This window comes from Panthera pardus, unplaced genomic scaffold (assembly GCF_024362965.1).
Source record: "Panthera pardus isolate Hobbes unplaced genomic scaffold, ASM2436296v1 HiC_scaffold_26, whole genome shotgun sequence".
Taxonomy (NCBI): Eukaryota; Metazoa; Chordata; class Mammalia; order Carnivora; family Felidae; genus Panthera; species Panthera pardus.
The window spans coordinates 16,638,347-16,710,435 of NW_026526832.1; the positions used below are offsets into that span (position 1 = coordinate 16,638,347).

Consider the following 72,089-nt stretch of genomic DNA (forward strand, 5'->3'; position numbering starts at 1 on the left):
AGACCTTGCTGCTTATACTCTGAGCTAGAAGAAAAAATGACTTAAGGTTAGGAAAAGGATATATTTGCAAACAGATACCTCTCCCCATGTTCCACAGAAAATCTAGGACTTACTCCTCTTACCATCATCATTATCATCAGCAGTAACAGCCAGATATTGAGTACGTGTGGCTCACCTGGGCTAAGAGCTTTATATTTAACTCATTATGTGATCTTTATCTCAAGTCTATGAAGAAACCGCTGCTACCAGCCCCATTGTTCAGACGTGGAAACTGAGGTTTCGTTTGCCCAAATAAGCATCTGGGGGCTGGCAGACCTGGTGAACCTATCAAGAGCCTGCACCATATCCATTAGCTACGCTCCTGCTCATAATCTTCTACTCCTCTGTAAACTCTTATTTTTCCTGGTGAGAAACTGTCATGAATTACCCTACAGGTTTATGCTAGGTATATGGCAGGTACTCAATGTCTAATTTAATTAAAACCAATGAGCCTCCAGCTCACTGGTGTTCACGATTGCCTTATGAACCCACTGGCCCCACAGACCTTGCTTTTGAGGGTTTTACCTTGATTACTTTACCCATTAGCTCATGCTTCTCAGTCGGCCGGCCAACCTGGTTTTGTGTGAAGTAAACGCTTTTCAAGCCTTAAGCTCTGGCCCACTGAAACCCAGTGAGGGGAGAAGCACAGGGTAAATTCTCATTACCGACAGTTCAGTATCTTATCCAAAGCGGGAGGGGAATGGTGAGGCGTAGATGCTGGGAGGGGGCCAGCTTGACTCGGTGTCTTGGCACCCTTAGCGATCGATGGTTGTGGAAAAGCTGAATCCGGAATGAACATCTGCCCAGGCTAGTCAGAAAGGAAACAGCTTTTGGTTAGCTAATTAATAGCTTCATCTGCAGCAGATGATTCCATTTTCGTGCAGTAGCTTGAACACAAGGGCCTGGGAGCCTGGATTCACTCTTCCTACATTCCCTAGGTAGTGCTAGTAGGTCATGGTGCCTCCCAGCCCACGTCCCGTCCTATCTGGCTGGGCCCTTTATAAGAGGACCTCATATCTGTCTGGGCTGACTCTGGCTGACTTACTGTTCCCTAAGGGCATAGGCCTCAGAATTGGAGGCCTTTCTAGGCTACAGTTTTTGGAAGTGGGGCCCACGTGCCTCTCACTATGGCTGGATGGTTTCACTCGTGAAGTACCAGGCACACGTCACATGATACACAGATATAATGCGGGTGCTCACTGCTCTTTAGGGGCTTACCACCTGGTTGGGTGTTTGTGCACGCATATCCGTGTGGATGTGTATATGTGTGTGGTTGGGGGTAGGACCTGGTGGAAAGATTAATATACATGAAACCATGTATGATCAAGGACTAAATTGCTTTACTGTCATTCAGAAATAGGATAATTCGGTTTGGACTGACAAGTCCTTGAAAGATGGAAGAAATTCAGAGAAGCCAAGAGGACCTTCTGGAGGGACAGCATGTACAAAGGGATAGAGGCAGCAGTGAGAATCAGGAATGTGAGGAAGGTTGAAGTCTACGGTGTAGTGTGAACAGGAAGAAGACCAGGTGTAATGCAGCCCTAGGTTACTGTCCGGGATCCTGGTTTCCTCCCTCCCAGCATCTTTCCAGAGCCCCCGAGGGATTACTGAACAGCACTTCCCTTGGAGCCCACACATAGTTCTCTCGAGGTACTTCTGACACTTCATAGCTTTTACCTCTTTGTACCTGTTCCTCATTTCTAGACAGTAATCTCCTTAAAGCTAAAGACTAAGGCTTCTCTGTCTTTGCCTGGCACATAAAACATGCTCAATAAATTTGTGTTGAATAAAAGGATGAATGAGGATATCGGTGGAGTAAGTGGGCTGGTTCTAGAATGAAATATGCTGTAGTTGCCCAATGCTCTAATTCTGCTTCCAGATGACGAGATGTGGCAGCTTGGGCTTACATTAATTTATTCCCTCATTTATTTATTCAACAAATATTTATTGAAAGCCTTCTATGTTCCAGGTACTGTATAGAAGCTCAGGATACAACAGTGATCAAAAGGTCAAAATCCAGCCCAGGTAGAGCTTATGTTCTAGTCAGGGAGGCAGACAATCAGGCTTGGCTACCTAGTTTGTGGGGTCCGGTGGAAATGTGGGGTCTCTCTCTCAACAGTAGGGGAAAAAGTGCCATTAGAGGGACTAAACTATGAATTTTTTCTTTGATTTCTGCATTCTCCCTCTCAACTTGTCATGACATTTTTAATTCGCCATTTAATGTCATTCCAAGAAAAATGATCACTTAAAAATGATCAGCATGAATTTCCCCATTCATGTTTACCTTGTGCAATGCCAATCTTTCTATAAATTATTTTTATGTTTATTTTTATTTTTGAGAGAGAGAGAGACAGAGTGCAAGCGGGGGAGGGGCAGAGAGAGAGAGGAGACACAGGATTCAAGCAGGCTCCAGGCTCTGAGCTGTCAGCACAGGGCCTGCTGTGGGGCTCGATCCCACGAACTACAAGATCATGAGCTGAGCCGAGCTGAAGTCGGCACTTAACTGACTGAGCCACCCAGGCGCCCCTGTGCAACGCCAATCTTAAATCCAAGAGCATTTAACTCGTACATATAATCATGAAATTACATAATGTGTATTTCACAGCTCACTCTTGCATATCTACTTGGTTCTTCCAGAACAGGGGATATGCTGCATAAAACTAATTCAGTTGTTTTTGTTTCATTTCTTGACACATGGCATTTTGCCAACACGCTCTACCTTTAGTTTACCAGTGAGCAAGGAAGGACTATAAGGAGAAAGAACTATGGGTTGCCCTATGAGGTCCCTTTGTCAATATGGAAGTGTGGTGGGAGGAGGGCTGACAGTCCCCAGAGGCCACACCACAACTCGCTTTGCATACAGAAATAGGCAATGGTGTTCTAACAAACACAAAAGACCAAGGAACCTTATCATATCCATTCTACTCATGTTACTTCCCTGTACTTTATTAGGATTGGGTTGGAATGTGCCTTTCTAGAAGAACCACAAAACCTTTGACCTTTTCCCTACTTTGTCTTTCTCATTACACTTTCTCGACACACTTGCAGATGTTCATCAGAAAAGCTCACAGCCAGAATCTATGCTCACTCCCATGGCTCAGTGGTAAGGAACTGCAGGATTCTTGATTAAACATGATGTTTGTTTGCCTTTGTGGCGACAACTTTGGGGTGATGCTGCAGGACATGTGGTGATGTGTGTGGGTGGTGAGCGGGTGTTGTGTCTGGGAGGTTTAGATGGCGTAGGGTGGTCGATATGTGTTTGTGTATGTGTGTATGGTATTTGCGGCACATGTTTTGTGTGACTGCCTGATTTGCATGTAGGGCGTGCATGTTTGTGTATGTGTGCAACGTGAAATGAATATTAGCTTAAGTTTTCTCAGCAAACTTTTCCTCTGGGTTGTAGAGCACCTATCTTCTGCTTTCCCCTGAAACGCCAGTCTGTTCTCATGTTCTTCTAAGTAAAATAACATGCAGCTTTTTGACATTCACAAACAAAACCCAGTGGTTTTTATCTGAGTCAAGTGCTCCCCGGGGCTTTGTTTTTTTTTCCCCTCCTCCTTCCTGTAAATCCATTTTATGCGTTGGAGTCAGAAGATGACATCTTGTTACATCATGTTAGACAGCACCATAATTTTTTCCAGCAGACCATTTCCAATCTGGCGAAGCAGACAGAACTGAACAAAGACAGACAACCCAGCATAAATAAAGGATCAGTTCATGGCCCTGTGGGATGGACCCAGAGGAGCCTTGTCCCCAGATCCCAGGCCGAACTTGCCATTTCAAGTTGTAACTCCTTAGACTGGAACGGACAAATGATTCAGGCTCGCTGCTCTCCCAGTGACACTGTGCAGTCTCCTGCAGGAATGCGGATGCCTGTGGGGGAGCCGCGCTCTCTGCAGGGGGGGAGGGAGCAAGCGAGGGAGATTGATGCTTTGCCTGAGGTCCTTCCTATACTATGCACAGGTCAGGCCTCTCTTGTGCTTTCCGGCTCCAACTGCTATTTATAGTCTCCTCTCTGTCATTCTGCCTGTGACCTGTGGTCAGCTCAAGGTCTGTATTTAAAACGAGCTGTTCTCTGCTCAAGTTCAAGTCCACCATTGTGGCTTTCCTTTAGCAGTCTGCCATCTGAAACTCATTGAGGAGGGCTCCCCAGGTGCCCTCCCCACCCCTGGTATGTCACGTATCAGACTGGGTGTCTGGGTTCCCTCAACTTGGCCATGCATCAATATCCACAGCTTGTGCTGTAGTCAGAACTAGCTCTGGGTGGGGAATTGTGCTCTCTCAGATCTTAATGGGGGTGATCTGCCAGAATGCTCTAAGCATCAAATCATTGTCAGCCTTTGGCTAGAGACTACTGACTGGCTCACAACTGTATATCCTGCCTAGGTAACTAAGGCACAAAACCTTAGGATCTATGAAATCAGGAGGTTTTAAGAATGCTGTACTTAGCACAGGATGGTCCAGGTTTGAGTCACAATTCCAAACTGTGTGACCCTGGGCGAATGGGTGAAACTCTCTGAGCTTTCCCTGTCTCCATGCAGAGAGAATGTTTGCCTCCTGGGGATACTGTGAGGATTAAAATGTGATCGTGCATGTGAAGGTAGTCGGGAAATTTGCCTCCTCTCATATTCTATTATTTCAACTTCTCACACTTCTCAAAAGAATGTGGCAAGAAATGAAGGTGAAGGAACTGAGACGCTCTGGACATAATAGAGAAAAGGATTTCTAGATGTCACTCAAGTTAGCCAGCAAAGAGAGGTAAAAATGGATTTTTCTTTAAAAAATAAAACAACATGGGGCGCCTGGGTGGCTCAGTCGGTTAAGCGTCCGACTTCAGCTCAGGTAATGATCTCGCGGTCCGTGAGTTCGAGCCCTGCGTCGGGCTCTGGGTTGATGGCTCAGAGCCTGGAGCCTGCTTCCGATTCTGTGTCTCGCTCTCTCTCTCTGCCCCTCCCCCGTTCATGCTCTGTCTCTCTCTGTCTCAAAAATAAATAAACGTTTAAAAAAAAAATTTTTTTTTAAATAAAAAATAAAAAATAAAAAATAAAACAACAAAAAGCTCTGGATTGAAACTTAGTATGGTGTTAGTAAATACTGTCAATTTAATGTAAGTCAATAAAGATTAATTGAACGTATTCTATATGCCAGTCAATATAGTTGGCACCAGAGTTATGGAGAAAACAAATAATTAAAACAACAATTTTTATCATCAAATAGGGAAAGTAGATAATACAGAAGAAAAGATAAACCAGCATTCAATCTCACTAGATAAATGTGGTATGTGATACATAAGAGAGTGAGAGGAGTTCTCTATTAACTACTGTGGGCATCACTGATCATAATTTTGGAAAATGTTTTATTTAGATCAATACTTTATATCACATCATAAAGGAAACTCTGGTTGGGCTAAGAATTATATTTAAATAGAGCATTTATAGGGCAAAACTACACAAAAGAATCAGCATAGAGGCTTTGCCGAATCAATGGAGAAATAGCTTTCTCAATTTTGAAGCAATCAAAGAAATCAAGACAAGTGTAAATATTTAAAAAGTTTTAAAATAACGAAAAATGGTAACTCTAACATAAAACGCCATGAGGAGGCTGGAGAAATATTTTCAGCAATCCTGGCAAAGAGTGTATACTTTATAAGCACGTGATACTTTATACGTAACTCATTAAAAATTTAAAACAAAACATTAAGATTTCAACAGGCGAAGGAGAAAACAAGATGAACAGTGACTTAATGAAAGAGAAACTATAGATTGCCTATAAACTGAAGGAAAAGAAGTTTATCTTTATATTAAAATAAATGTAGATTAAGGCAACATTGGATCACTAATTCACATTGTTAAATCAGGAGAAGTTGAGATAAAATGTGGTGTCCACAGCCGATCAAGCTGTGAGCTATGCTGGTGCTGGCGATGTCCACATTCCCGGAGGCAGTGTGAACTGTTACAACCCATTCGGAAAGTGATTTGATAACACATATCAAAACCTATAAAGATATTCATACCCTTGAAGCTAGATATTGCTCTTCTGGCAGTTTATCCTAAAGAAATCAATGGCAAAAAAGCTACACAATTGATGTTTCAGTGTTGTGTAACAATCAAAATTGATAACAAATTAAATGCTCAAGTAAAAAGGCACAGAAAAGAACAATACGATGATCCTAAAACCTTAAGGACACTACGCAGGTGTTAAAATAATGATAATAAGAGATCGATGTACAGAAATGTTTGTGATAAAATGACAAAAATGAGAATATGACATTTAATATTTTATCAAGGTAATGATTTAATTCATACAGAATAAATTATGTTTTAGCAAAAGAGGAAGAAAATATGCAGACGCTTGAAAATATTTGTTTCAAGGGATTCAGATTGCGACTGTTTTTTATTAATTTGAAAAGTGTTTTAAGTTTTGCTGTATCAATTTTTGATTTGGAAAAAAACTATGAAAAAGAAAGGAAAAGCCCTCCCCATTTTGATTTGAACTTTGGGTCTATTCCTATCGTAGCTCTGGCTCCTTCTGCTTTGACCTCTTGCTGGCGGGAGTGCGGGGGTCCCCCACGGCCCACCCCCAGCTCTGCTGCAGGGCAAACCCCCCCACCGCCCACCCCCAGCTCTGCTGCAGGGCAAACTCCAAATACCTGGCTGCCTATTGGCTTTCTGCCTATTTGCTTTTGTGGTGGCTTTTTGTGTTGCCACTTCTCTGGCAGGAAACGAGGAAGGAAATGTTTTCTTTCAATCCCAGGGCTGCAAGGTTCCTGGACTGCCCCCTTCTATTCTAGAGCAGCATCCCTCTTGGCCTGCCCGACAGCATCCGCTGACTCCCATGCATCTACCCCTTGTAATGTGCTCAGCTGTCTCTCTGTAGTGAGAGTAAAGCTCAGTCTAGCTGATTACAAGTACAGGTTTTGCATAGGCAGTTAGCTTGGAACAGTTGGAAGACAATACCAGAGGGAATTAAGTGCTCTCCTTCATTCCTCTCCCCAGCTATTGTCTAATTCCCTTCTTAGGGCCAACCCCTCAGCCACTATTCTTTTCTGTAGACTGCAGTTCTGTTCACCTGCAATTCAATTCGGCAGTCTTTTGGTGCCATACACTGTTCCCAGCCCGTGGCTTACAAAGATGAGTGAGACACGGCCCCTGGTTTCAAGAAGCTTGCTATCTAGTGTGAAAACACACACTAAATCAAACATTTTCCCTATATTGATGTGTTAAGTCCCAATTCTGACATCTGGCAGCACATGCTAGGAAACACAAAGAGGGTGCTAGGCTGATCTAGAAATTCAGAAATGGCACCAGTGGGTTAGGTAGACAAGGAAGGATGAGGTGGGATCCAGTAGGGGGTGGTGGGATGAGGTACAGGATGTTTGAGACACAGGAAGGAGCATTAGCCAAGACTAGCTTGAACAGCAGCGAGCACCGTGGGCTGAAGAACTACCTTTCAGCTTCCTGGTGTTTTTTAAAAAGCAAACTATTCCAGTGTCCAGCACCTGCTTATTTTAATAATCAGGATGCCAGAGAAGCCATTCTTTCAAACATCACACTTGGGAACCACTCAGTTCTTGGTCCACTTTTTCACTCCTGTTTCCTTCTCATGACTCTCGTCATTGCTCCCCTCTCTTCTCCCAAGGGGTGCTTGCCTTTGCTCCAGCTTCATCTCTAACCCCACGTTACCATGTCCCACGGCCACCCCACCAGTCATGTGCTCTCTGCCTATCCCTGGATTAAGGCATGAGAGGTACCTTCTAACTATCTTTGGTTTATACTACCAGTCTAAGAGCCCACGTGATTTCCACTTGTGAAACTATGCAAGTTGTTAACTTTTCCTGGAATGGATTCTGAGTTGTGTACGGGGAAATCAGGTTGATGCAATTGCTATATTTAAAAAGAAATCTTGACATTTATCAAGTGTTTCACATCCTAGGAATGAACCAATGACCTCATTTCAAGTGATGATTTCAAGAAAGTAACAGTATAAAACATGAATGAGAAATTGATTCCAACAAGAGTGTAAAAACCACTCAACCGGGAAAGAACAGCCTTTTCAACAAATGGTGCTAGGACTAGATACCCACATGAGACAGAATAAATTTGGACCTGTACTTTACACCATACACAAAAATAAAATAAAGAATAAATCAAAGACCTAAATATAAGGGCTAAAATTATAAAACTCTTAGGAGGAAGTATAGGTACAAACTTTAGGACCTTGGATTAAGCAATGGTTTCTTAGATATGGTGACAAAAGAAAAAATAGATAAATTGGACTTTATCAAAATTAAAAACTTTGAATCAAAGGCTACCATCAAGAAGGTGCAAAGAAAACCCACAGAATAAGAGAAAATACTTGTAAGACATATACCTAATAAGAATCTAATGTCCAGAGTATATAAAGAACACTTACAATTAAATAACAAAAAAATAGGGGCACCTGGGTGGCTCAGTCGGTTTAGCATCTGACTCTTGGTTTTGGCTTAGGTCATGATCTCACAGTTCATAAGTTTGAGCCCTGCATCGGGCTCAGCACTGACAACGCAGAGGCTGCTTGGTGTTCTCTCTCTCTCCTCTCTCTGCTCCTTCTCTGCTTGCGCTCACGTGCTCTCTCTCAAAATAAATAAATAACAAAAAGACAAATAGCCCAATTTAAAGATGAGCACAGGACTTGAACAGACATTTTGCCAAGGAAGATCTACGAATGACCAATAAGCACATGAAAAGATGCTCAATATTGTTAGGTAGTAGAGAAAACACAATTCAAAATCACCTTGAGTTACTACTTCATACTCATGAGGATGGCTATAATAAAAACAAAACAAAACAACAAAAGAAAATAGCAAGTATTGGCAAGGATGTGAAGAAATCGGGGCCCTCATGGATTGCCAGTGAAAATGCAAAATGATGCAGTTTCCTCGGAAAAGCTTGGCATTGCCCCAAAATGTAAAATACAGGGTTGGCATGTGACCTACCGATTCTGCTTGTAAATGTATATACCCCAGAGAACTAAAAACATATGTCCACACAAAAACATGTAGACAAATATTCATGGCAGCATTATTCAGAATAGCCAAAAACAACCCAAATGTCCCCCAGCTGACAAATGGATCAACTAACTGTGGTGGATCCATATAATGAAATAGTACCAACACTCGCCACAATGCGGATGAACCTTGAAAACATTACGTTACGAAAGAAGCCGGGTACAGAAGGCCACATATTATATGATCCTACTTATATGAAATGTCCACACTAGGCAGATCCCTAGTAGATTAGTGGTTCTCTAGGGCCCTGGGAAGGGACAATGGGGAATGACTTTTTAGTGAGTATGGGGTTTCTTCTTGGAATGATAAAGTGTTTGCCATTAGTGGTGATGGTCACATGACAGTGTGAATGTACTAAAAATCATTGACCTCAAGACTTTTAAATGATTCAACTGATGAATTTTATCTCAAAAAAAAAAAAGAGTGAAAAGAATGAGGAGGGTCCCTTACACATCACTGTCCTGGATTTAAGCTAGCCTTGGGGACTCCACTGTGACTAACAATGATATGATTTGATTTGACAAGCACTTCTTATGCTAGGTGCTAGGAATAGGTGGGAACAGATATGAATGATGCATGGGCTCTGTCCTCAAGGTGCTCACCTTCTGTTAGAGGATACAGACACGTACCTCGCTACCTGGAACACAAGCCAGGAGGTAATACGCAGCACCACACGGCGAGATGGGTCTGCTGGAGTAGAAGGGGAAGCGGTGGTTTATTCTGATTGAAAGGACACTGGAAAGCTTTACAAAAGAGGAAACATTTGGACAGGATTTTAAAGGATGAGTAGGACTTTGACAAGTGGAGGAGGTGGTGCATTCTAGGCAGAGGACCAGCTTGAGCAAAGGTCTGCAATTGTATAAAGCATTCGCAGATATGCCAGATGGTATCATTCGAGCTATGGTTTTTCCTTGTAGGCTTCTGCCACCGCTTTATTTGTTTTATTTTTTAATTAAACATCACAACCATTTCCTCTGTGATCCTTGGTTCTTGCCTCACAGAATATGAGCCGTCAATTTAAGAGCAGAGAAACAGAAGCATGGATCTTGAGCCGGTAGGTAGGGTTTACTAGGATCCCCAAGTTCCCCTGCTCTGCCTGCGTCCTACCTCTGGCTGTCTGGGTGCCTGGAATGTATTTGGCATATGGCTCTGGTCCCGCCCTCTGTTTCTCCAATCTGGGGACCCCTTTTTTGCTGCAACAACAAGCTCCATCCATCTGCCAGGTGGACGGGCCCTCATTCCCTTTTCTAAAGCTTCTTGCTTAATGGTGGTGTCTTCACCCCAGCCCTGCCCTCCCTCCCGCACATCTGGAGGAGGAAACCAGGGAGGAGGAAACGAGAGGCCCACCACATTCCCCTGGGAAGTGCCATCCTGTCTGGTTCCTTTGGCAGCTGGCGCTGCTTGGCTTCTATTTGGGTTGTGGACCCACTGCCTAGACAGGAGGTGGCAAAAACCAGTGCTCAAAACAAGCACCCCTCTAGGAGGAGTTTGGTGCCTAATGACTTATTTGGTGAGGAGTGCGAGCACAAAGCATTCTGGAAGAAAAGATGTTTTCTCTCTGAAGCCCTGAGACTCCCAGTGCCTCCCAGATGAAAAGCTCACAGAGCAGTCCTCTCGAGTGTGTTTGACTGATATTTACTCCCCGATGCACTAAGCATAAGCCTGGTTTATTATGTTTACACTTTTGTATCTTCAGAGCATAACTGATTCATTGCAAACATGAGTGCGCTGGACAGTGGAGGCATCGCTGAACAGGCTTTTCCCTAAAGCCAGGAATAATCGCCTGCACAAGAGATCCAGTTTGATGAACTATTCAGTGTTCCCAAACCTCTATGCTTGGGGGAGATCAGGACTGGGTGACACCTGGTCTTTTTAAGGCAGCTCTGCTCAGGATAGAACATTGTCCTCCCCAGGAGTGGATCGTGTTAGCACATGAGGCCAGTGTGGCTGCCTGAGACTGGCCCTCCTGCCCTGTGACCCCCCCCCCCATCCCCAGTTATGGAGCTGAGGACCAGACAGCATTGTAAATATGCTCCCTAAAAATCCAAATAAAAAGAAACATGGATTTAACACTGACTTCTCCTTGAACAAGTTGCTAATTTTTTTTTTTTTTTTAACCAACTTGTATTCCATTGTCTCTCGTTCTCCGAGGCAGGACAGTACAGACAAGTACCAGCTGTGCGGTGGGAGGCTCAGCCTGCGCTGTTGGGGTGAGCAGAGAGGAGGGAAGCAGGCCTGAATGTCCTTACTTGGAGGGGTCGGGGGGTCAGCGACAGTGGCAAGGAACAGATTTTTCCAGCCGCTTTCAGGCTGAGATTTGCACTGCATAATCTGAATGCTTTTATCTGTTTCTGAAAATAGACAGGAATTTTTTCCACAGGCTGCTCCAATCTGGCCGTGGAGACGTGAGGGAGGATCATAGGGAGACAGTTGTATGTAGTCCAGTAAGTACGTTTGTGACCCTTGCCCCCCTAGCTAGCCCTTCTCCATATCGGCCCTGTTGAGCCACATTATTTCAACGCCCCTTGAAGTAGGGAGTCAAAAAAGCTGGAAATACTTTCCATTCTGAATTTTGTGTAGCTTTTGATATACTGAACTGTCATTTCTTACTTTTCCTTAAATGCACGTGACCAAAGACCCCCATGGTTAATATAAAAGGCCTCTGTGAGTCATGAGTACTTGTACAGAGGGAATGGTTAATTGAGTCTATACAGGATGACATACATGGGAGCGGTGAACAGGACAGAAGGAAGAAAATGGTTTGATCAGATATTACAGTTTATGGTTGTTACTAATTCCACAAATCACATTCTCCACCTTTGTCCTGGATTTAGACTACAAAGAACCACCACAAATTATCTACAAAGAGCTTCTGGAAGGTTAACTCTGGATTAAGTCAGACTCTATCTCTCAGCAGCTGGTCCCTCTCATCTCAGATCAAAAGGATCTTGAACCTTCTAAGTGAACTGCTTTCAAGCAAACAGCAGGGGAATCTCTAATAGTATTTACATAACATTTTCTCTTTTCCAATTATGTATTGGTTTCTTCTTGGTACGAGCCTATCTCATAAATATGGAAGCCATGACACAGAAAAAGAGAACACTGTTTAGTTTAGGGTCACGGAAAGAGCCAGAGGTGGAACTGGGAAGAAGACGAGAGCCTTTTAACTTCCAATCAGTGTATCTAGATACCACCTCTCCTTATTTCAACAATCCTTTCACCCACCTACCAAGAACAAAGAGTTATTTGTGTTGAGCATGCAGTAAAGCATGCCGATTTCACTGGTTTTTCAACTCGGAGAGTTTCTTGGGGCCAGAGGTAGCTGGTACGTCTGAGGGTGGTGAGTTTGGGGAGTTTATTTGTAAGGTTCTTCTAAAGGAAATCTTGTTGTGAATGGAAGCCAGAGAAGAGTGCCAGTTTATTCTGGAATGGTGCCAATGTCTTGTGTCTCTGGGACTCCTTTGTTTTCCTCACCACCAAAGAACCCTACGGTTAACTCCGGTCATCGGTGAGGAGGAAAGAGAAAGAACAGAAATGTGAACTCCCATTGTCACCTAATGCAGGCTGAGGTCTCCTCTTGGACGCCTCTCCTGCTGACGGCTGTGCCTGGGAATTGCAGTGGGTGAGTCCATTTCTTAATGAAGCAGTTCTTCATTGAGTGTGAAGCGGAACATTTCCTTTGTCGGCCCCCAGGAACCTCACACTTGGTACTGCAGTATCACGGAGACTGCCGCAGTCGTGGGAAGGCAATTGCTGTGTGTACAGCCCTGTGTGTCTCCCCAGTGGTTAGCTCCTGGTCATCAAGGAGAACAAAGAATGGGAAGAAAAAGGAGGAGAAGGTCAAAGAGATGTGGGAGAGTGACTGGAAAACAGAAAGGCCGAGAAGAACATAATGGGGAGGCAGGTAATAGACTTTGAAAGTAACAGGGCATGCCAAAGAGAAAAGGAGAAAAGGTGTGTCAGCAGAGAGAATGCACCATGGAGCTCGTGATCGACCTGGACAAGCAGCCTAACTCTCTCAAGGACTTTCAAGCACCACCACACACAGGACTTCACAAGAAAGAAAAGCAGGAAGTTGGTTAGTTTCAAGTCCTTGGAAAAGAGGTGGGCTGGCGGCTGACTCATCCTCCTGTGCTCCAGGCACCCAGCATACACGGAAGCTGTACGATGTGGCCACTGGACTACCGGTTGTAAAACAGTCTGATGGCATACAGGGCCTGGTGCTTTATCAACATGGTTCTTAATTTGCCCCAGCACAGCTCAAAGTGGGCAGCACGGCTGTTCTTTCATAGTAATTTTGTGGAGTACAGTGAAGGAACAGACCTTTAAAAAAAATTTTTTTTTAATGTTTATTTTTGAGACAGAGACAGAGCATGAGCAGGGAAGGGTCAGAGAGAGAGGGAGACACAGAATGTGAAGCAGGCTCCAGGCTCTGAGCTGTCAGCACAGAGCCCGACGCGGGGCTCAAACTCACAGACTGTGAGATCATGTCCTGAGCCGAAGTCGGATGCTTAACCGACTGAGCCACCCAGGCGCCCCAGGAACAGACGTTTTAAAAAAAGATGCTCACAATGGAAAAAGGAACAAAGGAACAGGAATTATTCTCCTGCACGGTGTGACAAAGCACATGGGGCTTTGCCATTAGAAGGATGTAGGCTTGAGTCCTGCCTTTTCCAGTCTGTGACCTTGAGAGATCGGTTTCACATTTTTGATCTTCAGTTTTATCATCTACACACTGAGAGAAATAACACCTATCCTGCAGGATTCTTGTCAGGTTTAGTGGTAAGATGTGCACAGTGCCTGGAGTTTGGCAGATCGATAACTGTTAGCCATTGCTGTCTGTTAGCTTCCACCAACAGAGTGAGGACTGACTTCTCCAAGGAGCATTTTCCTAGGAGCCCTGCCTCCCCAGTTTTATATATATATATATATATATATATATATATATATATATATATATATATATATATGTATATTTGTGGGCACTTTGGGAAGGAACTACGATCATTTGGCGCAAGCCATTCCTTTCTTTGTCCAGAGAGGTGAATGGTTGATTCGGGGTCACAATGGATGTAAGCTGGTGGCAGAGCTGGGACTTGGGCACCTGGCTTCCCAGGCCATACTGCTCCTCATCTGCCTGCCATGATCCCGGTAGCCCCTGAACACAGCCAAGTGCATTTTTTTTTTTTTTTTTCCTGCTAAGTTACTGACTGGACAGTACTTCTTTATGATAACTTTATAATAATAAGTACTTCTTCAGAGGAGAAGAGGACACAGGTGAAAATAAATGAACCTGTCCCCTCTTCCCACCCTGCCCAATTCTCCCCCCATCCTCTTACCACCCAGGCCATGGTGCAAAGCAGATAAAGTTTCCTGCATCTCTTGGGTGCTATCGTCGGGCAGGAAGGGAGACCCCTGCTTACAATGTGCTGGCAGCTCCCTCAAGACTTCACAGGAGCTGTCCTTGCTCTCCTGGGATAAGTAGCAGTAGGGACTTAGCTCAGTAGGATGCCTTGTCTGGTAGCGTTGGCTTGTAGAAAGCCATCCAATGGCTGTGCAGGAAGTCCTCTAAATCCTCTCTGCCAGGAAGAAGGTTCAAAACTGGCCAGAACCTCAGCGACAGCTGAGGTATTAATGGAAAGTGAATCAACCCTGAGGCCCACGTAGTATACACCGCATTTCTGTAGACCTTGCAACACAGCTAGAGAGCTTAGAGGAAAGAAGGAAGGGAGGAGGCCTCATCCCAGGCTGTTGATGTTAGTTCTCACCACGATGGGTAGTTCGTGCATCGTTTTCGGGGCTGAGAGACCCGCAGAGTTGGAGTTGGGAGAGCAGGGTAGTTGAGATAGGTGGAGAGAGGACTTGGGGCTGAGGAGGACCGCCTGGAGCTGTACCCCGGACCAATCTTGCCTCGGGGCTGAATTCAAGGCAGCCCTCCCTTTCCCTTTGGTAGGAGGAAGACAGCCAGAGATGGGTGAAAACGAAGAGAAATCTCTTCTCTCCGCTCCCTTCTGCACACACAGGCCGCCCAGCTCAGGGCCTGCGGCTCAGCCCCCTCCTCTGGCCCCTACAGGCCCACGCATGCACGCCACGCCCACGCAGCCGCGTACAACACTCACGCCCCCCCCCCCCATAACATTCACGTGCACACCATGCACGCCCACGAATACACCACCATGCACACGCCACGCACGCCACGCACACCACGCGCTGACACGCCCGACCTCAGTTGTTTCCACGGCCGGGCCCTCGGAGGGCGCCGAGCTGCCGTGCACTCTAAAAATAGCTGTGTCCGAAGTGATGAATGGAGAGGCATTTGCTCTCCTTTTCCTGCCTCAGCTTCGGGGCCTGAATCATGTTGGGAAATGACATTCTGTTAACACAAGCACTTTTGTTTCCTCCCTTGCTCTCTCATCATCCGGTGGGGCCCTGGCCAGGCCCGGTTTTCAATGTTTAAATCCTCTCCGGGGGTCCATCAACACCCCCACACACTGACATCAGGGAAAGCCTTCCGTAGGTACAAACGGAGGGGAGCCTCCTGGGCCAGGGGAAGGAGGGGCTGAGGCACATCCGTCCCCACCCTAACTCCACCCAGGGGCCCTGAGCACCAGACACACCCTGCAAGGCCTCCGAGGTCGGGAGCAGCCTGCGCTCGCCACCTGACTCAGGTGACCGCTCGGTGGCCACGGAGAGCGAAGTGGAAGGGGACCCCGACAGATGTCTTGGCAGCTACCTGCCTCCATCAGAGAATGGCTCCGTGTCATCTGCAGCCAGACTTATTGGGGAGCGGACTTCTCAGCAATGCGGGGAGGAAGAATTTTGGGAAACTTTTGAAAACTTCCCAAATTAAAGGCTGTTAGAGTTTCCTTGATCCTAAGTTCTAAGTTCTGTGCGGACACGGCTCCTGCTCAGCTTAGAACTCCAACCAGGGTGTCTGGCTCAGAACAGGTGTTCGATAAGTTCTTTTTGGTTCGAAAGAAACAGCCTCTGGAGGGCCTTCGTGGGAGAACTATGGTCATATACCTTTAAACAATAAAAACTGGGGCCTCTAATATCTGAAGACGCTGGCAAAGCCCACACACCAGGACTCGAGAAAAATAATTTCCTACAGCCTATCCTGCAGCCTTGTTTCCGTCCCAGCTCAGGGCTCCTCTGGAGCCAGTGATTCTCCAGAGCAAAGCCTCTGACAGCTCTTCCCCCTCAGACAGAAACCAGCTCCTCCTGTGGAGTCTCTCTTCTGGTCCCTACATCTCATTTCTACTTTTCTGCTTGGATGTATACAGGGTCTCGGTCTAATGGAACCTGTCTTAGAGGACTTTTTTTGGACGCATCTTCTTAACCTTTAACCAGTTCTCAAGCAAAATGACAGAAGCTTTGGGCTTAAACAGTAAACCTATAATCAGAAGTCTAGGATATCCACCTTTCTCAGTGCTAAGAGTTTCATTGTTCACTGTTGGACTTGGGCAGAATGTAGTCAGCATTCAGACATGTTACTGCCAGGCCCCTTTGTGATCATCTCGCCCATCTGTATTTGGACATATGCAGGGACACTGGGCACAGGTTTCAGGGGACACGCTTCCCTGCTCCTTGTGCTTCTACCCACCATCCCCACCTCCAAATCACACACATACTTGTCCTGAATGGAGATGAGAAACTTGTGGACCCAAAGCCAAGGCAGGAGAGGCTCCAGGGCCGGCAGTTAAAAACAGCCACAGGCTGGCCCACAATGACAAACAGAGGCTTGTTGCACCCTTGTGAACTCAGGGGACACAGATTTGCTACATATGGCACGAGGTTCATGTGAGCAAGAGGGCCGAGATGGGAAGATCTCTAGAACATTCTAGAGAGACAGGCAGATACTTTGAGAGACTCTCAGGTTCTGAAAATGGTGTCGCAGAGGTGCACACTTTGTGGGTGCCAGAGATTGATGGAAGAGTGGAGGTTGATTTGGGCCTGGGAAGGAGGGGCTCCAGGCAGGGCTCTACCGCCAGCTCTCGGGGTGACCTGGGGCATCTTTATTGGTAAAACGAGGCAGGATTTATCTCTAGTTCTGTGACGCTGACACACTCTTGTATTCACAGATGTGGGAGGAATCCATCAACAGAAGGAAGAGAACAGCCCCTGTGGCTCACCAGGTTGGTGGTAGGATGTTCCAGGGGGTTCCTAAATAGAAGGCTTCCCTTTGCCTTTTCAGTTTCTTAACTCTTTCTCCATAACCCTTTGCAATAGGTCAAACGTGCTGTCTCCTAGGGGACCTGACCACCATTTTGGTGGTTAGAGCCTCATTCAAGTCCACCCAACACCTCCTTCACAGGTCCCCCTCATTCCTTCCCCTTCTTTCTCAGCTGCCCTTAGATTGGCTTTTTCCTCTGACTTCCCTGGCTGCTGAGAAAATGGGGAGCCTTTTTTCCTGGTTCTCTGGGCCTTCAGTAGAGGTCATGTTGGACCTTGTACCCTGACGCCTGAACCGTGTTCTACCCTCATCTCCCACTCAATGGCATTTCTTCAGAAGCGTGTTCCTAGTTTGGTGCATTCCTCACCAAGTCAGCTTTCTCTGGGGGCCTCTGTGCACTTGCTTGCTCGCCAAACTGCTTGAAACCTTTCTTGGAGCAACTCATTCTCACACTGTCCTCTGTGTTTCTTGTTTGGACACATAACTCTTCGCATCTCTTTTTGATCTTGGGCCTTTCCCAAGACTTTCATTTTCTGTACTTCACTCTAGCTCTTATGCTAATCACCAGAGATCATGTAAAAGGCATCAACAAGAGGAAAGAGACCACACAGACCTGAGTCCGCCTCTCCCCCAGTTGTCTCTGTTGAGAAAGGATTACTGTGCAATCTCCAAGAGTCTGAGAAACCTTACTTCTTACAGGTTAACATGGTTAATTGTTCCCAGGGATGTTTCCATAGTGGAGCCAAAGCTCACCTTCAGGATATTTACAGAGGTGATCAGAAATCTCCAGCACTGAAGAATGCAATGCATTTCCACATAGCGCATGTTCACTTTTGCTAAATCGTCTCTATTTGTAGGTGTCATTCCCTTGCTGAGGGTTAACTGCTCAGGAGGCTTTTGATCTGTATGTGAAAAAGCAACCAGAGTCGATCCAGCAGGCAGGCCAGTCTGCCAGCTCTCTCCTTCTTTTCTGTTTGTAGATGACATCCAAATAGCCCTGTTCTGGCAGGTGCCAGAGAAGTCACTATTCTAAAATTAAAAGGGAAGGAAGTCTTTTTAAAAAAAAATTTTTTTTTGTAAAGTTAGGCCCTGTAACTTAACCTTTCCCTCAGTGAGACAGTCTTCTAGGATAGCTGGTTTCATGCTGTAAAGATAAATGAAAGGCCAAGTGGGTATGAGAGCCCCTCCTGGGGCTATGGCTGGTGACTGGACAAGTCATTTATTCCAGGGCACAGCCTGGCTTCTTGCCAGGCCCTCCAGTGTATGCCGAGCCAAGGAGAAACCTGAGTGGGGTGGATGACCCCCCATGTGGGTCCTCTGCTTCCCAGCTAAGGCCTTCCAGCATCTGGTGGATATGCACAATTAGTAATGCTTTTGAGGATAATGATTTGGTCTCATGGAAAAAGAAGAATTGGTCCAAGATAATGTCTGGTAAACTTTGACACTCCACCCTGAAGTGATCTTGCTCTCATGTAGAATCACTAACCAGCTGTGCGATTGTATTCCAGAATCTTCCTCAAGGGCCAACTTGCCGTTGACTCCATCCCCAAATTCCAGATTTTCTCAAACAAAGGGAGCCCTGATGTGGAAGGAACTGCAATCAGCCAGATGGAGGAGAGGTGCAGATTGCCAAGATTGGAAGCACCCTTTGAGATGTTTTGACCCGACCCCCCTCATTTTGTACATGAAAAAACTGAGATTCAAAGAAGAGAAGAGAATTTTTTAAGGTCACCCAGTGGAAGAAGTGGGACAAGAGAATAGATGTTCGAACCACAGAACCCCCAGGCCAAGGTACCCACTCACCTCTTAAAGTTGCACACCCCTCCTTGACTCCTTTGCTTAAATTATGTCTGAGGGTGAGGGAGAGGATCCCAAGCAGGCTCCGTCCACACTGTCAGCACAGAGCCCAACGCAGGGCTCAAACTCACGGAAACCACGAGATCATGACCTGAGCCGAAATCAAGAGTCAGACGTTTAACTGACTGAGCCACCCAGGCGCCCCAACATGAAGTTGTATTTATAGAATTTGCCAAAAGGAGAAATCTTGCTGTTCTCTAGAGGCAAGAAGAAGGAGGTGATAGCACAGTCCCGTTTTTATTAAGCCATAAATGCAAAGTTAAACAAGATGAAGCAAGTTGTCTAGGTCTGTGATCCCCCTAAGAACCCGCATCGGTGAGGTCTTTTCAGAGGATCAAACAGAAAAGAGCCTGTAATGTTTGTTATTCAATGGCAAGTCTTACGCACCTACTTTGTATAGAACGTTGTGCTAGGTGCTATGAGGGATAAGGAGGATAAAATGTGGCAGAGAGTTGCAGTGTTAACAGCCAGGGGGGTGCCTGTCAATGACAGTATTTTTACAGGTACACATAAACACATATTCGCACGTGTGCATGTACACATGTTGAGGAATGGTATTTCATAATATTCAGTTTATTCTCTTTATTCTGAGATCATGTCCTCTTTTGTGACGGGGGGCTGTTGTAGTTTAACTTTCTCAATTTTTAATGATATCCTCTCAGCAAAATGTTGGCAACCCAATCAGGGTTCTCTTGAGTATTTTTGGAAAATACTGGTTGATGAAATCCCAAAGTTTTGACAAATGCAGATGTGGTTGAAAGGACATGGGCTCTAGGGGCAGACAGACACAGGTTCAAATCAGGGTTCAACTATTTATTAACTATGTGACCTTGGTAAAGTTTCTTAACACTCAGAATTTATTTTTCTGCCTGCAATACAGAAAGTCCCCAGAACAGTGCGGGGAGTACACACCCATGGAAGGACTCACAAACGTTATTGCCCATCTCAGAAATATTTCGTGTGCATGCATACATATTCACGTACGTTGTACCAGGTGCTGTATGGATAACGAGACCTTTCATTGTCTTGGCTGTCAAGGAGTTAAAAATATTGCTGGTAGGACAGTCTACCTCACCAGAAATCATTGCAGAGATGTAAAGTCCAGCATCTCTTTCTCCTTTCCCTGAATAGTTTCTTTGGTTCGGTAACAGTGACAGAATTTTTAGCTATTGCTTTCCACAGTTCACATTATATTGTTTTTCCATGGCTGGTTTCAGTTTATACTAAGGCTCCCTCAAAACTCATAAAGTTCCCTTTAAAACCTTATAAAATTTCACCTGTGGATGTTTATTGCCCACAGGATGTGAGCTATGTCCGTTTGGTTTTGATAGATTTACCATTATTAAACTTGGGCCCCCATTTTCCACCAGTCTTAGGAAGATGGCTGCCTCCTGATTTAGCACAAAGGACTCTTCCCTTTGTCCTCCAGTGAGTAAATATTTCAGCTTCCTGGGATTGAGCTTAGCTCATGTGCGATGATTCATACTCCTAGACTCCTGAGGTCCAGGAGTTTGCTCTGGCTCTGGGAAGTGGGTATTCTTCATGAAGTTGCCCTCCAAGCTCACACCAGCCTCCCCAGGCTCCCCCCAAATGTCATTGCTAGAAATCCATCCACAAGCGTTTGCTGACCTGCATGGGGATTGGCATTTCAGGGATGACAAGGATGTTAAAAATGTTCTTGCTAAAGTCAGGGGCAATTCTCAAGTGTATAAAAACAATCCAAAATAATTTCTTCTATTTACTCTATATTTATCTCCTTGGGACATTCACCCATTGGCTATAGTCCTATATGATAGTCCTATGAATATTTGCAGAAAAACATCATGTCTCTCCTTTAACCTTCTTTTTTTCCAGGCCAAATGTGACCACTTGATTGCATCTGACTTTAAGGACCTGGTTTCCAGACTCTTTGCTATCCTGGGTGGTCCCTTTTGGGCTTCCCATTTGGGTGTGTGTCAGAATCATGCTTGAGTCAAGAAGTGTCTTTAGGGGTAGATCAAGACCCTTCTTCCTAGGATGAAGAATAGACCTGAATGTCAGGAAGTGCTTTGGGAGTAGTCAGAGAGTGCTCAAAGTTCACGGTAGGTTCAGGCCCTGGTCAGGTAAAGGCCAATTCTGGGAGTTCCAAATAGGCAGGCAGAGTCCCAGACCGAGAATCCAGAGCCCTCTGGGGGTCTAGGTTGTAGAGTCAAAATTAAGGAAGAAGTACAGAGATACCAACTGGGATAATATGAAGGGAGGAAGGGACACCTACAATGGAAGTAACTCAAGTTCTTAAGCCTCATGCCTATGGGATTCTGGATCCTGGGTATGATTACCATGTGAAAAGATCGGAGAAGAAGGTGTAGGAACAGTCCGAATTAAGAATTGTTATTTAAATCTAAGCTTTAGCAGAAGGTTGGATGAAAGCTACGGACCTCTCTTGTATTATCAGGATTCCTTTGCTTGGAAGGACAGATACTGCACTCATCCTGTTTTAAGCACAAAGGAAACTTACTGGTTCATATAACTCCAAGGTATTGGTCTGAGGGTGATTCCTGGTTCAGGAACTATTGGACCCAGGTGACTCTATCTCTCAGCTCTAAGTTGATATTCCTCTTAGGCAGATGTTTCCAAGTGGTAGCTTCTAGCAGCTCTCATTCATTTCCTCCTAGTTTCACATTCAGCTAAAAATGAACTTATGTTTCCTAAGAATTCTAATAACAAGTCCCAGAATTGGGTCATATGCACATTTCTGGAGCTCAGAGGTGGGCAGCTGACCATGTGAGGCAGAGAATGACAGAGGGGTGGTTTCCCAGAGGAAATGTGGGTGGATCTGAGGAAGCACATATGTCCAACACTCTGCCCCACTCCAGATTAGCTCTGGGGATCTGGGGACACCAGGCTTGAGGTAGGGCAGTGATAAGAGCTGGCAGTGGTAGTGAGTTGACAGTGTCTGTCATTTGGAAGACCTCTTTTTTGTTAAAACTCAGCCCAGCACTTCAGATATAGTCCAACCAGTGAGAGGTACAAAGGGGCCTTCTCCATATTCCAGGCCCTGTTCTTTAACAAAGCCCAGGCCCAGATTGCACTGAAGCCTCAACACTCCTACTGGATTCTCTGCACGTGAATTGTCATTAAGGCACTCCATGCCCATCCTTTCTCAGCTATGGTGGTGTATATTCAAGATTTTGCCTTTAACCTTGTCCCTTTCCAAATCAGGGGACACTTTCCAGGGTGAAGAAAGAACATTTTAAGCAATCTTGCTTCTCTTCATCGTTCTCTTCCTCTGGAAATAATCACAACAAAACCTCATCATAATTTTAAAGTTCAAGGTTTTGCTGGGTTTGGTGAGCCAGGGTCTGACTTGGACATCAATGCCAGCACCAAACTCAGCTCATCCTGGATCTCAGCTGAGTTGTTTATCTTTCCCTGATCTTAATCTCAACACTCTTGTGAAGGCATTTTTGGGAGAGGGGCACTCCTTAGAGGGGGGGCTCCTTGGAGAGGCAGAGTGACTTCATCCCTCACCCCTTCCCTTTGTTCTTTTTTTGGACAACAAGAATCTTGTCCTTTCCTGTCCTCCCTTTCAATCCTTCCACTCTTTGAGCTGGAAACTTTCCTGACAAAGTAATGTTGGAGGTGACAAATCATATATGGGTCACATTCCCCTGTCTGCTCCTCCTCTTGGCTACCTCTAAGCTGGAAAGTCTGGAAAACGTCAAATGATTCAGAAAGTGAGCTGAATGGGTTCTTCATGCTTTTCATTTGGTGCCAGGGAGCAGAGCAGTGGCTGATGCAAGAACTGGACAGAGTAGAAGTTGAGCTTAAAAAATAAAGGATAAAAAGAACCCAACGATAGCTAAGGACTCCCACACAAAGTACTTAGGAAAAGCACTCAGTGGGGGACCATGTAAGGCTGTGGGACTTCTGTTGAGGCTGAATGACAGGGCTCTCTCTGCCTGCAGGATGTCCTCACTCAGTGCTTACAGAATCTGCACCTGGGGCCACTGAAAAGGAAGTGACAACCTCAGGCAATCAGAGCAATTGCGAAGGGTCTTAGCAAAATCTTAGTGTATGGACGAATGTAACACGTATCACATCCACAGGTGGTGAGCAGGCAGCAATGGAGAGAAGGCCCTCATGGGACAGTGACTTGTGCCCCTACTGTTCTTCACATTCAACAGGCTGGGCACACCCCACTGGTATGATCTTTAAGAGCAGGTAGCCCCCTGTCAATGGTGAAGACTCAGCTGGTTACTGCTGACTCCACTTTTCTCCATGAATCCCCCACAACCACCTTGCCACCCTTACCTCATACCACCCCAGTCCACTGGTTTCCAGGATCCTGCTCCATCCTGCTCCCACTGGAGGGACCTTCTCTGGTTTCCTGGGGGGTGGGGCAGGGGCTAAAGTGAAGCAGTTTGGTCTTCCTCCATGCTTTAACACTCAATGTTGAGCATAAACTATCTTGTTTCTGTCAGGGCCGCCTGCTTTGACGGCATGAGCCTTTTCTTTCAACAACATCCTCCTTGTATAAATCAAAAATCCCGTTTTCAAAATTTTTAAATTTGGAAGTGAAAAAAAATAAACACTGGCTTTTCCCCCTTTGCACTCCTGCCTGAATAATCCTAATTTTCTCCAAAATGACATAGATGTCTTAAAGAGAATTAAGACTGAGAAAGCATAGAAAAGCACAAAGATTGCCATTTCAATATGTAATTGCATTTCATTCTCATTGGGTTCTGTGTAGCCACAAAATTAGGTAGCAGAAAACTGACCTCCAGAGAGAATCCTTTTTTTTTTTTTTCAAATAACAATTGTATTGAGAAGTCTTTCACATCCCATACAATTCACTCACTTAAAGCATAGGATTCAGTGCTGCTGTTATTTTTTTTTTTAATCATCTTCACTGAGTTGTCACAAATAATCTGTCAATAGAAGTAGTGCATTGAGAGAGTAGATACTGGAATGGTGGGTTGTTTTTTTTTTTTTCTAATTCTGCAGAAAGTCCAACTCAAGCATACTAATCTGCCTCATGTTCAGTGTGCCTGTGGGCACCAGACCCACACCTGCTCCACACTGGATTAGGGGAAAAGGGAGCTTACATTCGCTAAGGAGCCCAGACCTTCACATAGATTTTATCATGTAACCTTCACACAAAGATTCTCCCTCTTAGAGAGAATATTATCCCCATTTCTCAGATGAGATAACTGAGATTCACATCACCACATTAGTGAGTGGCAGAGTTGTAGACTTTAATGGAAGTCTACATGAATCCAAAGCCATTCTCCTGCCTTAGATTGCCACTGAGGGTAAAAGATAGCATAAGAGCTGATCTTGAAAAGTACCTGAGCTTAGATTCTGAACTTCTCTACTGTTCGGGAAACTCTTCATAGAAAGCTATGCCACAGACTGGTGTTCTCAAAATGTGGTTTTGAAATCACTGGTTTGTCTGTACTTGCCTTAGATTGAAGCTCAAGAGGTTTGAGGTAGACTTTGCCACAGGCCTCCCTCAAAAGGAATAGATGACATGGCCTAGTGCTGTGGGCTTGCATCATGAGACCCTGAGCAATGAATGCTTCCAGAACTATCCTGGTTCTGCTCTTAATCCTGAAGACCAAGTACTCTTAGGGTAGAGACAGGTCTACCTGCACATGGGACATTAACCCTCTGCTCTGAACCTCCCCCTCCTTCCTTGGACTTCTGAACCCTTGCGTGTATTTTCTTATGCTTCCCTGCCTCCCTCTTTGGACTTTCTCTTGTTCCCTTCTGTTCTAATAAAGCCTTCATGGGAAAGATCTAAATGGTTGGTAGTGCCTCGTGTGGGTAGGTAGATGGGAAAAGTCTCATTTACCATTGCTGGAAATTTAAAGTGAGGTGCCCCATTTGATGGTGATTGACAGTATATGTGAAACACCCAAATAGGCAAATTCAGTGGCAGCACAGTTCATGAAACAAATGCTACAGAAATATTTGCACAATTGTGCAAAGATACATGTGCAAAGTTATTTGTTAGAGTTTTGTTTGTAGTTGGGAATACTTAGAAATAACCCAAACAGACATTGATAGGGGACTGCTTATGTAAACTGCCATAGCCATGTCAAAATAGTATGCAGCCATGAAAAAGGTAGTGCTCTACATATTTTCATGAAGATATGCAAAGTGATGTATATTTAAGTCATGGAGAGCAACATGCATGTTATAATGGTTAATATATATTAGCAACTTACTATGTGTTGGACACCTGTGCCTTCGTTTGTTGACTTATTTAATTCTCCAAACAACCATAAGAATATTATTTTTTTCCTATTTTCAGATAAGGATTTACAAAAAAAAAATTTTAAATCATCCCCCAATGCCACACAGCTAGTAAGTAGCCAACCAGAGATGGAAACCCAGATCGCTCTGTCTCCTGAGTTTCCCGGTGCAATCACATTTTTGTAGAAAATGTGAGGAAAACCTATGCATGCATTGATGTTAGCTTGAGTGTTGAGTAGAGAAAAGTTTGCTTGGTGGACTTTATCTTTCTGGACTCCCCACGTGTTCTCTCCTTCCATCCCCGACAGAGTTGATTACCCCTTCTGGGGGGTTTCCAGAGCTGCTTATGCATACCTTGAATCTCCGTTGCCAACTTCCACTTTAAACATTGGTTTCTATGTTTGTCATGACTATTATTATGCTCTCTCCTTGGAGGATGAATCTGGCTTATTCACTTTGTTTTGTTTTGTCTTGAGAGAGAGAGAGAGAGAGAGAGAACAAACGTGAACAGGGGGTGGAGGGCCAGACAGAATCCTAAGCAGGCTCCACACTTAGCATGGAGCCTGACACGGTGCTTGATCCCATGACTCCAGGATCTGAGCTGAATTCAAGAGTCTGACACTTAACCCACTCAGCCACCCAGGCTCCTCCTAGTTTATTCAGTTCTTTATCCCCAATTCCTGGCATAAAGTAGATAGATGGCCCCAGAACAAAGGTTGAAACCATACAGAGGTTTCATACACACTGAACTAAGGTCAGGGGATCAGGTTTGGGTCAAGGTGTCAAGACAGATGATCACTGCTGCTATTTTGGGGAAAGAGCCTGCTGAGCAGACCAGGAGCTACATCTCAGTTGTGCTAGGGTCACCTGTGCAGAATGATGAGCCCCACAAGAAAGCCTTTCACAGGCCAGAGCAGATTTGTTGGGAAGCTAGTGAACCCTAAAGCTGCAGGACTCCTCGAGATCTAATACCTAATTTTGTAATCTTTACCTGAGAGAGGGCCAGCCCTTCAAAGGGCATAAAATTCAAACTCCATCAAATCAAGATCCACCTCTTCCAGAATTTCTCCTTCCTTCTTTCTCTCAAGTATACATTTCCCTCCCCTTTTCTTGAGGTGATCCATTTTTTCCTAAGTATACCTTTTAAAGCCAGATTTCTTGGTTCTGAGTGTCCCCCTCATCAGTCACCTTAATTGTCATCTTCTGCACCTCAAAGCAATGTTCCCCAGGAAGGCAGATTGTATGTCCTGGGTCTCCAATGGTGTTCAAACATTTTGAGAAGCCCAGGGGAAGAAGCATATTTATCTGTCATCAAAGCTCAAAGGTCAACTGAAATGTCAAATGACGTTGCACCAAGTTGCAATCGTACTCCCTCATGTGGGGACACCAAGTGCTCATGCTTATTGGAAACTTGACTGGCAAACACATTCATCTATGATTAATTAGAACATGGAGAAACAGTCATCTTAATGGGTCATTTTAAAAAAAGTCATTTAATTGGTTGGAGACCAAATCTTTCCAAAGCAAATGTTTAGGGAGAGGCACTTGGAAGCAAAAATACTGGGAATCACTCCTGTAAACCTTTGTCTCCAGCATGATTAGACTTCTCAAAAACAAAGCAGATCCCAGAGCTGGGAGCAGGCAATGCTGAGTGTACCAGGTTAGAATAAGCAGAAAGCATGTGTCCTCACCATCACAGATCTGTCACTGCCAGTGTGGGCCTGCCAGAAAGCTCTTTCAGGGGGAGACTTTTTATTTTAAGGAAATGATCATTGAATGATTCCTGCAAAAGTCCCTTCACAGCCCTGGACTCTGTTCACACGGCCTGCCCATCAGGGTTGGGGGTAGAAGAAGCTGCTTTGCATGGCATCTGGTTTAAGAGTGGTTCATCTTTTGAAAAATCTCCCCTTAGCCCATCTCAGCCCAAGTGTCACCGGAAAAATAACAAAAGTGTCACCTCTCTGTGCCAGAGAGGTGGCTACCCAAGCAAATCACATATTTTAGAAACTCTCAGGAAAGGAAACAGCTGCCTTCCCTACAAATGGGAGATTCCCCTCCTCTCAGGTATCTTTGCCCATCCTGCAGCCCCAGTGCAACATTCCCTCATTTCCAGAACCGACTGCTCCAACTTAGGACTGGGACTCCATCTACCCAATTCAGGGGCTCCTATGAGGTGACTCTGCTCTTTCAGGATCCTGATGGGATTTTGCAAACCCCAAGCAACACAAAGTGGAGCCATTGCTCAACAGATTCCTTAAATACCACCACCTGGGGTGAACGTGGCCAGCTGTTCAACAGCTGTACCACTTTGGCACTCAGCTCCAGAGGTATAGTAGAGCTGTAATAAAACAAGATGAAGAGGGAACTCTCGGGTAAGAAACTCACAAGGAGAGCTGCAGCAGAGCCCAGCTGAGTGTCAGCTCAGCCCCTTGGCCTGGCTCTCCTTGTCTTTCCAGTTTTATTATAAATACACTCATATAAAACTAAGTACCACTCTACTTTTGTACAACACTGTATAATTTAAGCATTTCCCATGCATTGTCTCTCTGGATCTCTTAGCACTTAAAACTGTTTAAAAATTAGCTAAATTTTAAATGCATTTATAATTTCCACCACCCAAACCATATATATATTTTTGCAAACATTGTCTCTCACTTTCCAATGAATGCAGCACGCGCGTGCGCGCTCACACACACACACACACACACACACACACACACATCCCTTTCACCTTTTTTCTCTGTCTTTTTCTTTTTTTTTTTAACGTTTTTATTTATTTTTGAGACAGAGAGAGACAGAGTGTGAACAGGGGAGGGGCAGAGAGAGAGGGAGACACAGAATCCGAAACAGGCTCCAGGCTCTGAGCAGTCAGCTCAGAGCCCGACACGGGGCTCGAACTCACGGACCGTGAGATCATGACCTGAGCCGAAGTCGGACGCTTAACCGACCAAGCCACCCAGGCGCCCCTTCTCTGTCTTTTCTAAAGCAGTCATTCCTCCTCTGGCCAGTTCTCTTGACATCATAATTACAGGTTTTTGCAATTTTGCTTTCCTGTCTAAATCTCTAAGATTGTAATCCTTTGTTCCTTTTTCCTGCTCACCTTCAGAGAAAGGTTCATTCTTTGTACCTGTGGCTTGCTTCTCTACCTCCAGCTCTCACACTAGCTTAGCCACCTGTCTGCAAATTCTTTCATGACCAGAGGACAATTAGAGGAACAAAGATTGATGCTGCTGAATCAACTCCTCCCTAAATCACTCTCTGATGGCTGACCTTCTGCCCCTAAATCCTATATTGTCTTGAATCCAGCTCTTTCATGACTAGTCAGGCAAATTTGGAAAAGTTACTTAGGCTCTCTGAGCCTCAGTTCCCTCAGTGTAAAATCAAGATACTAGTAGAACTGACCTCGTAGGCTTGCAGTTAAGACGTAATGAGCCAATGATGCCTGTATACCACAGAGCCCCATGTCTGGCATGGTGTGGATACCCACACCTTGCCAACTAAGCTCTCCATCTGTTCTATCGTGAACTGGGAGTGCAGTGTTGGGAGCAGAACACCTGGCTAGGGAATCACAAGACCTATATTCAGTTCCAGCCTTTGCCTCCTTGGACAGTCATTCTAGTCCCATTTTGCACATGATAAAATGGGGATAATAACAATCTTCTGGGCTCATCAATCAGCACGTTTGTAAGGATCAAATGGAAGGTGTATAAAAGTGCCTTTAAGCTAAAGGTGACATACCAATACAATTATTAAGAAGACATGCCGAGATCTCCTCCTTCTGGGAATCATTGCTCCATTAATGGGACCCTGATGATCTCCTATAAGAGGAAATCTTGGCCAGAAAATGTTGGTTCAGACACCTTATTTTCTAAGATCAATTCTAGGTGGTCCTTTCCATTATTTTTAGTTTTTTACTTCTTTTGGCCTTTTCTTCAATGTGAACGCCAAGAATTCTCCCTGGGCCCTTAGAGCAGAACTCCCATTCTGTTAGAGGAAATTTGATGGTAAAGAGCAGGGACTCTGCAGTCTAATGATCTGATTTTGGATCCTGGATCTGTATGACCATGGCCAAAATTACTTTCTGTGACTCAATTTTTTTATCTTTATAATGGGTATAATAATACCAGCAGCCATTAGTATGGGAGAGATTTTATCAGGATATAGCAACTGAGAGTAATGGGCAAAGGATTTCCTCCCAGAAAGCAGATCCAGAGTCTGCTAGATGGGTCAACTAGGAATTTACTTTCCTGCCAGGGCTAGCAGGATTCAATATAGTCTATGGTCCAATGTGTATTTCCTACTTTTCCTTTCTTTGAGTAGAGCTGCAGTTTTTTTGTTGTGTTTATTATCCTTTTTCTTTCTTACCTTTCTATAGCAGGTGTATTGGGACAGATAAGCTGTCATTTCAACTTACAGGCTGTGATCATCAAAAGCACACATGGACCTGACAGGGAACTGTGTGCAGTAACCAGAGATCCTGAATTTGAACTTGATGAGACTTTGTGTTTTCATCCTTGGTGATGGGGGGCAGGGGTGAGAATATGTAAAGGAATAAGGTGTCCATAGTGCTGAGGAGCCAAAGGAGTAACTGTGGCATTTATCATCCAATAGCTTATCAGTATTCACTAAAAATTTCTCTTGTGCCTTTCCCAGTGTAGCAGTAAAAATACAGTTCTCCATTTCCAAGCTTCCTTGCTGCTAGGCATGACCATGTAATGCAGTCTGGTGAATGAAATGTAGGTAAAAGTCCACTGGGGAGGTCTTAGCTTCTGGAGTAAAAATACAAAGCCTTGTAAGGAGAAAGCCCTTCACCCTTTCTCCATCCTCCTGCTTTGAAATGTGGATGCAGGGCTACAAGGAAAGTAGCTATCTTGCAACTGTAAGGCAACAAGCAAGGAGGTGAAATCCAGGAGGTCAACCACAGAGAAAAAGTCCTTAGTGGAATGACTGAGCAACTGGTCTCCTCAACCTGCCTCTGACCCCATGTTTAAACTGTGACTCTCCTATTTGTTTGAACTACAGTTTCTTCTGCAGTTGATTGTAATCCTAGCTAGTATAAGAGCAGGGATGTTGCAATTAAAAAAACAAAAACAAACTATCCCCTGAGAATGGGTCCTGTGAAGCACTACGAGATATGGGGGCAGTTGGCTGGGTGAGCAGTGAAAAAACTAGGTGATTCTGGAATGGACACAGTGAACACTGTTCACTCAGGGGCTCTGAGCTGGAGAAGAGGATGAGAAGTCTATTTCTCGTGCAAGAGTTAATTTGAGGATATCCTGCTTCTTGTAAGATGCCCAGTGTGACCCTTTGTGAAGCTATGCCCAAGACAAGTGTAGAACAGAAGACCAGCCAGCCCATGCTGGGACTGACCGACTCTTGAACGTACCTGAGAACAGCTGGACAAGATGGAGTTGTGTTGAGCTGTGGACTGTTCTAGGATATGGCATGTTCACTAAACTAAGCTTTAGTTATCTATTTTCATAATTACTGCATTTTGAGTATTTGGGGGGAATGGGGTCTGGGTTTATTTTTCTCAAATATTCTTGGTCTTCTGTATAGGTTTCATCTGAAAAGTGTCAATTGTTTCTTTCTGCTCTGAAGATGGGCACAGTGCTGCTAATGACTCTCCCTTGTAAAGACGTAGAGAGAAGCCAGCCAAGCTGGAGCAGAGGTGTGGAAACTCCAAGAATAGGAAGGTTGCAGAGACTCTGTACTGTATCAAGTTTTAACAAGCTTTCTCTCCTTCAACTATCAATTTCCTTCCCAACACCCCTACATTGTTTTAAATTGACACCATTCTGAGGCATTGTTGGTCACTTTACCATTTTCCCCTACTTTGCTAGATTTGTAGGAAATTGTGTGGTCCCTAGCAATGAAGTTATTAGCCTCGGGAGCAGGCCCCTGTCATCAGCCTGATGGGTGCTGCTTTTTTGATCTGTTGTGATCATTTGCAGGGCTGTCCTGTGAATGGCTCTCAGGAGGTAAACCTCATTCTGGCCCTCTCCCCACCATGTGCCAATTCATCTATCTTTTTTCTGAGATACCTATAGATCCTTCCTTTTTCTTCATTAATCTTCTCTATCTTCACTCATCCCCATGACCCTGTCAATGGAGACTTCCCTCATCTATTCTTTGATTTTTGCTATTTCCGCTTCACTTCCTTCGCCTTTATAGGAGAAAAAAATGCTCTGCATTGATCACTCCTGAGTGAGGGGAAAGCTATTCTGTTAAAGTCTTTGGGTTGGTGCCTTCCTTTGAGCATTTTTAATGTATTTTTAGCATGTCCTACTTCTTCATAGTCTCTTGAAAAGGGAGTTAAGTCTCCTCTCCCCTTAATAATCTTTTTTATAGTTTCAATTTCTTCCTGTTCCAATGGGAATTTGCATACTCTCTATTTTATCTTGCCAAGTTTCCAAGACTTTGAGAATTCCATTTTGATCAGGAGAGAGGATCTTGGTCATCACCCCACTTTTATAAGTCTTGTGACTTTGGGTCAGTCACTTAACTGTGCACTTCTGGTTTTCCATTTTACATACAAGGATAAATACACTTTACTGAAAGGCAAGTGATAGATAAGATAATTACTCAAGCTTCCTTACTGCTTTAACACCTGGACTTCTGTGATCAGAAAAGAGATGGTTTTCATTTTGTAATAACCTTTTTCATATATATCCTGTCCTTTTCATTAGTAAGTCCTTTTCTTTTAGTAAGTTTATAATATCCATAGCCCTTACAGTGTTCAGAAACCTTTCTTTTTTAAATGTTTATTTATTTATTTATTTTGAGAGAGAGACAGAGAGAGTGACAGAGAGAGCAGGGGAGGGGCAGAGAAGAGAAAGAAAAAGAGAATCCCAAGCAGGCTGCACAGTCAGCCCTGCCTGACATAGGGCTTGATCTCATGAACTGTGAGATCATGACCTGACCTGAAACCAAAAGTTGGACGCTTAACCGACTGAGCCACCCTGGCACCACTCAGATACCTTTTATATGCATTATCTAGCTTTGTCCTATGGCTAGCACATGTAACTAATGACACCTAAATTCTGTATCCTTAAACATTGTCACACAGAGTGTGATCATGCTTCTTTCTGTCATTCCACTTTCCCCAAAAACATTATATCAGGAACTCAATGCAAAGTTAACATATGTAGCTGTACCTTATTTTTTAATTGGTTGTCTAATATTCAACTGTATGGGTTACTATAATATGTCTAATCATTCTCTTATTGAGATAATTAGATTGTTTTCAATTTTGCTATCATGAATACTACTGCCATGAATGTGCTTATACATATATATTCATGCAATTATTTCTGTAAGATATTTCCCTAGAAGTGATATTGCTGCTTTTAGGATATGCTCATTCTTAGTTTAATAGCAAAGAGTCCTAAATAATTGTATCCATACACAACTTTTAAACATCTGGCTTGGCTTTGTCCCTTTTCCTCATGACAATTTTTTTGTCTACACTTAAAATATGGCATTGTCCTAAAAAATATGGATGTCCTTCCTTTGGTGCAAAAAATACTGGAAATTTATCTTATAGAAATAATTAAGGATGAGTACAGAGATTAGCTATGAAGATTTTTAAAAATTATTATCATTATTACTAAGTACCTATTATGCACAAAGCATTGTATAAGGTATTTTAAATATATCATTTCACTTATAACAATACTTTTTAGTAGGTACTATTTTTAAACTCATTAAGCAAATGAAGAAACTAAACCTTAATGAGACTAAGTAATTTCCCAAAGATATGCAGTTGATATGCAGGGAATCTGGGAGCTGACTTCAGAAAAGTTTGTCACCGGAACCCACAGGATTAATCCACTGCACAAACTCCTTATAGCACAGTATGCAATAAAGAAATGTTGGAAATAACCAAACTAACCAACAATAAGGAAAGGGTTACATAAGTAAAATATATTTATATAGCATATATTATACGTAGCCATTAAAATAGTGTTGCCCACATATTTATTATTATTGATATGACAAGATGTGACTTTCGGTTTTTTAAAAAGAGATATTGCAGGGTGACTTGGTGATTCAGTTGGTAAAGCATCTGACTTTGGCTCAGGTTATGATCTCATGGTTTGTGGGTTCGAGCCCCACATCAGGCTGTGCTGACAGCTCAGAGCCTGGAGCTTGCTTCAGATTCTGTCTCCCTCTCTCTCCGCCCTTGCCATACTCGTGCCTATCTCTCTCTCTCTTGAAAATAAATAAACATTAAAAAACTCTAAAAAACAAAAAGAGATATTGCAAAGTGGTATGATGATGGTCCCATATTTTTTTTTAAATGTGAGTGACCTAGATCCTTCTATATGCAAGGAAGAGCTAGAAAATCGTCTTTGGGGTCATAGGATTGAGAGTGTTTTTTAATATTATCTTTTGTCTTTTATTTCTTCTGACTTTTTCTATAATAATTATATATTACTTCTGTAATAAGATTAGATTAAAACTAAGTCTTAAAAGTAACAAAAAAGGGAATCCAGTTTTGTCAAAGAGGTTTTTTGTTTTTGTTTTACGTATTACAGAAAGAAGTTTGATATTATTGAAGTGGCTTTGAACTTCCAAGAAATTTACTTCACCTATTTGACATTCTAGTTTGTTTCAGATATCATCCATAAATTTACATAAAATAATCAACGTTTCCCTTGTGGCTTTTTTTTGGGGGGGGGGTGGGGGGGAGTCATATATATTTTCAAGCCTGTTTTTTTACTCTACATTTTATTCTTTTACTTTCTCTTTCACATTTGTTCATCTTTCCAACCTGCTCCCATAGCTTCTGAAAACCCACCTTCCTTTCAGAGCCTTCCTTCTGCTTTTGGAGATTTTGGGCTCTGACACAGCTTTGTCCTGCCACCTCTCTCTCCTTACTCTGCAGAGTATCTGTGGAACCTTTTAATATATTTTGTAAGAAGTTAACTCCAACAACTGCACATATTTTACTAGGGTGTTACAGTTTATTTATTTTTTAAATGTTTATTTGAGAGAGAGACAGAGACAGAGACACAGAGAGAGGCAGAGAGAGAGGGAGAGAGAGAATCCCAAGCAGGCTCCACACCCAGTGCGGAGGCTGATATGGGGCACAATCTCATGACTGCAAGATCATGACTTGAGGTAGTATCTAGAGTCAGATATTCAACTGACTGAGCTACTCAGGTGCCCCAAGTTTTATAGTTTAAAGTGCTTTTGCATGAATACTCTTATTTGATTTTTCCCAGTAGGTCTTTATAGGAAACAGGGAAAGTCTCATAAATCCCATTTTACAGAAGAGAAAACTGAGCTTCAGCAAGTTTGACCTCACTAAACCTCCACATCTAGCAAATCACAATGCAGGGAGCCAAGCCTAACCTCCTGATTCTAAGCCCAGTGCTTTTTCTTTCTACCACCCCATACCACTGCTGAAGAGAGTTATCAAAGACCACCAGATGGATAACTATTCCCCAGATCTAAAGACTTATACCTTGATTGGGCAAACAGATCCTTTAATATCCAAAATGGGACCCAGACAGTGCTTCCAGTCAAGGTAACTTTGGGCTAAAGGCCACCATTGTCCCAGACACAGCAGACACAGAGCTATCCATGGTCCTGAGATCACTTGCCTTGAGCCCTCACTGACCCTCCCCGCTCTTGCCCATCTGACTTGTTCACTATTTGGTCATTACACACTACTTATTCTTTCGAATTTCACTGACTATTCTGTCTCATGTGGTCTCTATTTCTCTTCTTTGTTATTCATATCAGCAGGTCTCAGAATCAGTAGTGCCTACTAGTCCAGAGTTCCATATATGCTCCATGAAAACTTTTCCCTACATGGTTGTTATCCTTCAACCAGGATAAAACCAGCTTTTTGATAAATAGTGAATCCAGGAGTAAACCTAGATCTTTGATACATAGATAATTTCTCTACTCATCTTTAGCGTTGAAAAATGAATATCAATCTACATCCAATTTTTCTTTTTAGCCTTCTGCATATTTATGCCATTTGTTTCATGTGTATCTGCCTCCAGTCTTCCTTTACCTATACTTGTGTTAACATGTTAACATATTTTCTTATATTTGTTTTTCTCTTAAATTTGCCTTTTTTGTCTCTTCCTTGCTTCCCAGGCTTTATGCAATGATTTGTTTCTATTGCCACTTTCCTGCTTCTGGGTTTTTGGTCCAGCAATAGTTAACCAATATGCTTCTTAGTTTTAATTTGTCTTATCTCACTTAGTGTCTCTCAAAGAATGGTCCAGAGTCTATGTGAGTCAAAATACTCTGTGGCTATCACTGACATTTAGATTTCTGGGCTCCATCTCTGACTGATTCTTCCACTTTGGTCTGGGGCCCTTCTCCTTCTGGTTGTCCTTATTATGAACTGGGATATCCCTGTTCCCAGCAAAGCCCTGGCCAGCACATGTGTAAGTCGATCTGAGCTCTGCCTTTTCAAGACCCCATGCTGTCATTCCTTCCAGTGGATATTTCTGCTCTGCTGCCCTTTGTCCCCACTGGACTGTGTATAGTTTGTGACTACACTGTGCTCTCATATCTATTCTCTACAGCCCCTCCTCCCTCCTTCTCATCCTCTATCTTAACCCTACTTTAATTTGTTCTCCTTCATGGGTAGCCTGCTAGAATTTCTCTGGACCTCCTGGAGCTCTAGTATTTCTATAGTACTTCCTCACTCTGCTCTGTTTTATCATTTCTGAGGGGTGTGTGTTTTCATCTCAGAAGCTGTCACCTATAAAGTCAAATTTGTTTGATTCTAATGATAAAGTTGTAAGTGAAGTTGAAATATGTATTATTCCTCCTTTCCAGATGAGGAAAAGGAGATCTAGAAAACTTTAGGTTCAAGGTGAGTGACAAGAGGTGAAATTAGAAATGTTGTCTGAAGAATTTTATATAGCAATTCAATTCCACAAATTCTTCCTGAGTTTCTACTATGGTCAAAGCCCAGAATCAGGCATTAGATATACATGAATGGAGAAAAACTTCCCTCTCTGGTTTCAGGAAGCTTCCAGTGGCCATGAAGAAGTTAAGAAATGCCCAAATAACATAGCACCAGCAGCTGTGTGCAGTGCTCCAATCTTCAATACATTTAATCGTGAAATAGGACCTGGAGAAATAAGGGAATGCTTGAATACTTTTAACTAGGAGGTAAGGAGTGATGGCACAGGAATTCTTGGGTGTGTGGAGTTTGATATGGGCATTGAAAACCATGTAAAATTTCTAGTGGAGTATATTACATGTTTGGAGAGAATGCCCGGGGGACTTCAGGTTTGGGGTTTGAGAAGTTTGAGAAGTAGGTAACTTTAGGATGGTAACTCGAGGCCACATCAATGTCCTTGATTTCAATGTCAAAGTAAATTGGAGGTGGGGGAAGTCTATAACTTCATTAAACCAGGCTTCCTTCACACATGAGTAGGAAAAACACAGAATCCTAAATATTATTTAACAAATGATAGCACAGATTTGGGCACATAAAATGGAGAACTTAGCAAAAACAGAAGATGAGACAAGCACAGAGACCCTGAGCAAGACAGTGACAGCATTTCTGAACATCAAATTGGGGATCAACACTCAACGAGTTTCCCGGAGAGGGCAGCCCTCCATCTCAAAGAGGGAGCTGGCACATGCCGCCCAGAGCTTGTGTTGACTTCCTAATGAGTGTCCCGAGTCTGAAATACAGCCTGATCTTTGGGGTCTTTGTAGTGTCTTCCACATTGTAGTCATGGTAAATAAAACTCCTATAAATGTGTCAAGCCACTTGAGCAGAGAAATGGGGAGTGTGGGAAAAGGTGATGTTTAAGTACAAGGCAAAAAGCTGACTTTTCTAAAGTATGTATTAGCAGCATGTAGCTAAAAATAGCCACCTGTTCCAGGTTGGATTGCAGATTGGAAAAGCTCTTCACATACCATATTCAAAAAGCATCTGTCACCCAGTAGCCATGGCAACAGGCATCCCTGAATAGATGTAGAGAGATGTTTTTGGAATGGAGCTGGAAAAGGAAGTGGACCTAACAGCCTCTGGGTAAGGGGTGATATTTTCTGGTCCTCCCTTGAGTTGAAGCCTCAATTTTTCTTTCCTACTTCCTAGCCCTTCTTATTTTGCACAGCCATTGGTTCTTGTTTTTTGTTTGTTTGTTTGTTTGTTTTTGTTTTTGTTTTTTTTTTAAAGCAGCATCTAGAGTTAGTGCCCTTCCAATTGACTAGACAGGAGAGAAGATGGGGAGAAGGGTGGGACATGTAATGACAATGAAGAGGTGGGATGGAAGGCCAAACTGCTTGGGTGAGCTTTGGGAACTCCTAGAGAAGGGAGTAGCACAGAATCTAATGTGCATTATGTTCTTTTGCTATTCACATATTTCCTTTGTCAATGGTTGTCTTAAATGTATTTATCCCTTTATATTGACAATATTAAATGCCATGGATCTTTTTCTTTTTATTGCTCTTTATGCTTTGTAAATTCCTTGAGGGTAGGGAGTCCTCTTTTTAGCTCCCCACCTAGCACTAGAACACTCCTTCAAACTGTCAGTGTTGCTTGCATGATACAGCAGCATGACGTTCTCTTAAGGCTCAGAATGCCTACACAAAAGTTGTATTTTGCCCTCCACTTGTCAACTCCCAGAAACCCCAGTTATGACAAATGTTTGAATGTGTTGAGCAGGACTCTGCTGTACAGATCCTCCTTGAAGATAGTCATAAATTATGAATGAGACCACTCCAAATAATTGTGCACAATAAACACTCTTAAGTACATGAATAAACATAAGTGACTAAAGATGCTTAGGGTGACTTTGGTGATAAGGGCAGAAAGGTAAGGATGGAAAAAAGCCAGAATCTCTTGAGTGTGTTCTCTAGGTGACTGACAGCCTGAATAAGGCAGACATTTGACCTGTGGAGAGACAGGATCAAAATCAGATTACTAGACAGGTGAAGAGTCAGCATATATTTTCTGAAGACACAGTTAAGAGTCCTTGTGGCTTTCATGAGATTTGCACTGGACAAGATCTGAAAACGATCTATATTCCTCTAGGAAGAGCTCTTTGCAAGCACATAGTTCTAAATCCTGGCTAAAAAGGTTGCTGAGAGACACTTTTCTCTGGTATTCTCAATGCCCTTTTGCTTACCTAATGAGGAAAATAATATATTTATCGAGCACCTATGCCTATGGGTTCTTCATTCAGCAGGCATAGGACCATTCATTCATTAATTCATTCAACAAATCTTTCCTGAGTGCTATTGTGTATGGCGTGCTGCATGGTCCCTGTCCTCGCGAACCTTATATTTGGACAAGAATGGGATATTGTTGCTGTTGTTATGATGGTCCCTGATGGTGACGGTAATCCTCTCAGCTATGATAGTCATCCCACTGCACAAAGCAGCCCAGTTTACCACACAGTGCATTAGCTACAGTTGACCTTTGAACAACACAAATTTGAACTGCATGGGTCCACTTATACATGGATTTTTTTTCAATGAATTCAGTATAGTACTGTAAATGTATCTTCCCTTCTTTATGATTTTCTTAACATTTTCTCTTCTCCAGCTTACTTTATTGTAAGAGTACAGTATAACATACAAAATATGTGTTAATTCACTGTTTATGTTCTTGCTAAGGCTTTGGGTTAACAGTAGGCTATTAGTAGTTAAGTTTTTGGAGAGTCAAAAGTTGTATGTGGATTTTGACTACAAGGTGGGTTGGTACCCCTACCAAAGTACCCTATCTTGTTCAAGGATCAACTCTGTATTTTGTTTTCTCTATTCTTGGTGCACCAGCAGAGGGGGTCTTGCTAATCCTGGAGAGACTACCCCTTCCAGGGCTAGCTAATTCTTAGAGATAGCACATGACTCCCCTGTGAATCTGTGTTTCATATACAAACCAACCAACCCAGAGCCTATACTTGCCAACTACCTCCTTTATGGAGCTCTCACAGGTTGAACCACTATCCATTAGCCACAATCACCCCAGGGACAGGTACCAGGTAACTAGGGGAAGTCCCTATATCCCAGGGAGCCTGCTGAAATTATTCAAGCTAGCCAATCCTAAACCTGTATTACCTGCTTACCCTGACTCACCCATTCTGTCCTAGGAAAACCACTGTAAAGACTTTTGCCCATGTTTTCCCTTCACTTCTCTGCCTCCTTACCAACCCTGGTCCTTCCCTGTGTGGCTCTGTGTGTGGAGTGCCCCCTTCTCTTGAGAACTGTAACAAAGTGTATTTTCAACGGCAATCATCTCCTGATCTGTTGGCCTCATTCTACCTGAATAATAATAAAACCTACATTTAAAAAAAGTTTTATTTATTTAAATAATCTCTATACCCCACATGGGGCTCAAACTTGGAATCTTGAGATCAAGAATCGTATGCTTCTCTGAGCCAGCCAGGTGCTCCAATAAAACCTACATTTTACAATAGTAAGAGCTTAAGCATTGGTGTCAGATCGCCTGGATTCAAACTCATCTCCACCATTTACTGGCTGTGAGACATAGCCTCCATTTCTTATATCTAAAATAGAAACAACATCTAATGCTTTTGGCACTTAGAAGAATTAAATGAGATAATCCTTATGAAGCACTTAACCCATAGTAACTGCCATATGTGAAAGCTAAATAAACATGAGAACTAGATATATGTTTGAGAGGAAATAGAATGCTGGGCTTATGCCTTTTTAAAGTCTAGAATTTCCAAAGAGTCTTCTGGAATTTCCAAAGAGTCTTTCTTTGGAAAGACTTTCTAGAATTTCCAAAGAGTCTTCTAGAATTTCCAAAGAGTCTTTCTTTGGAAAGACTTTCTAGAATTTCCAAAGAGTCTTTCTTTGGAAAGACTTTCTAGAATTTCCAAAGAGTCTTCCTATTCATGATCTTATTTCATCCTGACAGCTCTGTGAAGGTAGATGGGTAGATGGAGCACCCAGGTTTTACAGACAAGGAAACTGAGACTAAAAGAGAACTAGCTAGTTAATGGAAAAGATTGGAATAGGATCCAGCTGTCCTGACAACTAGTTCCTTCCACCAAGCCTTTCTACTGAGAGGACAGATGTGGTGTGGATGAGGACGTGGCAGTCAGACCGACCAGGCTTAAAAGCCCAGCGTCACCACTTCTTAACTTGCACATGCTGAGCAAGGTTAGAAGCCTCTGATCTACCATTTTCTCAGCTGTTGAAAAGGAGAAAATAAATTTTTCAATCATTACTTATTGGAGACTTTTAAAAAGGAATGTAATCAAAGCTAGCTGGGGTATGGAATAATAAGTACTCTCATATGTAAAGCACTCCTATTTTCTTATAAAGAAAATCTCAAATATAGAAAAAGCTAGCTGCACAGCATTGCTCACCACAATACTATCTAAATACAATTTGAAAGCAAGCGGCCTATTTAATAATAAGGAGATAGAGTATATTCATATGATTAGATAGTATACAGCCATTAAAAATGGTGTTTACAAAGTTCATAACAAAAACTGCATTTACTGTTAGGTCAATAAATCATGCCTTCTCTCCCATTTTGGTATCACCTAGGTGCTGCATTGGGGACCCTGAGGCCAGTAAGAGTGTCCCAGAGTGAAAATGTTGAGAAAAAGCAGATCCAGGCAGTGGTATATGAGCCCAGAGATTAAACACTTGCTACCCAGTGTTTCAGAGAGTGCCGTAATGAGACCCTGGGAAGGTTACCATTGATCCCTTGTTTTCTTCACGTGGGGGGCCATTGTCCCTCCAATTTATACCCTTATGCTTCAAACTATAAGGCAGCTCTTTCTGCATCAACTTTACCTCCTGTTCAAACCTACTTTCCTCTGCACCTCTGAGGTTTGCCCTGCTGAATCTTAGCCTTCCCTCACATGTGTCACCTGAAACTTCCCATCCTCCCAGAAGCCTTTCCTGGCCTGTAACGAGATTGGATGCACCTTTGCTTTGCTTTCACATTGGCGGAATCTTCTGGTCCTCAAACTCATCAGTCTCTACTGTCATTGCTGGGCAGATACCCTTCTTCCCCACATGGCAGAAAGCTCTTGTCAGGACAGGGCTGGGCTCATCTTTCTCCCCATCATTTCCCTCATAGCCTGCAGGCTCAACATACTTTGGTAAATGAATGAATGACCGAATGACTTATGTATGTATGTAGGTGTATGTGTGTGTGTTTGGTGGGGTGGGGGGGGGACTTAGGGCATGAGTTTCTGGAATCCTGAGGAATAGGCTACTGAACTCTGCCAGCTACCAGTTTCCCCCTGTCCCTGCTTTTGCTTTTCTCCCCAGTTCAGGAAATGGCAATGTCAGCAACACCCCCCAGGGCAGCACAGACAGCCCTGTGAGAGAAAGAGGGTTGTCACTCTCCTGTTCCTTTTTCTAGCCCAGCAGATGTTCTAGGACAGCCCTCCAGGGGCTGGTGCTGCATAGCCCATACTGAGCACTGAGACCAAAGAGGCTCTGACAGGGAGGTTTTGGGGGTCATGCTCTCTCCATGAAAACTGAGTGGGGCCTCTGCTCAACACTAGTGCTGTTGTGTATCTTCCTGCTTCCTCCCAAACAGCTCATCCCAGCTGGATCGTAAATAAGAGAACAATATAGCCACATATTTATAGTCTCTGTGAATCACTGGTGACTAATTTTTCCCATTTTGTAACCCTAAATAGTTTTCTCTTTAGGCTCCTAGTGAGGGCAAAAACCAGCCAATCATTTAGATGACAATGCACATTTTTATTAAAAATAAAAAATCCCTTTCTTAACATGGGACAGAAGGTTGGCAAATACAGATATTTAACCAATGACTGCTTCTCTTTCTGGAAAAGTGACGTTTTTATCTGTACCCAGCTCAGGAGAATCAAGGAACTTTTTCAAGTGAATATTTAGACAACCAGGGCTTTCCAAGGCTCTATGATCTTCCTCTAGCACCCAAAGAAGATTTAGAAGTTAAAAAAAAAACCCAGAGTGAAAGGTATCACTCCTATTTTTCCGTTGTGTTTGTTGGCTGGGTCTCCTTAGCAAAGAAATGGTCTTCCAGTATTTTGGTTACATATCATTATGTTCCATTTAGTAAACCCAACTTACAAAGGAGGCAGGGACAGCCAGTTTCCAATGCCCCAGCGCCTCTGACATGTTCTTATTTAATACTAATTGCTCCCTGTAAAATTTGGCCTCTTGAATTTTGTTTTTCCATGATCAGCATTCTTCAATGTCTCCTACCAAAAGGCTCTATCAGTCATGCATAGCTTAGATAATTTATTGCATTGCCTGTGAGGATTTATTTCTATGGTGTGTTTCTAGAAAACTCATTCAACTCCTAAATCAAACAATGGAAGGAAATGAGTGTTGGGGGAGAAGTATCTAGAGAGGCGATCTGGGGTAAGAGGAGAAAATATCTGAAGATGTTATTTAACCAGAAAACAAGATTGTCTGTATTCAGCATTTCTAAATTGCTGGGAAATCGATTGACAAAGGTGCTTGGCTTGGAGGTGGCCCATGTGTGCATAGAGGTGACAGAAAATGTACTGAGAAGGCACAGCCAGCTAAGTGGTAGGGCCCAGACAGAAGAGGTTGGCTAGAAGGAAGAAGAGTTGGGTGGTCCCTGGGATTCTGAAGGACAAACAGGGTGGGTTCTGGGGAGTCTTGCTGTCCTCCAGCCTGGCTGAGGTCCAATCATAGTGCAAGTCTCATGTCCTACCACCTGCCCCTAGTGACTCTGGCTGGGGCTGGCTGCCTCTTCTGAAGTCCCATTGCAAAGAATGTGCTTGTGAAATAATTTAAGCTGGCTGTCTGTAATAATTTGAGGCACACAATGTCATTTTGCCCTAGAGAGCTCAAACCTGCTCCTTTGGGTTTGAGTCCGTTTCTTGCTCCCAGAACCAAATGACTTTTCACCTCTGGATCTCTACCCAAGGCATGTTTTGACCGTGGAACCAGGCAGGCTTCAAGGAGCCAGGCTTTCCTGCCTGCCAACTGAGATTTGCCAGTGCTGATTTTACACATTCCTATTAGTTTTTAACGAGTATTTTGTTTTAGCTATAAAATCACAACTGCAGGGCCATAAATTTACAGATCATGTGATTGGAAGTGCATTCTTTCTTTTTCCAAGGGTGTCTATGTAGAGCTAAGTTCCTAATCTTTCATTTACCCCATCCTTGGTAATACTCCACAGGTATTAATTGAGCACTTACTGTGAGCAGAGCCCCATCCTAGATACTATAGATGGCATAAAAAAAAAAGTTGCAGTCTCCCCTCAGGATCTGAGGCTGGAAAGGAGTGAAGAAATGAGTACTAAGTGATCAGCTCCATGAAGACACTCTCACCCACCCATTTCTGGTGCCCTCCTACCTCTGAGGGGCCCTCATTTTCCCCTCCCACATTGCCCTCTGTGCTCCAATCATCAACTTCTCTCAGTGCGCAGAAGGTCATCTCCTCTCATTGGCCAGTGGTCATTCACACCTGTTTCCTTGACTTAAAACACCAGTCTCCCCATAACTGTCACCTTGCCCAGGAAACCTTCCTGACTAACCGTAGCCCTCACCACCCCTCTCCCCTGTCAAGTACTCTCCAGGTCACAGCATCTATCATACTCTATCATTGTTCCTTGTTTCATCATCTGTAACTCCTGCAAGCTCGGTGAGGGCAGGGCCTGTGTTTGTCTCATGTATCTGTACCTCTAGTGCCCAGCACAGTACCTGGCCCTTGTAGAAGGGACCCAGTAAGGATGTACTAAAAGAAGGAAGAAAGGCCTTCCCTCTCAATGTAGATGGAAGCCTTGTAGAAGCTCACTTCACATCGTATCCTTTTTTTTTTTTTTTTTTTTTTTTTTTTTTTAAGTAGGCTCCATGCCTAGGGTGGAGCCCAATGCAGGGCTTGAACTCATGACTTGACATCAAGACCTGAGCTGAGATCAAGAGTCAGATGTTTAACCAATTGAGCCATGTAGGCACCCCAGAACATTCCATTCTTATCTTACTGACTTTGAATTCAGGATGGTGACAACACACTTCCCCCTTCATACCCCATGACTTTGGGAGCCCAAGACAGGTCTTCCCTAAGCCTGAATGGGTTAAGGCAATGGGGATCTGACACCCCAGCCATTGGCTCAGGTACCTAGTGACCAACTCTCTATCAGAATTTTCACAGAGATATTCATGAAAATACAGGCAAGCCCCTCATCCTTGTTCAGCAGTATCTTATTTTAGGCCTGTTAGGGCAGATATACAAGTCTTGTCTTCCTTTCTCCCAGCAAGTAGACAATGGCTGTTTAGCTGGCAGGAAATGGTCACTATAACCCAAGAGAAGTTGGCTCTGGTTGACTCTCATTTTTCTGCTATAGTCATTTGGGACATTTCAGCAATCTTTGGAATTTATATTCATACATACACACACACACACACACACACACACACATATTCTTTATAGTATTGGTTACAAAGGCCTGCACAGTAGGGGCATGTGACACTAGGGCAGGGAGTGGAGTCAAGGCTAAGAGTGGGGACAGCTAAGAGCCAAATTTTGAGCCAAGCTGGAGAGCACAAATAACGCCCACTTGGAAGGCCAGAGGTAGCACTTGATATTAGAATCGTAGATCCGAGAGTGGGAGTCTGGTGGAATGGGATCAATGTACAAGCAGGTTGAGAGTGAGGGGGTGGCTCTGGACAGCTGCCTGGAACACTGAGTGGTGGTTGGCGAGCTCACAGGGTTGTGGTTCAGGGGTGGGTCGGGCTGGCTGCAATGGTTATGGGCAAGGTGTATAAAACAGGATAATGTTCATGCCATCAACAAGCTTAATACATCATAAATAGAAGAGGTGTCGTGGGCATAAATAGTTCTCAGATAAGAGGGGTCAAGGGAGCCTCATCCTGGTTCCGAGGGTGCTTCCTGGGGGTGGTAGCATTTTAGAGGAGCCTTGGCGGTGGAGGTTAGATAAAGTTTATCTCATGTGGGTGAGGAGACAGAGGGGCACTTTAGTAGAGCTAAGCTGTGAATACAAGGCTATATTCCAGTTGGCTGGAAATTTGGTTGGAAGAGACTAAGGCCCTATTAAACCCTCTATATGCCAGACTCTGTACTAGAATTTATTTCTAGTTAAGTTTTTTTTTAATTAAAAAAAAAAATTTTTTTTTACGTTTATTTATTTTTGAGACAGAGAGAGACAGAGCATGAACGGGGAGGGTCAGAGAGAGAAGGAGACACAGAATCTGAAACAGGCTCCAGGCTCTGAGCTGTCAGCACAGAGCCCGATGTGGGGCTTGAACTCACAGACTGCGAGATCATGACCTGAGCCGAAATCGGACGCCCAACCGACTGAGCCACCCAGGTGCCCCTTTTTAAAAATTTTTTAATGTTTATTTATTCTTGAGAGAGAGACAGTATGAGTGGGGCGGTGGGGGGGTGGGTGGTGAGAGAGAGGGAGACACTGAATATGAAGCAGGCTCCAGGCTCTGAGCTGTCAGCACAGAGCCCGACATGGGGCTCAAACTCACAAACTATGAGATCATGACCTGAACCAAAGTCAGACACTTAACCTACTGAGCCACCCAGGAGCCCCTCTAGTTAAGTTATTATTAAAATTGATTAGCTTATAGCTTAGAATTCTCAGCATAGCACAGGGAGATAGGAATGATTAACCCTATTTTAGAGATAAAGCAATTGAGGCTTAGAGAGGAGAGAAATTTGCCCCAAGGCCTGTGAGGTTACAGTCAGGAGAGGGTGAGGAGAAGAAGGGGGTGGGTCTCGAACAGCAAGACCTGAAAGTCCAGGGGAAGGCTTTTGATGATTTGACTTTTTTTTTTTGGGGGGGGGGGGACATCAGCAATTCCGTATGGTTGTCAAAGGCACTTCGGAGCCTAGGACCATATCTGACCTGCTGCCCAGCCTTTTCCAGAGGCTTTGATATGTGAAGTGTTAATGCTGTGTGATTCTTTCCCACTTAGACAGTAAGAGGGTAGTTGTCTTACAGGATCTAGATGGCAAAGATACCAAGTGCTTGGAAGCCCAAGGTCTCAGTCCAAGTATGAGGAAAGGTGAAAAGAAGATGTGATATAAAACATGTACCCCCTTGTTTTTGATGTTCCTCTCTACCTTCTACCCCCCCACCCTCCCTCCCCAATCGACCCAGAAAAGAAGAGATTTTAAATAGCTAGATGTAACCCCAAGGCTTTACAAGACAGGAGGCCTTGTCTTCGCCTGGGGCCTGGGGTGGCAGAAATGGCCGACCTCTGCTTTAAGTTCAGGCATCGCGAATACCTGTGTCTCACTTGCCTGGGAAGTCCAGGGAAGATGCTGAGCCTTGGGGGGTCCTCTTGGCCACCATGGTGTGCTCCAAAGACACAGAGTAGAAGAGGCAGAGTAGCAGGTCTAGGCAGGCAACACCCCTAACCCCATCCACCCCCCCCCCCCACACACACACACTTCCCACCCCCTGCACACACTCATTTCCCGTGGCCCTTGCAGGGGGAGTGAGAATGAGCTTAGAGAGTATGACCACAGGGGAACCGCAGTCCTGAAAGGGGCCTGTGGCAGGCAAGCATGGTGCAGAGAGGATGTAGCAGCTTGGAGCAGCTGGCCAGGGACCAGATAAAGCGAGTATACAGGCTTAGAGCGGGGGGTATCTTTGATGACCAGACAGAGACACATTACATCTCAATTGAACTTGGGACAGACTGAGCAGGAGACGTTGCCTCCCCCTCTGCACAGATGTGGCAGATCCCGAATTTAGCATCAACTTCAGGGAGGAATGAGAACAAAAGTCCCAAATTTAATAGTGCCGGGTCCTGAAATGAGTGACTTCAGTGACCAATTAACCTAGAAGCAACAATGCTGGTTTCTCTGCATCAGCCAGAATGGGGTTTGAGATAGAAAATAAATCCAATTACAGAAAAATAAAGAAAATGACATTGTATAGACCAGTCTTCTGACCGGGAGAACCAAAGCCTCTGTGTTTACTTCTTGCCTTCTTTACCCCTTCCCTTCTTTATCCCTTCCCCATCCTGCACCCCATCCCATCCACTTCAACATGCTGAACTGGGCCTCCTGTTTTACAGCACAGTGAGCCTGGTAAACAAACAAACAAACAAACAAACAACAACAACAAAACCCCAGGAATTTATAGCCTGAAAATAATGAAGCTAGAGGGGACCTTTGAAATGGTGTTGCCCATGGGTGCCTGGGTGGCTGAGTTGGTTAAGCATCCAATTCTTGGTTTCGGCTCAGGTCTTGATTTTGTGGCTTCATGCCCCACATTGGGCTCCTTGCTGACAGCGTGGAGCCTGCTTAGGATTCTCTCTCTCCCTCTCTCTGCCCCTCCCCTACTTGTGCAGTCTCTGTCTCTCTCAAAATAAATAAATAAGCTTAAAAAAAAAAAAAGAAAGAAATGGTATTGTCCAACCCCTTCAGTTCACCAGGAAAAGACATGCTTTGCACAGGGTCTGAACACAGCTGAGAAAACTTGGTCCCTGAACTTTTCCCACCACTTTTTCCCATCCAGCTCCTGTTGCTACTGGTCACCCAGGTGAGGAAACCACACCCTGGCCCCTCCACGCCAAGCCCAGCCTTACCCCACAGCCATAGCTCCTTAGGTGCAAGCTGCCTATCCCCCAGCTGGATGGGCTTCCTAGCTGGATCCCCCTAGCTGGGTGGTGGGATCCCCCTAGCTAGATCCCTCTAGCTGACAGGGGAGGGGGTGTGAGGGATGAGGGGAACTGTCTACCATGTAGCCTTATGGGTCACCCTCCTACAGACTGACCTCTTGGCCCCGGAACAAAGCAGTTCTCCAACACACCATGGATCATGCCTTCTGGGGGACAACATGACACATGCCAGAGATTCTTTCCAAGCCACAATTGCTCTGGAGCTGTGGCAGCAAGTCTGCCTGCTGGGGCCTGCGAGCTCCCTCCAGGCTGTGGGGAGGGCGGGGAAGTCTTAGACTTCACTGAGTTAGGAGTGCTGGCTGCCAGGAGACCACCCCGAACACCGAGAACCCAGGCAGACAAGCATTTGGGCCTCCCTGTCCTGAGGGTCGACTCTAAATCAATGCCAACCTTCTACAGAGGGAAAGCCCCAGTGTGGACCTGGCTCTGACCACCCTGGGCTAGGACCTCTTGCTCACTATGCTCATTTAATCCTCACAGACCAGGAGACAGGCATTATTATCTCCTTTTCAGAGATGAGAAAAATGAAATTTGTAAAGGTTAAGTGGCTTGGTTGAGGTCACGAAGTTTTTAAGGAGAGGCTGTAGGATTAGAAGCCTAGTGTGTCCACTCATTGGATACTGTGGTCTTTTAAGATAGATCCTTGTGTGTGTGTGGGGGGGGGGGGGGGGCCTGGGTGGCTCAGTCAGTTAAGCAAACTCTTGATTTCAGCTCGGGTCATGATATCAAAGTTGTGAATTTGAGCCCCACATTGGCCTCTGTGCTGGGCATGGAAACTGCGTGGGATTCTCTCTCTCTTTCTCTCTCTCTCTCTCAAAAAAAACTAGATCCTTGTGTAGAGAGGGAGAACAGCCCAGCCTTGCAGATTAGGGTTTGGGAGTCAGAGCCCTCACTCACGTGGCTTCACCTCTCACCAGCCACAGTCCCTGACCATGCACTTCTCTCCCGGGGAAGGGCAGTGATCAGCACTGCTTCTCAGGATCTCCCACACTCCCTTAGGGATATTGTAAGTTGTGGGCACAGCAGCTCTGTGTCAGGAGTGACACTCCAAGAAGGTTGATCACCCATGAGCAGGGCTTACTGGAATCAAACACACCTGCAACAAAGTCAGACTTCCCTAGGATAAAACACCAAGCACAATCATTATTGAAACTAGGGCCCAGGGCCCCTTCTCACCAAGGCTCAACCTTAGAAATTATGGAAATTTGTCTCAAAATGTTGAACAGTTCCTGATATTGACTGTAGTCCTCTTTTACACACCTCGGCCAAATGTTTACTTTTTCTATCACCACTCGGTTGGCTCTTTAGTTATAATCTGCCATCAGGCATGACAGTTTTCCTTGGTGTCAGGACTAGCTTAACCCTCACTTTCCTTGTGCCACATGCACCCCGATCTCCACACATTGTTGAAAGTAGAGGCTGGTGCCTCTGCTGACAGCAGGGCCCTTGCCAACCCCTCCCATGATCCAGATACAGGGTTTCTGGTGTTCCCTCATAAGTTTCCAGATGATTCTAGTTTCTTCTGTACCCACATCTTCGCCCAGCGGCACGTGCCCTTGCATGCACACGTACACACTCATGCACACTAACACGTGTCTAAGCATACCCAGAAGGAGGAATCCTTGAAACACTGTCTGTTCCCCAACTCAAGCTTTGGGTGCTGGGTGGGCTCCAGGTGCAGGAACTTGGGCCCTGAGTCTGTGGAAGGTTGGAAAGTTCTCCTGAACTCTCCAGGCCTTCAGCTGCATCTGTGCCTATTCCCTGAAGGGTTAAGGTGTCCCTCAGTGACTAAGTGGGGCCAGAGCCTGGCTCACACCAAGCACTGGGGGCCTGACTCAGAGAGCAGTGGTGGTCCTCTGCTACATCCTGTTGTGTAGGATGCTGTTCCCTGTCTCCAAGGGTAGGCTCTCATACCCAGGCAGGCAGAGGAAGCAAGGAAGGGAGATGCCCATGGGATTTATAGAAAAGCCTGGCTCCTGGCCTTTTCCTTGTGTGGTGGCTCCAAGGCCCCAGGAACCCCATGAGCTTGGAGAAGCCCTCCTGGTCGATGCCAGAGATCAGAGGAAAGGTAATTCTGGCAAGTGCTAAAAATAGGCCTTGTGGTTATTTTAGACCTGTTTTGCTTCCATCGGAGGAGCAAATTTTGGATTCTGCTCAAACTTCCTGTCAATCCCACCAGTTTCTTCCTCCTCCATGCTCACTCCCCAGGCTGGTGGCATTCCAAGGGTTTGGACTATGACCCATGGTCATTTTACCCCAAGCTCTGTACACACATGGAAGCACACACAGAGAATTGAAAAGTACGTGAAGCATTATCTCCCTTTACTAGATATGATGTCCTCTATTTTCTAGCCTATCCTATTTCATTTTTAAAAACTCCTGGTTATGACCTGCAGATTAGTTTCATGACCAGTGAGGAGCATCCACAGTTTGAAAAACATTTAAACAAGCTATCCTTCCTTTTTTCTTTTCTCTGATGCTATCGCTAGTCAGTTATGTGGCTTTGGGAAGATCACCTGAACTTTACAGAACCTTGGTGTTTTTTTCATCCAGGAAGAGAGGGTGAGTCAATCCTATGGATTCCCTGAAGCTGTGTGGATTTGGTGCATTCTTTCTTGAAAGGGAATCACCTGTGGCATTTCCTGGTCAGCCCAGTTTGGGATTAACAGTGTCAAGTTCAAAGCAAAGGGAGTTTGGCATCTTTCCTCCACTGGTTCAGCTGTGGCTTTGTGGTGAAGAGTCAAGCTTTGTAGGTGGACAGATCAAACCCCAGCTCCTCATGGGTCAGCAGTATGGCTGCCTTAACTTCTCTGTGCCTGAATTTCTTCATCTGCAGACAAGGATGTTACTGTCTCATAGGGCTGTTTGGGGTTAAATATGACAACAACAGAAATTTATTTCTCTTCCTCCCCTCCCCTTCCTTTCCATTTCCTCCCCTTCCCTTCCCTTCCCTTTCTGCTCACATTTACTAAACTTCCTTATGGAGATACTTCATCCACACCACTTCCTTTAGTTAGAGCTCTGCAGGTTGTAGAGCTCTGTCCCCCACTGTCCCCTTGGTCCTCTAAGGCATGCCATGGAGTAGGTAGTAGGTTGGCTGGGTAGGTATGTCGCCCATTTTATTGATTGGAAGAAGGCTACTAAAATGATTTGCTCGAGGTCACTCAGAGATTAGAGGCTGTAGGCTCAGGGCTTCTCATGCCTGATCAGTGGTTTGTCCTGCAAACCTGTTAATTTAATATAGCCTTGGGGAGAGCCCTTGGCCTAGAAAGGGCCAGAGTAGTGATTATACAGGTAACCAGATAGGATCACAGGTGTCTGACTTCACACATGGGTGTTAGTTATTTTTATGGACAGTTACCCAAAATCGCTTATGATAAGGATAGAAAAAGTTTTGACTCGTGTTGACCTTTACTATAATTTCCAATCATCATATTTGTTCATTTAATTATTTTCACCTGTTTCCCTTTCCAAAATATACAATCCACCTCCATAAGGACCGTGTTTGCTTAGTCATTATGGTATCCCCAATACCTAGCACGGTGTCTGGCAAAATAAATATTTATTGCCTGAAAAGTATTTGTTGAGTAAATGACTAAACAGGCCACCTGTGGAGAGACTGAGCAGGGAATCTCTATATTTACATGGCTTATTTGATATCTGTGCTCTTTGACCTGGGCGATATTAATGTTATGTCTTATACACACCAAGGGAGTGGGGAAATTAAAGTAATTGTGTGGGTAATTCAGAGAACAATGAACCACCCACTTTAACCTTGATTACCTGGTTATTTTAGACAGAAGTAGTTTAAAACCCAAAGAACTGAAATAGTTGCCTAATTTCTCCATTTCAATAGATTCTTGCAGTCCTAGCTGCAGACAGATGTGGAAAGGCTTCCTCATTAAGAGTGTGGCCCTAAACATGAGACTCTTTTTTTAAAATGTTTATTTATTTTTGAGAGAGAGAGAGAGACAGAGTGTGAGTGGGCAATGGGTTAGAGAGAGAGAGACACACACACAGAATCCCAAGCAGGCTCCAGGCTTGGAGCTGTCAGCACAGAGCCCAATGTGGGGCTCGAACTCATGGTTCATGAGTTCATGACCTGAGCTGAAGCTGGACGCTTAACTGACTGAGCCACCCAGGCGCCCCCCAAGAGACTCTTAAATACAGAGAACACACTGAGGGTTGCTGGAGGGGCTGTGGGTAGGGGGATGGGCTAAATGGGTAAGGGGCATTAAGGAAGACACTTGTTGGGATGAGCACTGGGTGTTATACATACAGGATAGATTACTAGAATCTACTTCTGAAATCATTATTGCACTATATGCTAACTAACTTGGATGTAAATTGAAAGAAAGAAAGATAAAGAAAAAGAAAAGGAAGGAAGGAAAGAAAGAAAAAGAAAGAAAAAGGAAAGAAAGAAAGAAAGAAAGAAAGAAAGAAAGAAAGAAAGAAAGAAAGAAAAAGAAAGAAAGGAAAGCAAGCACTACAGCGGACACACAGCACACAGGCAGCACTCACACACGGGGACGTGAAGAGGAACAGGAGTTTGAGAGAGAGACAGAGAGACAGGAAAGGGTATTTAAGAGGCTCGCTTTCCAGCAGGAGAAACTCTCTATGCCTGGCCTTCTGCAGAGTTCTGTTTCCTCCCTCGCCTGTGCCCTGCTGGAGCTCAGGTAACCATTCCTTGACCTTGACAAACCAGACCAGCTCCAAGTTGGACCCTTACGGGCAGAAAGGACCGGGCTTAGAGACAGAGTTCTAAGGAGATACATTTTTCAACTCTGGATTTAAAAAAAGAACAGAAAAAATTCAAGCCTAAGCCAAGAAGTTTGGCTTTGTCATGTCAATAGTATTTAAAGATGTTATTTGGCTGGAGCTGGAAATTCTGCGAATGAAAAACAACTTGGCCCCACTCTTGTCTCCCTCTCCTCCCTCTCCCTGTTGGTTTCCAGCTGTCCTTAGCTCCCCCACTGAAGCCCACCAGTGTTTTTTTTTTTTAATTATTTTTTTGATTTTGAGAGAGCGTGCTCATGAGTGAGGGAGGGGTAGAGAGAGGGAGAGAGAGAATCCCAACTGGGCTCTGAGCTCTCAGTGCAGAGCCCAACATGGGGCTCCATCTCACGAACCATGAGATCATGATGTGAGCTGAAACCAAGAGCCAGATGCTTAACCAGTTGAAAGCCACCCAGGTGCTCCCCCAAAATCACCAGTGCTTTTGATATTGTCCTGGCCTGGAGCCCATTTTCCTCTCTGCATTGCCTGCTTCTGTGGAACTGGGAGATCTCAGTTATCTACCAGTCTCCTGAGAAGAATGGCACCACAGGGGGAGAGCAGAGTAGCTTCTTGGCATTTGAGGGAAGGTGAGGTGGAGGCCAGAGGAAGGAAGGAAGGAAGGAAGGAAGGAAGGAAGGAAGGAAGGAAGGAAGGAAAAGGCGGAGACATAGTTCTCACTGCCTGCTGTGTGCAAAGTCATCACTGGTATGTTGCTTTACAGGATAATGTATTTGAAGCTCAGACAACCCTGTGAGATGGGTATTGTAGGTAGGACCATCCCCACTTTACAGTCGAGAACACTGAAGCTCAGAGGGGTTAAGTGATTTACCTAAGGTCACAACGTTTAGTATGTGGCCACATCTTTCGGATTCCGAAACCCACGTTCCTTCCACCATGTACAAGGAAGTGATTGGCACACAGTCAGGAAGCCATCTGAATATCCATCAAAACGTATTCAGCCTTCACTTGTTCTCGCCTGTCAGCTTTTGCCAACAGTGTTCCCTCAGCCTTCCATCAACCCTCCATCCATCTCTCAGGCTGAGTTCATCTCTTCCCTCCCTCTCAAAGCTTCCCTCACTTTCCCAAGCTAGAGTTAATCACCTTCTCTGTTGTGGTGGGTCTGTTGAGTAAGTCCCATGCTGGAGCATCTGTCTGTGTCTGCCTGATGGTATGGCTGCTGGGGCATGAGGGTGATGCTTAATGAGGCCAGGGCATTCTGATCCAGCCTGGCATCAGCTTGAGAAGACACAGGGAGGAGACAAAGTGTGGGGCACATTAGGCAAAGGAGAATTTTCCCCACTCCAAGGCAACAGACCCTGCCCTCCACTGGAGTTTGCTGTACTGGGGGTGGTGGTGGTGGTACTCACATCACATTCAGATTTCAGAAGGCCTTCTCCATCTTGCCGAGAAAGGGGGAATGCAAGAAACATTCAGGGGAGAATTGAGCTATAAGTTCTGAGCTCCTTCCCAAAGCAGAATATAGATCTGTTTCAGAAATCGTTGTTAGATGAATGAATGAATCACTTAATGATTCAATGTTGCTACTCTCAGGAGCCACACAGCTTGGTCCTGGGTCAAGGGGGCTGGGGGAAGATGACTGTAAATACCACTCCTGAGTCCCCCTGGTTTTACCCCAACCACGCAGGTGTACTGGCTGGGCACTGGCTGGTCTTCTGGGTTCTTCCCAGGCCTGAGCCTGGCATTTTTCTATCTCTTGGGTGCCTCTGGGGATGTGATAAAGCCAAGGCCCCACACCCCTGTCTCCCATCCTCCACTTCTTTGCTGCATCGCTTGTGGTCCCACTCTCCACCTTGCCACTGGGATCATGCAGAGACCAGACCAGAGAGTGGCCCTGGGCCTCAGTCCTCTCAACCTAATGGCAGCAGCAGAGAGGCTCCCAAGCCTGGAGCACAAACCCATGGCTTCCCACAAACACCAGTTTATTCTAACTTGAACCCCGGAACAAAATGTGCATGAGCAATGGTGCACAAATGTGGGTGGGCACACGTGTGCGTGTCCAGGGTGGTTTCTCAGCCTCGGGATATCTAGTAGATACCAGGTTGTTCTTGGAGTTTGAAATTCAGTCCATCCAATCCCTTCACTGTATAGTTTATTTAGGTTAATAGGAGTCTTTATCTGAAAAGTGGGACATCAGAAATATGTGGGCAGACTTCATGACCACACAGGAGGAGAAATATCTGCTCATCATGACCTCCTCCCCTCCACCACCACCCTGTGTTCTAGAACCTTCTCCCTATAGACAGCTCCTCTCCTTTCCTCACATGCTTTATTAGAAACAAAACAAGCATAAGATGCTCAATGTCATTCATCATCAGGGAAATACAAATCAAAACCACACTCAGATACCACCTCATGCCAGTCAGAGTGGCTAAAATGAACAAATCAGGAGGCTATAGATGCTGGAAGGATGTGGAGAAATGGGAACCCTCTTGCACTGGTGGTGGGAATGCAAACTGGTACAGCTGCTCTGGAAAACAGTGGGGAGGTTCCTCAAAAAATTAAAAATAGACCTACCCTATGACCCAGCAATAGCACTGCTAGGAATTTACCCAAGGGATACAGGAGTGCTGATGCATAGGGGCAATTGTACCCCCATGTTTATAGCAGCACTTTCAACAATAGCCAAATTATGGAAAGAGCCTAAATGTCCATTAACTGACAAATGGATAAAGAAGATGTGGTTTTTATATACAATGGAATACTACTTGGCAATGAGAAAGAATGAAATCTGGCCATTTGCAGCAACGTGGATGGAACTGGAGGGTATTATGCTGAGTGAAATAAGTCAGTCAGAGAAAGACAGATACTCTATGTTTTCACTCATGTGGATCTTGAGAAACTTGACAGAAGACCATGGGGGAGGGGAAAGAAAAAAAAAGTTAGGGAGGGAGGCAAACCATAAGAGACTCTTGGATACTGAGAACAAACTGAGGGTTGATGGGAGGTGGGGGAGAGGAGAAAGTGGGTGATGGGCATTGAGGAGGGCACCTGTTGGGATGAGCACTGGGTGTTGTATGGAGACCAATTTGACAATATATTCTAAAAAAAAATCTAGGAGACTATTTTGAAAGATAAAATTATATGCATTATAGCAAATTATTTATAATATGAAGGACTGCCCCACCACCGCCACCAAAAAAAAAAAAAAAGAAACAAAATAAGCAGAAGACATTGTTGATGACACAGAGATTTTTTTCATTGTCTGGGACCCGCCCCCCCCACCTGTCCTTCCCTGCCCTGCCAGCGTGTGGCTCAGACTACCACAGCAGGCCACACTCTCTGACACAACTTTGTACCTTTTGCCTCTTTTTTCTTGTAGCCTTGCAACAACCTTCTGATCATGGTATTATTATCCTACTTTGTGGGTGAGAAGACTAAGGCTCAGAGAAGTCCAGCGGGTTGTCTGCAGCACTCAGCCAGCACCCAGTAGGAGTGGGATGAGAACCTCTGTCTTCTGACCCACCAAAGTGTGTGCTCTCAACCAGCATTCTCTCTCAACCAGCAGACAACTCCGGGGCAAATGCAGTGTCTACATTTCCTCTGGGCCACAGAGCTGCCTAGGAGGAAGCCTGCTTCTCCCCCTCTGTCCACTCTCCACACTCCAGAAGCATTCAGCCTGAACTGCTGAGTGTGGCAGGTGCTTATGAAATGGCTCTGACACCCCAGGAGCCCTCAGAGGGGCCAGCCTGTGGGTGTCTAGGGAATCCAGAGCCTCCACATGACCCCCCACCTCCGGAAGGGCTCCTTCTGCCCCAGGACCACTGGCTGTCCCTCAGTGAATGGCCCCAGAGCCTTGACTCACAGCTGTCAGCACCAGCAATCCTCACTTAGGAGCTAAGCCCTGGCACTTCCCAGGACTGCACGGGGCCAAGATTCCCTTCCAGAGAAATACTTCATCTGTCTTCCAGCCTGGGGCCTGTCCCCTGTCCAGTGTCTTCATAATTCAGATTCCTGTAACTACAAAGGGGCTGGCACCCATGAGCAGGACTCTTTCCAGCTGAGTTCTATGAGACAGGTGATGCCTTTTCCATGAATACCAGGCTCTCTACTCCCTTTGGGCCTTACAGGATTAGAAGGATCCCCCCCACACACCAAATTCTGGTGGCCTCTGATCCAACCCAGATACTCCAGGAGTCATCTGTGATGGAGCACTTGGCTTTCCATCCCTGGGGTAGGGTCAAAGACTTGGGGACAAGAGTCTGGAGCTGGGCAGAAAGAGAACAAAGGAACGTTGGCACAAATGAAAGAGCTAGGGATCCTACACTTATGGGGGCGTCTCATTTTAGACAGGGTTACTCTCTCAAATCAGTGCACAAGGGAAGACCGTGCACAGTCACGATCCCCTTGATGCCTCCTTCTGAAGCTACCACCACGTTGGAGATCTGTCAGACTCTCATTAGTGTTGCCAGCAGATGGGACTTTGGCTAAGCGTGCACCCAGGTGACTGCCCCTAAACCAACATGATGTGATTCCACAGTGCTCTGCTAAGCATTTCCACGCCTGGCTGTGTCTCGTTGGGCAGAGCAGTAGGGCCCAGGGTGAACAACACTGAGAAGCTGGGAGCCCACTCCAGAGCTTGACCCCTGTGCACCTAGGCTACCTTCACGTCGCTTTTCAGGAAGTTGTTCATTTTGAGGTGTTCCCTGTTGCTGTCTCCTCCCGACATCACCTCTGGAGACAGCCAGGCTTGGGGCCACTTTCTGGTACAGAACAATCAGGATTCTCCAGCACAGCCATAGTTTTAGGGCCTCTTCCCTCCCCACCCCTCCTGCACTGAGAGGTGTCACTTGGTAAGGGGGTAATAAATCCTATACACTAGAGGCTGGTGTCTTTTTGCTGTTGAGGTGCGAGGAGTGAAAGGTGTGAGTCTCCAGTGTGACTGTAGCTGACAGAGCTACAGGCACACACCTGGGTGTGAGGTGGAGAGAAAGGCGGTGGGGGAAGGGGGTGCTTTCGATGGTGGGACAAAGTAGGGCCAGAAGCTGATGAGGCCAGAAAGGCTTCCTCTGAAAGAGCCAAGGGCACCCGGGGCTAAGGAAGCTGTCCTTTAAAACAGCGAGGATCAGAGAGAGGGCACCAAATCATGCCCAGGTTGCAATAATTAAAAAAGTCTTTCTTCAAATGACTGATGTTCCCTGAAAGTCCACAGGACGACGCAGGTAACTGATGTTTTGCAAATACCGATCCAGGTTTCCCCCCCGCTCTCTGAAAGTAGGGCCTTCCCACAAAACCTTTCTAAGTCTGGAGGAAAGCAAAGAAGAGATGACAGGTTCGTAAAAGCAAAAACCCTCTTCGAATTTCTTCAGGTTAGGAAAAATTTTTACAGGCTTTTCATAAAAGTGAGGTGGCACAACGTGAACTTTTGAAAAGCAGGGATCCTTATACCAGCATTTACAAATTCATTATTTACTGGGAAGCCTGGGTGGCTCAGTCAGTCAAGCACCCAACTTAGGCTCTGGCCTGATCTCAGGGTTTATGAGTTCGAGCCCCACATTGGGCCCTCTGCTGTCAGCACAGAGCCTGCTTTGGATCCTCTATTCCCCTCTCTCTGTCCCTCACCTGCTCACTCTCTATCTCTCAAAATAAATAAAGAAAAACTTTTAAAAAATTCATTATTTATTATAACAAAGGCAGTGCAGTGATTGTTATGAGAAAGCCAACAGCCCAAGAAACAGATGACCAAGAAAGTGAAAGTCCCCCATAAGCCCACTGTGCTGGAAATAAACACTGTTAACAGTTAGGGTATTTGTACCAGGTTTTAGTCAACCAATTACTTGTATAGCAAAGGCATGCGCAGGAGGGGAAGCACGTGTTTTAAGCTGCCTCTCAGCTGTCCCTACCTGGAGAGCACCTTGCCAGGGTTCTGAAAGGCAAAGCACCTCTGTCCACCTGGTGGCACCACCTGCATTTCCTGGGAGGAGGGACCCAACTCCGGGCTGCCTTCTAGTTCAGTAGGAGCCATCTCAGCCCCGCCTCCTCCCCCAGGCACCTCTCCCTGCCGACTGGTACCGCATCTGGGTCCTTTCCCAGGACTCCTTGGGGGCAGGCAACCCCTCCACGGCACCCCAAGTCCTGCCCTGTCCTCAAGGCTCAAGGATGGTCAGATTCTCAACCCCACTCTTGCTCATAAGTGTCTCTGTCTGCTGTTCTCTAGTAGAAAGTGGGCTGGATTGGAGGTGAGGGCTGGGTCGGGAGAACACTGGAGTTCCTTGAACCCTCATGCCATCTAGAGCACTTAAATGTGTATAAGTCTTTCGTCATGAAGGTAAATGACTCACGGTTACGTGGCTCATTGGCTGGAGAGGTGGCGCTGAAAGCCAGTCCTAGCTGTTGGAGAATCAGGAGACTTCGCATGGGGTCCTCCCTGGTGTTATGGGGTGCACAGCCATGGGGAAGCTGCTTCACCTCCCTGGACCAAGTGTCCCCATCTGTAAAGCAAGGAGGCCGGTACTCAGCTGTGACCGTTCTTCGGAAGCACCTCAGAGGCTTTAACAGTCTGATGTGTGGGCTCCGCCTGGGGATTCCGACTGAATCCGTGTGGGCTGGGGTCTGAGTGTGTTGCCTTCTGTGGCTCCCCTGCAGCACCATGGATCCTCGGGGCTAGACTGCCCTTCACGGGTGTATGGGTGTTGCTAACCCACATTTTATTCTCTCTCCCTGGCTCCCCAGACTCAAAGTACTCCTAAAAGGGTGTTAGACTCCAAAGGCTATGGGCTCACATCTCAGTTCTCTCACTTGGTGACCTCAGGCAGACTAGTTAACCTCTCTGTGCCTCGCCTTCTAGCCTGCAAAATGAGGAAGAAAATAGTGTGTGCCTCACAGGACCATAGGGAGGATGAGATAATGTGTGCAAAGTGCCTCTCGGCAGGCCTGGCACTGTGGCTCAGTGGAATGACTTACTTCCATTCTCTCCATAACTCTTAAGGTCTGAGGTCAAATGATCACCCTAAGTCTTGAGTGTCCAAATAGACGGAAAGCAGGAAAAGGTCCCTAGGGAAAGCAGGAACACCTGGGGGAAATGAACCCATTCTTTAGCTGCTCAGGGAATTGCTTCTGTGACCTTACTTGTCCCTGAGATTCCCAGACACAGGGCCCGCTGTGTAACCAGGATATGGACTACCCAGCCACCCAACCTTTGGCAGAAGCTGGAAGAGTTGCATCTTCAAGATCCAAAGAAGTCCCTTAGCATCTGAGCTCCTCATCGTGGCAGTGGGCACCTCCTCGATGTCTGCCCCCCAGCAAAGCTCTCCTGGCCATTCCCCCACCCTTTTTTTCTCCCAAGGGTTGAGATGTGACTCACTGTTTGTTGTGACTCTGCAGTTGAGCTTTCCAAGGTTTGTCTGGGGGGAGGCCTGGTTCTTTCTTCAGGACTCACCCTGTAAAATATCTCTGGACTCAGCTCTGCCTGTTGCAGAAGGATCTCTGCCTCGAGAGAGGGAGGGAGCCCCGGGCACTGGAACCAGACACACCTGCTCTCCCTCCTTTTGCTTTACTACTTATCAGCTCTGTGATCTCAGGCTTGTGGTTTTGCCTCTCAAGAGGAGTTTGAACACGGGTTAGCCTGTTTGACTCCGTTCTCCTCCTGTTGTGTTTGATCATGGTGCACGGTGACTTTCTCATGACTGGGAGAAAGAGCTGAGGAGGCAAAGGGGTCAGGACTGGAGTTTAATTTCTGGGCCTCCCAGCCCAGGACCTTGGAAATAGCAGGGCACACAGAGTCTGCAAGCCTGACTGCAGGCCCGGCCCAGTCACCAGCTGACTGCCACCTTGGGCAAATCAACAGCTTCTCTCCACTTCATTTACACAGCTGTGCTATAACGCAGTTAGTCTAAATCAGTCATTCCCAAAGTGAGCTAGTTGGTATACCAATTTTGCAAGCTGTTTCTCAAAAAAAAAAAAAAGTCTCAAAGGTCAAATAAGTTTGAGGTATACTGTAAACTCCACTCCCCAATTAGCACATCGTAATATATATACATCAATCTGTTAAAGGTGCCGAGAGAACCAGTAACACAGAGGCCAGTTTGGTTTTATTCAACTCACTTTTTCCTAAACTCTTTTGACCATAAAATTTTTCAATCCTATTAACATCCTAGAGCACTGGTGATTGGAGAAAACCACATGAGAAATGATGGTTTAATCCAGAGCTGGGCTTCTCAAACTTGAAAGTTCATTCAAAACACCTTGTTGATCTGCTGATTCTAACTCAGCAGTTCTGGTGGGGCTAGAAGCCAGCAAGCTCCCAGGTGATACATACCACCGAGTGAGTCCCAGAGGGCAGATTCCCAAGGATTTTTCAGCTTCAATATTGGAAACAGTGCAGAAGTGGAGACTCAGGGACCCAAGACTCATAGAGACCTAGGTTAGGGTCCTGGCCCCACCACTTCGTGGCAAGGTGACCTTGAACAAATCTCTCTACCAAACAGAGCATTCGTTTTCTCATCTGTGAAGTTTCAAATAGTATCAGCCTCATAGGATTGTTTGATGATTAAATAAGTCTTCTCAAATAAAACATGTAGTGCCAGACCTAACCCATGATAGGAGATCACTATACACTGGCCGTCGTTCATTAAATAGAGTCTATGCGTCTGTCCTGCTCCCATTCGGAGGCTGCTACCACGTTCACTTGCAAGGCTGCTTGCTGCCCCCGGACCTCTTTCCTCCCAGCATGATGGAACTGCCATCTCTTTTTATGGAGCTTTACATGACCGTTCTTCTCTAGCACATTCTAGTAACTTCTCCTGCTTCCACGGCATCAGAGGAGCTGAGAGACAATGGTTCTCCTCTGGTGATCCTAGACAGATTGTGCCAGCAGCCCTAGGGTTGGCACAACCCACATTTTTCCTGACCCTGTTGCAAGGGGTCCTCATTGATGGGTGAAGCGTGATCTCACCACATTATCCATGGGCCCTGGTGACTGTCTGGAGTTTGTATGTCACACGCGGAGACTGCGAGAGTATAACCCTATCATACTCACCACAGTGTCCCTTATAAGTGCTTTTACAACTGAATCGTATTCAAACCTTCCTATAAAATGTTCACGTGTGTCAGCAAGGCCTGTGTTTGGGCTCTATTAAGCTCTCTTCTTGTGTGTAGACAGTGGATTAAGACTACATCACCCTGGCTGCCCAGATCTTGCCCCATCTTGGAAGCTAAGGAAGGAAGAGGCAAGGAGGATCACCATTTTTGATCGCCTTTCAGTGTTCGGCTCTTGATGTATATCCTCATTTAAGCTTTGCAGCAACTCTGAATGGTTCTGTTTTTATCAGGCTCAGAGAGGCTAAGTAATTTGCCCAGAGACACACAGCTAGTAAGTAGGGGAGCCTAGTAAGTAGGGGAGCTGAGATTAGAGTTCAGGATCATTTGATTTTATTTCCGCTATGCTTTTTCTGCTCCCAGTCTTGATGGCAGAGGATGATAGCCTATAGCTTCCAAGTTTTACCTGTTATTGGAACACCTGGAAAGAAAATAAATCCTCTCTCAAGTTAAGTTATATATCTGGACCAATGTAACCATAGTGACAGTGCTGTACTATACAACCATGGAAGCTGCTGTTCTGAGCATGTGGGCAGAAGTAGGGACAGAGGAGAGAAGGTGAGTCCATGCCTAGGACAGGGTGACAGGCAAGATCCACTCTAGTGGGCCAGCTTATGAAATACCCTGTGTTAGGGACAGTAACTGGAAAGGATGGCATTTTAAAGGCAGATGAGAAGGGAAACTTCAACTTGAGCAGATCCAGACACCGTGTGGGTCATCTTCCGAACCTGGCACGGATCAGGACAGCCAGCTACTCTGCCTGCAATGGCCTTGGTCTTCTCTGGCAGTCTCATCTCCTTGGAGGGTCCCAGGAGTGGGATAAATCACATCTTCATTCTCTACCTCTGGTTTAGACCTATGTCATCCCTCCGTCTGGTCACAGAGACTGGTGCGTGCAGAGGTGTGTTGAGTTGCCCACACACAGTTGCACACATCTGGGAGCTTCTGGACTTCCGGATGCCTGCACTGCGTCACATACTTTATTTCTATGCCCTTTCATTTTTCCAGTGATGGAAGGGTGAGTGAGCGTATGACCTGTGTCACAGGCCCAGGTGAAAAACCGTTGAAACCAAGACTTTCTGGAATGTCCCTGGAGTTTCAGGGTAAACTAGATAAAGTGCAAGTTGTTTGTCAACCCTTCCTCCAGACTCCTGAAAATTGACTTGGAGAGCCTCTCTGACCTCCGCTGCCAATAGGTCCTCGAGAGGCACAAACACTATTCAAAGCTGACAGCTCCCAACTTGACAATTGTCCTCTACACCATGCAAATGTGGTATGCCTAATTAATAACCTGGGATGCCCTGTCTGCTCCACACTCAAGGAGCTCAGAGCCTTTTTCTCGGTAACCACTGCCAGCTGATTTTTAATTATCTTTCGGACTGTCGCCTTTTGGAGCTCTGGAAAGGAAGTGCTCACCCCAGCTGGGCTGGGGCCAGGCCTGTTGGAGAACAATGTCCTCCTCCGAGTCCATTCTGTTTATCTCTCGGCTGGCATGCCAGCCCTCAGACGGGACAGGACTGTGCTCCTGCAAACCAAGAAGGAGAAAGAGTCTGGTGCCTTGTCGGCACTTCTGTAGGCTGCAGAGCTGGCATGATTCAAGAAACCGACCTCTTTTTAAACTCTTAAAACTTTGCATCTGGGTAGGACTGCCTCACTGAACGAGGCAGCTGAAATCTTCTATTGTTTTCTTAAATCAACACCTTTTTGCTTTTTCTTTAATGCATTGCCTCAGTCAAGCCTTGCAACCGTGCGAGGCAGCTACATTTGCTACCCCCATTTTACAGGAGAGGGGACTGAGGCTCAGAGAGGGTAAGCCCCCCTCTCCTGCCTGAGATTGCATAGTGGCAAGAAGAGAGTGCTGAGATTCAAACCCAGGCCACCAGGCTCCTGAGCCTACCCTTTTGTTATGACCTCTTCCTCCATCCTTGGAATTGGGCATATGCTCAGTTCTGTGGACCTGGAAACGGGTATGAGGAAAACACCTCAAACACCAAGCATCTGGTTTATAACTTTGACCTACTCTATCCCAGCAGCCTGTATGCACCTGCTGAATGCTGCTGAATAATGGAAGGGCTGTGTGGGGTCAAAGTGCCATATTCTCCCCACCGCAGTGAGGGTGAGGTCCAGGGACTCAGTAGACAGAGACAGATGTCTGTTTCCGGGAGGGGGTGGCTAAGCTCCTGGGATTACAGGTTCCTGCATGTTCTGTAGCCAGTTCCACTGGATGTTTTAGGAAAGAGATGGCTCATTCTGTCTTCATCTGAAGTTAAGAATCTGGGATGCTGCAGAGAGGGAAGGGGAGAGACACGGGGCAGTATGGGAACAAGGAACTCTAGACAGAAGACGTTCCTGCCTTCTGCTGTTTATTGTTTTTCCACTGCCCTGATCCCAGGGTCTGCAACCCTTCCCCCTTACTTTTTCTTTGACCTTCCTCTCTGGCATGTTTGAAACCACAAAGCTGACAAGCCAGAGTTTTAAAGTAGCCCTGGGCCAAGTGTGGTAGGTTGAATTGAGTTCCCCCCCCCACCCCCCCGCAAAGGATGTGTGCACATCCCAAGTCCTGGTACCTACGAATACAACCTTATTTGGAAATAGGGTCTTTGCAGGATTAATTAAGTTCCAGATTTCAGGAGTGGGCCCTAAATCCAATGATGGTGTCCTTATGAAAGTGAGGAGAGGAAGATTTGAGACACAGAGACACACAGAGAGGAAGAGAGAGAGAGTGTCAACACCTATGAAGGTAGAGAGAGAGAAATTGGAGATGCGCCACCACATGCCAAGAGATGCCGGGAGTCAGCAGGAGTCAGAAGAGGCGAGGACGGATTCTCCTCTAGAGCCTTTGGAGGATACGTGGCCTGGCGATGACACCTTGATTTTGAACGTCTAGCCTCTAGAGCTGTGAGAGAATATATTTTTGTTGTTTTTAAGCCAGGCTGTTCATGGCAATTTGTTATGGCCGCCCTAGGAAACTAACACACCAGGGCCAGACTTTCTGTCATCATCTGGGTCCCTGTGGGGGGCACCTGTAGAGCAGTGCCCACCCTCCGGGACAGAGATGTGCCAGCCGAGACTTTGAGTCTGACATGGTGCCAGGCTCAGCCCACAGTCAGTTGTCTGGTTGCTGCAACTTCGAGGACAGGTACTGGGGTTAATGGCTGGAAAGTGGTGCCTGAAAAAGCTGACCACAGTCAGAGCTGCCCTGGGAAACATTGGGCTGTTCGGAAGGCAGATGTCTTTCCCACTTTCCCTCACCTCCCCCCGCCCCCAAACTAGGCACAGTCTCTACCCTGGCTGGGTGGGAGAGGATTGGGAAAAAGGTGGGTTAAATGGCTCCCTATAATACAGTAACAGATATGTGTGAAGGATTCTTGGAAGCTCTAAAAGAAAGAGGTTTGGGCCTTTCCTCTGAAGAGCTGACAGAATCTGGAAGAGGAGAGAAGAAAAGAGAAGGAGGAGGAGATAGTTCTTTGACAAAACAGCAGCAGTGGGTGGAGCCGTGAGGACCGGAATGGCTGGCTGATGAGAGGTCCCTGGAGCAGGATTGGCCAAGGGAACAGCACAGTGGTGGCTTCTCCTCCATTTTCAGCTTTTCCTTCTCTTCTGCTCTGCCATCACCCCGTCCCTGATTTCTGCCAAACTGTAAAAGTCAGTTACGCCAGCTGTCTTGTGTCCTTGCTTCTTTGTGGAATGCAGGGAGAGAGATGCGCCATGTGTGGGGTGAAGCCACATGGAGAGCAGATGGCAGCTACAGGGGACAGACATATGAGGCTGTTGATCAAACATTCACTGGAAACAAGCTGGATTGAGAGAGACGTAACTGCAGAATTCCCAGGGATTGGGCAAGGGGGATGAAGGAGGGCCTAGAATTCTGACCACCAGTGGGATGGGAGAGATTGGCAGGTGCTCTGGACTTTGGAGGGAAAGGTGAGTTGGAGGACTCGGGGCTAGCCAGGAGGCAGCTCTTGGGGACCCAGATTCCACTCAGTTCCTCTCTCCCCACAGAGCTAGCAAGGCGTGTAGCACACAATCAATTCTCAATAAATCCCCAGTGACTATGTCCATATAGTATTTGGTCCATTGAGAACCAAAATACTATATAATATGCACAGGGAGCTCCCAGGCTACAAAGCAAAGTCAGACTATGCATTGGGGATCTTACAGGGATGTGGCCTTCTGTTCAGTCCCACCTGGCTCTGTGGAATTTCTTTCTCTTTCTCTTCCCCTAAACAAATTCTCAGTAGTTATTCAGTTTGTAAACTTTTGTCCCCCCCGCCCCACTGAGATGATCATTCCCTACAATCTAGTTATTCAGTTTGTAAACTTTTTTTCCCCCCAGATGATCGTTCCCTACAATCTAGTTATTCAGTTTGTAAACTTTGGTTTTTCCCCCAGATGATCATTCCCTACAATCTAGAATTCTCATCAAACAAGTCACGTTTTATTTCTTCTGCTCCTTTAAGGCAACTTCTATTACTTTCCACATCCTGGACTTGAGATTTCTTGCTTACCCTCTTCCTCTCTCAACAGCTTTATTGAGATATGATTTACCTACCACAAAATTCAGCTTTTTAAAGTGTACATTTCAGTGGTTTTCAGGCTATTTAGAATTGTGCAACCATCACCACTATATAAATCCAAAACATTTTCATTGGCCTAAAAGGAAAGCCCATACCCATTAACGGTCACTCCCCATCTCCCATTCCCTAAGCCCCCAGAAACCACTAACCCATTTTCTGTCGCTATGGATTTGCTTATTTGGGACATTTGACATAAGTTAATTCATCCACATTGTAATATGTACTGGTGCTTCCTTTTTTTGTTGAATGAATAATAATCCATTGTGTGGATATAACACTTTTGTTTATCCATTCATTAGCTGATGGACATTTGGGTTGTTCTCACTCATTAACTACTAGGAATAATGCTGCTATGGACATGCATGGAAAAGTTTTAAAAAAATTTTTTAATGTTGATTTTATTTTTGAGAGAGAGAGAGAGAGTCAGAGCATGAGTGGGATAGAGGCAGAGAGAGAGGGAGACACAGAATCCAAAGCAGGCTCCAGGCTCTAAGCTGTCAGCACAGAGCCCCACACGGGGCTTGAACCCATGAACCAGAAGATCATAACCTGAGCTGAAGTCGGATGCTTAACCGACTGAGCCACCCAGGTATCCCCATGCACAGAAAAGTTCTTATGTGGTCATACTTCTTTTTTTTCTTGCGGATAGATGCCTAGGAGTGGAATTGCTGGGTCACATGGTAACTCGATGTTGCACATTTCAAGAAACTGCCACACTGTTTTCCAAAGTGGCTGCACCATTTTACATTCCTAAGAGCAGTGTAGGACAGTTCTGATTATCTGCACATCTTTATCAATACTTGTTATTGTCTGGCTTTTCCATCTGAGCTCCTAATCTCCTTTAAAAGTTGCTTTCCTCTTGTTTACTCCTCCTTTTTTTGGCCTTTTGACCAAAGGATTGTACACAAGCCAGTAGTTGAAAATTTTTCACCTGAAATCAATGTCAACATATCTAAACTTTCATTTATATGACTGTGATTCCTGTTTGCTCCAGCCATGCACAGACTCAGACTACTTCAGAACGGAGTTTCCCCCAACCCTGGTGGAAAAGAGAATGATACAGAACATGCTTCTTTTCTGGGATCCTAGAGAAGCTACATGTAGAAGATGGGTGTGTTCTCTGTTCCTTTAAGAAATTTTAAGGACAATCACTGGTTATACAGTACTAACTAGTCCTCTCAGAGATTGCGCAAAAATAGTATTACACAACATATTATGGTTCTGTCATTTCATTTGCCTTCTTACAGAAACCCAGGGGCAACCATTATGAGTCTGTCCATCTTCTGGATGAGGCTACTTGCCTAAGGAATGGTGGAGCAGAACCTCCAACTCAAGCTAGGTCCTGCTCTTCTCTTAACCTGCAGGCTGTTCCCAGGATCTCTCCATCTTGTCACTGACTTGTCGGGAACTTCAAAGGGACCCTTCCCTATACCACACATTTCCTGCTGGTAAGTTGGACACCTGGTGTCTCAGCTCTTTGCGTGACTGGCTTGTGATTCCAGGGCTGCGTGGGGCTGTTTTGGCAACAACTGGGCTTCTGGATTTTGCTTTTGCTGTTTTCTTTTCCACTTCATTGTTTTCATAGGATGTCTGCCTTCCCAAAATAGCACCGGGGCATTCCAGGTAAACTCAACATCCGACCAAAATCCCCATTCAGCAGCAAGTCAGAGGGGATCTGGCTTGCCACTGTTTTCTTCCCTTCCTTTGATCACTGTGGCTCTGGAGGAGTAAGTCTGGGGCTCACTGTGGAGCCTGGACAGAGAAGGAAGTGGGGGGAGGGGAGGACGTGGTTGAGTTCTCTTGGAAGATGGCCAGCTGCCGCTCCAGCCTTCTGCCCCAACGCTAGAGGGAGGCCATGCTCCGGCCTCAGAAAATGTGAGGAGGAATAGAGGAAAGAATTGGGCAAGGTTGTGTGGTCTACATCGTTTTACACAGAGAAAGGAAACAACCAATGTGGACCCAGATTTTTCTCTGATTCCTGGAGGCAGCATGGTCCAATGGAAGAACACTGGGTTTGGATTAAGACAGAGCTGAATCCTGGTTCTAGGGTTTACCAGTAGCTGTTAGGCATAGAGCAGCTGTAAGTTGCCTTAGCAACTCCTTTACCACCCTGAGTCTCTAATTATCCCCATAATCGTGCCCACCATGAGCAGTAAAGACTGATAGGTGCAAAGCCTCAATAGGTCCAGGCCTTTGGTAGGTAATTCAGTCAATATAGATTAGTTCTTACCTACTTCCTAGAGCTCAGAAACATTTAAGGTCTCTTTTAGCAAATTTCAAGTATACAATACCATATTATTAACGACAGTCACCATGCTGCACATTAGATCCCCCCAATTTAGCCATAACTAAAACATTTACCAACCACTCCCATTTCATCCCTTCCCCCACCCCCCACCCCCAGCCCCAGTCTTCATTGCCTTTTGATATAATTATTACCCAAGTATTGAGAAGGTCCTAGAGACCAGTTTTGAGAAGTGAAAAACAGCACAGAATTTCATCAGACAGGCAGGGGCAGTGGCCTGCAACTTTGCTCACTCATTTATGCAGCCCTAATATAATTTCCTACGGGTATCCACTCCCTGCCTCCAGCACATCCTAAAAATGAAATCTAAAAATTGTTTATCTAAGTTTAAATAGTTGCAAAGTGTGTGATTTCTGGCATATTGTAAATATTGACATTTAAAACTAACTGTTACATCACACTTTTAAATTTATCTGACGAAATATGACATCCAGTGACTATAGCATCTGTGATTTCATACCCACCACAATCCATTTTAAAATGTATGAAAAATCTAATTTAACATGCAAAATATCTACATACTTTTACCTCCTTGAACGTGTGTTACTATTCCTACTTCCTCTACAGACTTCTGTCCTGATTTATTTATTTTTTATATTTATCTATTTTTGAGAGACAGAGTGAGACAGAGCATGAGCAGAGGAGGGGCAGAGAGAGAAGGAGACACAGAATCTGAAGCAGCTCCAAGCTCTGAGCTGTCAGCACAGAGCCCGATACGGGGCTCGAACCCATGAACCATGAGATCATGACCTGAGCTGAAGTCAGACACTTAACTGACTGAGCCACCCAGGCGCCCCTGATTTATTTTTAATGCTTCAAAATATTTTATTGACTACATTGAAAGTGGAGAAAGCCATTTTAGTGGTCAATTTTTCTCGTTGCTCCTATATGACTCTCCCTTAAGAGTATACATTCTTTGATGAAAGCAGGGGGAAAAAAGAACGAAATTGTTAAAGGAAGATTGTTATCACTCCCACCACCTGTGCAGGAGTGCAACAGACCCTGTGGGTGTGGACCCCTCCAGGGAATTGTTCCTCATGTTGGGTCCCCCTTCTTTTGTAAAGTTGGGACAGTCTCAGTGTGTGAGTTCTCTTATTCCCAGACAGCTCCATTTTAGGGAAGAGGGCCTATGGAAGTCAAGAGTCTGCAAAGTGGTATCCTGATTACTATTTTTGCCTGATGACCCTCTGGAATGTCCTGTGTATCCCAGTTAGGGGACAGCTAAGTTCGAATTTGAAACTCAGCTTTGCCACTTATGGGGGTCAGGGAACCCTAGGCTAGTTATCAAGCCTGTGCTTCCCCAAAGGATTGTTAGACTAAAATGAGGCTAAAAGAAATGAGGCTACAAAGTAGGGTCTCAATAAATAACATCAGTTCTCAGGGGCCACTTTTTTTTTCTTTTCTTTTTTACATTTAGAATAGATGAAATTAGGATGTATATTATAATCAGGGTGTACATTTGACGGGGTGGGGTAGGGTTGCCCCCAAAATCTGTTATTAAATTAATGGTATGTCTTGCAATTAGTTATCACTTGGAATTAAAGATATGGGGCACCTTACATCTTTCCATCTTGTTCTCAGCCTGGCTTCTTTTAGGTTGTTTTACCTGGTAACATTCCAAGGGGCCTTATGGGCCCTAAGAGCCAATTCTACAGCAACAGTGTGTGATCCTTCCTGGAGACTTTGCCTAGGTTGTCACTATGACCCAGAGATCAACAGTCTGTAGGTTTTGTGGATGTATTTTCTCTAGAACCACCAGTCCTAACCGTGGGACACTAAACTTCATATGATGTTTGTTTTTCCCTCCACAGCTCTGTGAATATTTCGTGCAATTTTCCTTGATCAGTTTGACAGATCATTGTCCAGAGGAGCTGTTGGCCTCATCAGATTTGGAAACATCACTGTGCATTCCTTATCATTTAAAAGAAACAAAGGTAGGGCCCCTCGGTGGCTCAGTCAGTGAAGCATGTGACTCTTGATCTCTGGGTTGTAAGTTTGAGCACCATGTTGGGTATAGAGATGACTTAAAAATAAAAAAATCCTTGGGGCACTTGGGTGTTTCAGTCGGTTAAGCATCGGACTCTTGATTTCGGCTCAGGTCATGATCTCACGGTTCACGGGCTCTGCACTGATGACTCGGAACCAGCTTGGGATTCTCTTTCCCTCTCACTCTGTCCCTCCCCCGCTCAGGCTCTCACTCTCTCAAAATAAATACACTTAAAAAAAATCCTCAAAAAAATAAAAGAAAGTCCATTAAAAAGAGATCTTAGCACTGACTTCTGTGACAGATGACTGTAAGTCACCTCCAGAGAAGGTTTTGTCCTTGACTTTGTGGCTCCACTTTGAGTAGATCCCTACCTACTAGGGAGTAGAGCATGAAACATCCTCTCCACTCACATACTAGGTGTCTGGCAAATGTTGTCAGATGAATGAATGAGTGAATGAATGAATGAATGCCATGAAAATTCATTTAAATAAAAACATTTTATAATGGAAGCTTCCAAACACAGAAGTAAATAGCACAGTGCTTCCCAAACCCCACCCAGCCCTAGAAAGAGCCCAGAAATTCTCATTTTGAAGAAGCATTTCCAGTGCATTTGATGTGCTCAGTGGAACCACACTTTGAGAAATGCCGTCTAAATCAGTCAAAGCTTCTGTCCTCTTCTGTCTCTTCTTTACCTCCTTGACCTCACCTCTCGCTGTGCCCACCTTGTATTCTGATCCAGTTGCTCTGAATTTCTTTTAGATCCTTGAATGTGCCCTGCTCTCTCTCAACCTCTCTCTCTCTTTAGATTATGCACTACTATTTTTCTTTTTTAGTGAAGTATAGTTGACACACAATGTTAGATTAGTTTTGGGGGCACAACAGTGATTCGGCAGCTCTGTAACTTAGGCTGCGCTCACCCCAAGTGTAGCTACCATCTGTCACCATACAACATTATTACAGTACCATTAACTGTAGTCCCTATGCTGTGCCTTTTGACCCTGTGACTTATTCATTCCATATCTGGAAGCCTATACTTCCCCTCTCCTTCACCCATTTTGCCCATCACCCCACCCCCTAACCACCAGTTTGTTCTCTGTATTTTGGGGTCCATTTCTGCTTTGTTTGTTCATTTTATTATTTCAGTATCACGTGTAAGTGAAACATGCTGTACCCTCTTTATCTGGTCTTTACATAGGCTTTAGTTCCGCCTGCATCACACCAAGTCTCCATCGTATGCCCTCACCCGCTTGACGTTTAATTAACTCTTATTCATGGTTTGGGTTCTAGTTTGGCATCACTTTTTCCCTGCTGCCTTCCCTAAACTTCGATTCCAGGTCAGGTGTCCCTCTACCTGCTCTCCCAGTGCCCCGCCCTTCTCTTCCATAACAACCATCATATTGCTTTGTCATTGCATCCTAATGACTG

The 72,089-nt window shown here is 45.0% G+C and overlaps 1 long non-coding RNA gene across 1 annotated transcript; it reads right to left on the reverse strand.

Annotated features, from left to right (window-relative positions):
* Positions 1-415: 415 nt before the first annotated feature.
* Positions 416-59,765, reverse strand: LOC128773670 (uncharacterized). Its single transcript, XR_008418056.1, has 3 exons — positions 59,663-59,765; positions 59,041-59,190; positions 416-847 (listed from the first exon to the last, which is right to left on the reverse strand). It is a non-coding gene; the product is annotated as an uncharacterized LOC128773670 (long non-coding RNA).
* Between the last annotated feature and the right edge of the window lie 12,324 nt (positions 59,766-72,089).